At 46.0% G+C, this 64,179-nt stretch overlaps 3 protein-coding genes, 1 long non-coding RNA gene, 2 other non-coding genes and 2 pseudogenes across 37 annotated transcripts; 7 read left to right on the top strand and 1 right to left on the bottom strand.

The window, feature by feature from the left end:
- The first annotated feature begins 43,919 nt into the window (after window positions 1-43,919).
- LOC120976393 (uncharacterized) lies at window positions 43,920-46,167 on the top strand. Its single transcript, XR_005771776.3, has 4 exons — window positions 43,920-44,078; window positions 44,176-44,286; window positions 44,416-44,480; window positions 46,044-46,167. It is a non-coding gene; the product is annotated as an uncharacterized lncRNA (long non-coding RNA).
- Window positions 46,168-46,396: 229 nt separating this feature from the next.
- On the top strand, window positions 46,397-51,237 carry LOC109784468 (uncharacterized). 4 transcript variants are annotated; one of them, XM_073509936.1, is made up of 9 exons: window positions 46,397-46,715; window positions 46,859-46,892; window positions 48,471-48,852; window positions 48,945-49,092; window positions 49,307-49,396; window positions 50,243-50,297; window positions 50,374-50,496; window positions 50,765-50,821; window positions 50,908-51,237. In XM_073509936.1, exons 3-9 carry the CDS (start codon window positions 48,590-48,592, stop codon window positions 51,036-51,038), a joined length of 867 nt encoding a protein of 288 aa, XP_073366037.1. In that variant the 5' UTR covers window positions 46,397-46,715; window positions 46,859-46,892; window positions 48,471-48,589; the 3' UTR covers window positions 51,039-51,237. The 4 variants fall into 4 exon arrangements, with proteins under 4 accessions (XP_073366037.1, XP_073366038.1, XP_073366035.1 ...); XM_073509937.1 differs by lacking the exon at window positions 46,859-46,892; XM_073509934.1 differs by lacking the exons at window positions 46,397-46,715; window positions 46,859-46,892 and adding an exon at window positions 47,594-47,885.
- A 629-nt stretch (window positions 51,238-51,866) lies between these two features.
- LOC141042644 (small ribosomal subunit protein uS10-like) lies at window positions 51,867-53,335 on the top strand (the record flags this gene model as incomplete). Its single annotated transcript, XM_073511501.1, has 2 exons — window positions 51,867-52,026; window positions 53,021-53,335. Coding segments are annotated over 2 exons (303 nt in total), but the record flags the coding sequence as incomplete, so codon positions are not given.
- On the top strand, window positions 52,140-52,225 carry LOC120962169 (small nucleolar RNA SNORD36; annotated as a pseudogene).
- Window positions 52,332-52,415, top strand: LOC120962166 (small nucleolar RNA SNORD36; annotated as a pseudogene).
- Window positions 52,571-52,650, top strand: LOC120962167 (small nucleolar RNA SNORD36). The gene has a single exon (XR_005753016.1). It is a non-coding gene; the product is annotated as a small nucleolar RNA SNORD36 (small nucleolar RNA).
- LOC120962165 (small nucleolar RNA SNORD36) lies at window positions 52,838-52,915 on the top strand. The gene has a single exon (XR_005753015.1). It is a non-coding gene; the product is annotated as a small nucleolar RNA SNORD36 (small nucleolar RNA).
- A 515-nt stretch (window positions 53,336-53,850) lies between the features above and the next one.
- On the bottom strand, window positions 53,851-58,417 carry LOC109784325 (lipid phosphate phosphatase 2). Of its 29 annotated transcripts, none has more exons than XM_020342928.4 (11): window positions 58,288-58,409; window positions 58,013-58,102; window positions 57,563-57,899; window positions 57,272-57,362; window positions 56,152-56,373; window positions 55,964-56,051; window positions 55,776-55,885; window positions 55,553-55,646; window positions 54,664-54,852; window positions 54,498-54,557; window positions 53,851-54,404 (listed from the first exon to the last, which is right to left on the bottom strand). In XM_020342928.4, the coding sequence occupies exons 5-11, from the start codon at window positions 56,365-56,367 to the stop codon at window positions 54,184-54,186; spliced, it is 978 nt and encodes a 325-aa protein (XP_020198517.1). In that variant the 5' UTR covers window positions 56,368-56,373; window positions 57,272-57,362; window positions 57,563-57,899; window positions 58,013-58,102; window positions 58,288-58,409; the 3' UTR covers window positions 53,851-54,183. The 29 variants fall into 29 exon arrangements, with proteins under 29 accessions (XP_020198517.1, XP_073366023.1, XP_040259252.1 ...); XM_073509922.1 differs by having other exon boundaries at window positions 57,272-57,356; window positions 57,563-57,684; window positions 57,777-58,102; XM_040403318.3 differs by having other exon boundaries at window positions 58,013-58,121; window positions 58,288-58,407.
- Window positions 58,418-64,179: the final 5,762 nt, after the last annotated feature.

The raw sequence follows: 64,179 nt of genomic DNA on the forward strand, positions 1-64,179 counted from the left end.
TTGTTGTCGTCGCTAAACTGCTGCCGGGTCGTCCCTTTATATAGGGAGGCTGACGCCCTGCAGCTCTCAGTGTCCCGGCCGGCTCATAAGAGTGTCCGGCTCGGACTCTCAACTATTCTTGCCTTACACTACAAGTTCTACCATAACAATGATTGTAACTATGGGCCTTAGCCATATCCGGGTCTTAAGCCCATCTTTGGCCCACCGTCTTTAAGCTTGGCGTCGGGCTTCTGGCAATGACCATATGAGTAACCCGGCCCCTTCTGGCGGGTGATTCTAAGGTCTATATCCTCAACATTAGGCCCCAGATTGATTTGAGCCGGCTCATGTCAATCTTCCATTCCTTCGACAGAAAAATCTCCGGCTTACAATTGGGTGAAGGCCATAACCCGGCGTGACGTCATCCTCTGGACTCAGGATAATCCGCCGTGACGTCATCTTCCATTAAGTCCGTTTTTTACTCCGCCAGATCCGCAACGGATCTTTACCTTTACTGTCATCCCGAAAATCGAGGCGTTGCGTGGGGAGATAACCACGCCACGGTCTCCTTGATTCTCGCGCCCGCTTTACGAGCTCGCCTTATAAATAGGCCGGCCCGACGGGCCTTTCTCACTCTCCTTCCTCTGTCATCTCCTTCCTCTCACTGTCCCGTGCTGCTCGAGCTCCACCGCCGTCGCCGCCGCGGGTCTTCTCGTCGTCCCCAGCTCAGGCCGCTGCATCACCCTGATTGGACCAGAGAAACGCGACAACCTCCGCAGCTCTCCAGCTCCTGTAAGTCCTGCTTGTCCTGTAGAATGGATCTGCCGTAGGGTTCGTCCGCGTTCTTCGTGTTCGTCGGCATTGCCACCAACTCCGGTAGTTTTCTTTCTTGCTGCTTCTTTTGATCTTGATCTGCATAGAACTAGTGCGGCGGTTGTTTGGTACTTATTTCAAATGCCAGTAGATCTCTTTCCACTGCATAATGGCTTTGTTCGAACTCAAGAACATCCGCGCGTCTGTTTCTAGGTCTAGAAACTTTTTATTTTGCCCGACTATTTTGATCCAAAAGTTTTACTGCGATGTGTGAAACCTGTTTTACCACACTTAGTAAAAAACTGCAATCATTGAATCTCGGCGGTTTACAGTTCCGGTTTAAAGAAACCACGCGCCGTAGAACCGTCCGGCTTAAAGAAACCATGCACCATAAAATTCTCCGGCTTAGCTGTGATAAGGCCTGTAGACGATCAAATTACTCTCAATCCCTTGGCGGCTTAAATAGCCCGATGCACTTAAGTGTATACCATTAGTCCCCTGCATAAGCCGCCACCTTGACATTGAACTGTAGATTTCCTCCAGCTCATAATTAACCCGGACATTTTTCCTTTTATCATAGACTGCCGACCTTCACCATGCCTCCCAAAGCTCCCAAAGCTTCCATCACTTGCAACTGGATGAGGTCCAATGTCACCAGTGAGACACTAGAAGATTTTGTTAAGTCCGGATACCTGCCCAAGAAGGACGTCATGTCCTACCGTGCCCCCGACCCGTCAGAAGAGAGACCACAGCCAAAGGACGGGGAGGTAGTGGTTTTTGCGGATCATATGAGCCGGGGCTTCGCACCGCCCGGCTCAAAGTTTTTTAGGGACGTTCTAAACTTCTTCGACTTGCGGCCTCAAGATATAGGACCCAACTCAGTGTCCAACATCTGCAATTTCCAAGTCTTCTGCGAGGTTTACCTTGGAGAAGAACCTAGTCCACTGCTCTTCAGAGAGCTTTTTTACTTAAACCGCAGAATGAGTGCGCCAATGGGCCAAGTCTGGAGTTAGGTGGCATCTCCATCCAGCGGCGTAGGGACTGCCTTTTCCCTTACGCAGAGCTGCCCAGCCACCCCAAGGACTGGAATCTGACGTGGTTTTACTGCCAAGACACATCGCCGGCTGACGAGAGCCCGCTGCCCGGCTTTCGCCCATCACGTCTGGAGCCGACTCACCCACTATCGGACAAGCTAACTCAAGCGGAGCGCCAGCCTCTGCTCCCCACTATCAACAAGATCAAGGCTCTCCTGGGTAATGGTCTGAACGGAATCGACCTAGTCCGAGTCTGGATCTCATGGTGGGTGATCCCATTGAGCCGCCGCCCCGGCTTAATGTGTGAGTACACGGGCCGGAAAGATGACCCTTAGAGACACAGCCGCAACGATCTTCCTGAAGACGTTGCAGAAGAAATGACCAAGGCTCTTTTAAACGAGAGCCTGGCAGACTGCGGAAGGACCGGGCTAGCCCCCTTTTGCAAGACCAACCCAGCCCCAGTGGTAAGCCGCTGATCTGAACATTTTATCTGTACATGACTTTCATCTGAATTGTTTTAAGAAAACCTCATTGCATTTTTCAGGCTGATGATAAGTTCTGGCGGGTCAAATACGACCATGAGGCGGCCAAGAAGGCCAGGAAGGCGAAGAAAGCCGCCAAGAAAGCCGCCCCTCGCAAGAAAGGAAGCAGGCCTACTGCTTCAGAGCTGATGCAATAAAGCGACAGCTCCGAGTCAGAGGTAACCCATGAGCCTTTAAATCCTTGCTGTATTTGTTGTTTGTCGCTGTCCGCCTTATCAATACTTGCTCATTGACAGGATGACACCGGCGCAAGTAACCCGGTGGTTGAAGAGGTAATGTCACTTTCCTCCGACTCGGAGCCCTTGCCAAAGCTGAAAGTCCGAAGGGTAACCTGGAAAGTAAGCTTTTCACATCCTTTAGCTTATCAAGACCCTCAATTTATTTTGAAGCGACAGGTTCATGAAAGCCGGCGTCACACCCGGACCAACAAGGAAACCGACCTCTCCTCCGGGTTACCTGACACCTCAAGGAAGTGCCGAACTGAGGTTATTTCCCACTTGTACCCTTTTCATCCGTTGGCGGGTGTTATACGTCAGCCACTCAATTCTTCTGACTCAAATTATCAGGAGACCTCCCCCTCTTCGGGCGACTCTATGCAGTCGAGTCTTCCGGCTTTCAAAACCACGCCTGGGTAATGACAACCATCTCATATTATACTTGTCTGTACTTACCCTTTTTGTCCTTAACGTTTCTGTCCTTTCAGTGCCCAGGCAAAGCTCACTAAGAGAGCGAAGAAGACCAAGTCAGCCGGAGTGCCGGATTTACCTGAACCGGAGGTGACGGCTCAAGAACCGCCAGCTGCCTCCGCCCCCGACGCCACCATTCCAACCGACAAGGCACCTGAGGCCGCTGCCCCAACTACTAAGGCAACTACAGAAGCTTCTGTTAACCCGGAGGCCTCCAGCTCGGCTCCACCAGCAAACGACCCGGACGTGGTAATCACCCGGACGGAGTTCATTGAGCCGGGGAGACCTACCGTGCTAGCCAAGTGCTCCACTAAGGGGGAGTTGCTGCAGCCCCACCGGGCGAACCTAGACCTCTCCGACTACACCAACCTGGGCATTGGAGAGCTCGTCTCTGGCTACATCAGCCAAGTGCACAAGAGCCGGGACACAGAGGTTGCCATGGTGAACCAGATCCTGTAGAAATCCGAGGTATCATTCTGCTGTCCTCTTACTTACTGCATAGTTACCTTTACCATGCTAGCCCCCAAGTCAACGACTTATGATTGAATATGTTGTAGACTTAGGTTCCGGCTTACTCGATTGAGCCGGCAGTTTGTAGATAGATACGTTCAATATGCATTAGCCCCCAAGTGCCAAGTGTCTTTGCTTGGAAAACGCTTGGGACTTATATAGTAACTGTTCATGCCATAACCCAGAAATTTATACAGGCTGCTGGCAAGAAGCTTGAGGCTGACCTTGCGGATGTCAAGAGCCGGCTGAAGATGCAAGAGATGGAGACTCGGAAGGCAAACGCCAAGTTCGTGTCCAGCATCGCCGCGCAAGAAAAGCTGAAGACGGAGTTCGATGCTGAGCGTAAGGCATGGGCCGAAGAAAAGGCCGCATTGGTGACCCGGGCTGAACAGGCGGAGAAGACTCTCTCCGAGAAGACCGCCGAGCTCTCCGGCCTAAAGCGCCAGGTTTCCCAGATGGTGGCCGCCATCTTCGGTAAGTCGTCTCACCGGCTTTCATCAAGTTTAGAATGTTTATATCTCATAATTCATCCTTGTCACCGGCTTATCTGATTCTGTGAAACAGGTCCCAGAAGTGCCAACCTCAACCAGAGCGTGGTCACCAAGCTGAAGGCCGTGTATACCCTGGTGGAGCAGCTCTACACCGGGTCACAGCGTGCCTTAGCTGTGGTGGCCTTATCCAACGAGGTGCCGACTCACTTGGCAGAAGTCCTTCGCTGGCTCGCTATACTGCCTCAACGGATTCAAGAGCTGCGATGGGCCTCTGCAAGAGCCGGAGCAATCGCCGCGCTGAGCCGGGCCAAGGCATTCCTACCGGAGTTAGACCCCGCGGACATCGCCCTTGGCTATCCAAGCCTGAAGGAAGACGGCTCCGCTTTCGATCAGCAGGACTTCGCAGCTTGCGTGAAGGCCGTACGCCCGGTGGCTACTCTTATCGGCAACGATACAGATCTGACCAAGTACCAGCCGGGTTACAATGCGGAGAATCAGAGGATCCCGACCCCTCGCTATGAAGCTCTCAACTTGATTCCGCCGGCTCGTCAGCACACTTTCGCCCCGGAGATTGACCCGGCCGGGTTAATTGACGAGGAAGCCCAATTCGAAGCTCTCAGCGGCATCGACTGGAAGTCATCAACTTTCCAGGTCTTGGGATCAGCCGGAGGAGAAGATAGAAACGAGCCGGAGACTTCAACTCAGCAAGCGTCATAACTTGGCTGGCGGTTTACCAAACAATGCCTCACCCTTTTTGGACTCAACAAGTCTTGTAATAAAGTAGGACCAACACTTTATTTTTGCCGTGTCATCGTGCACGCCTTGAATGCTTGAAGTTTTATCGAAGTTATCTCCTTTATATTTCTCCGGGTTATTCTTTCCCCTTAGTCTCAAATAATTGCCTTTAACTATCCTGCATAGAAAGACGAATCACAAGTCTCCAGGCGGCTTACCGCCCTGAGAATCATATGTTTTAGATATATAACCCGGAGTATGAATCAAAAAGACTGGTCCCCAATTATATCCTGAACACAGCCGTAATAACACACTTAGCGATCTGCAAGCATACCTCCGGTTTAGATAACCCGGGTAATAAGGTTGGTACCTTAATTCCGATTTACTTGTCTTAATGACACCCATTGTGTTCAACTAACACTGTAAACCAAAGTTAAGCCGGCAAAGTGAGACCCGGCCGTACAGACGTTGAGATAATTAGACGGAACTTGCCATGAAGCAGAGGAACTTAGGGGCTTCCGGTTCGAATACGACCAGAGACCCGGCCCAAAGGGGTTATGCTAAGATTTGTATACGATCATATAGCCCCCAGTGGGTGTGGCGATGCCAATCAAGAGGGTACCGACAGTTATGTTCTCTTTGGTTCGAATACGACCTATGTTTGAACAAGAAGCCCCCAAGTGATTTTAAGAATTTGTTTAACGACGCCGATTCGAATACGATCCACGTCGGTTCTCAGAGGGGTTAAACTATGATTCAAATATGACCAAAGGTAACCTCCCAATGAGCTCGGCACTTTGCCAATCAAATGGGTATCGACAGCTATGTTCTCTTTGGTTCGAATACGACCTATGTTTGAACAGGAAGCCCCCAAGTGACCTTATTGCTTACGGCTAAACTCGAATACGATCATAAGCCGGATCCTCCTTTAAATCATCATGTAATCTTGCAATGCAAACAACATGTGCATATTTGGAGGAGAAAAAAGGACAGAGGTCCTGCTTTATTGCTTATCATAATATATACATGGCTGAGAGAAATATGTACACCACGAGAGCTGGTGACTCAAGTGTAGTAAGGCCGAAGCTGAGCTATGTTCCACGGCCGACGGGTCTCTTCCTCCGACTTACGTGAATCTTTATGCTCCCGAATGTCAATGAGGTAATATGACCCGTTGCGCAAGTTCTTGCTGACCACAAAGGGTCCTTCCCAAGGCGGGGACAACTTGTGTGCATCTGTTTGATCCTGGATGAGCCGGAGCACGAGATCGCCTTCCTGGAAGACCCGGGTTTTAACCTGGCGACTATGATAACGGCGCAGGTCTTGTTGGTAAATTGCGGAGTGAGCTGCGGCCACATCACGCTGTTCGTCCAACAAGTCAAGAGCATCTTGGCGCGCCTGTTCATTGTCCGCCTCAACATAAGCCGCCACTCGAGGTGAGTCATGACGGATGTCACTGGGGAGGACAGCCTCTGCCCCATAAACCATGAAGAAAGGCGTGAAGCCTGTAGATCTGTTAGGAGTAGTGTTGATGCTCCATAACACGGAGGGCAACTCCTCCACCCAACAACCCGACGTCCGTTGCAAAGGGACCAAAAGCCGGGGCTTGATACCCTTCAGAATCTCCTGATTAGCTCTCTCAGCTTGACCATTGGATTGAGGATGAGCCACTGAGGAAACATCAAGTCGGATATGCTCTCGTTGACAGAACTCTTCCATGGTGCCTTTGGAGAGATTGGTGCCATTGTCAGTTATGATGCTGTGCGGAAAGCCAAAGCGGAAAATCACCTTTTTCATAAATTGAACCGCCGTGGCTGCATCGCACTTGCTAACTGGCTCAGCTTCCACCCACTTTGTGAATTTGTCAACTGCCACCAAGAGGTGGGTCTTCTTATCCTTGGACCTTTTAAAAGGCCCAACCATATCAAGCCCCCAGACCGCAAAGGGCCAAGTGATTGGGATCATCCTCAGCTCCTGAGCCGGCACATGAGCCCGTCGTGAGAACCTCTGGCAACCATCACATTTACTGACCAAGTCCTCCGCATCAGCATGAGCCGTCAGCCAATAAAAACCATGGCGAAAAGCCTTGGCCACAAGAGACTTTGAGCCGGCGTGATGGCCACAATCCCCTTCATGGATCTCACGCAAGATCTCTTGACCTTCCTCAGGGGAAACACAACGCTGAAACGCCCCCGTAACACTGCGGTGATGCAACTCCCCATTGATAACAATCATTGACTTAGCCCGCCGGGTTATTTGCCTGGCCAAAGTTTCATCCTCAGGCAACTCGCCCCGGGTCATGTAAGCCAGATATGGCATTGTCCAGTCTGGTATGATATGAAGAGCCGCCACCAGTCGTGCCTCCGGGTCGGGGACCGCCAAGTCTTCCTCTGTAGGCAACTTAACAGAAGGATTATACAGGACATCCAGGAAAGTATTAGGCGGCACCGGCTTTCGCTGAGAGCCTAGCCGGCTTAAAGCATCAACCACCTCGTTCTTCCTGCGATCAATGTGCTCCACTTGGTAGCCCTGAAAGTGCCCAGCAATGGCATCAACTTAGCGGCGATAAGCCGCCATGAGAGGGTCCTTAGAGTCCCACTTGCCTAATACTTGTTGAGCCACCAAGTCTGAGTCACCGAAATACCTTACCCGGCTCAAGCTCATCTCCTTAGCCATCCGAAGACCGTGGAGCAAGGCCTCGTACTCAGCCGCATTGTTAGTGCAAGGAAACATCAACCGTAACACATAATGGAACTTGTCACCTTTAGGGGAAGCCAATACAACTCCAGCCCCCGAGCCCTCCAACTTCCTGGACCCGTCAAAGTGGATAGTCCAATATGTGTTATCCGGCTTCTGCTCAGGCACTTGCGACTCTGTCCAGTCATTGATAAAATCCACCAAGGCCTGAGATTTAACAGCAGTGCGTGGCACGTACTTGAGACCATGAGGTCCAAGCTCTATAGCCCACTTAGCTACTCTCCCTATGGCCTCCCTGTTTTGAATGATATCACCAAGAGGGGCAGAACTGACCACAGTGATGGGATGACCCTGAAAATAATGCTTAAGTTTCCGGCTCGCCATAAACACACCGTAAACAAGCTTCTGCCAATGCGGATATCGCTGCTTGGACTCAATGAGCACTTCACTGACATAATAAACCGGCCGCTGAACCGGATGCTCCTTACCCTCCTCCTTGCGCTCCACTACCATAGCCACACTGACGGCTCATGTGTTCGCCGCCACATATAATAATAAAGGCTCCTTATCAACCGGAGCAGCAAGGACTGGAGGCTCTGCCAGCTGCTTCTTCAAATCCTCAAAGGCAGTGTTAGCTGCATCATTCCAGACAAAGTTATCAGTTTTCTTCAGCAACTGATATAATGGCATGGCTTTCTCACCCAAATGGCTTATAAACCGGCTTAAAGCAGCGATGCGACCCGCCAAGCGCTGAACGTCATTTATACACGCCGGCTTAGCCAGGGAGGTGATGGCCTTGATCTTCTCCGGGTTAGCTTCAATGCCTCTATCAGAAACCAAAAAACCCAAGAGTTTGCCTGCAGGAACACCAAAGACACACTTGGCTGGGTTAAGCATCATCTTGTAGACCCGGAGATTATCAAAGGTTTCTCTCAAATCATCTATCAGGGTTTCCTCTTTTATGGACTTAACCACGATATCGTCCACATAAGCGTGAACATTGTGCCCAATCTGTTTATGAAGACAATTCTGTACACAACGCTGGTAAGTCGCCTGTGCACACTTGAGTCCAAAGGGCATAGACACATAGCAGAAGGCTCCAAAGGGAGTGATGAACGCCGTTTTCTCCTGGTCCTTAACTGCCATCTTAATCTGATGATATCCGGAGTAAGCATCCAAGAAACTTAAGCGTGCACAACCTGCCGTAGCATCAATGATTTGATCAATACGGGGGAGGGCAAAAGGATCAGCCGAACACGCCTTGTTTAAGTCCGTGTAGTCCACACACATCCGCCAAGTGCCGTTCTTCTTGAGTACGAGCACCGGGTTAGCTAACCACTCTGGGTGAAAGACTTCAACGATAAACCCAGCCGCCAAGAGCCGGGCCACCTCTTCACCAATAGCTTTCCGCCTCTCTTCATTAAACCACCGAAGGAACTGCCTGACCGGCTTAAATTTCGGATCAACATTGAGAGTATGCTCAGCGAGTTCTCTAGGTACACCTGGCATGTTAGAAGGTTTCCATGCGAAGATGTCCCTATTCTCACGGATGAGCTCGATGAGCGCGCCTTCCTATTTTGGATCCAGGTTGGCACTGATGCTAAATTGCTGAGATGAGTCTCCTGGAACGAAATCAACAAGTTTAGTCTCATCAGGTGACTTAAATTTCATTGCCGGCTCATGCTCCGTAGTCGGCTTTTTCAGAGAGGTCGTTTCAGTTGGGTCAACATTGTCCTTGTAAAACTTCAACTCCTCTGTTGCACAAACAGATTCTGCATAAGCTGCATCGCCTTCCTCACACTCCAGGGCCACTTTCCGGCTGCCGTGAACCGTAATGGTCCCGTTGTGACCCGGCATCTTGAGCTGTAAGTACACATAACACGGCCGAGCCATGAACTTGGCGTAAGCCGGCCGCCCAAATATAGCATGGTACGGGCTTCTTATTTTAACCACTTCAAAGGTCAATTTCTCCACCCTGTAGTTGTTCTCATCTCCAAAGGCCACTTCCAATTCGATCTTGCCGACTGGATACGCCGACTTACCAGGTACCACACCATGGAAGATAGTGTTTGACTGGCTGAGGTTCTTATCAACCAACCCCATACGGCGAAAAGTCTCATAATAGAGGATGTTGATGCTGCTGCCTCCATCCATGAGCACCTTTGTGAACTTATATCCTCCCACTTGAGGAGCCACCACTAAGGCCAAGTGGCCCGGGTTATCCACCCGGGGAGGGTGGTCCTCCCTACTCCACACTATAGGCTGCTCAGACCACCGCAAGTAGCGTGGGACCGCCGGCTCAACAGCATTCACTGTCCTCTTATGAAGCTTCTGATCTCGCTTACACAGACTGGTGGTAAACACATGATACTGTCCACCGCTAAGCTGCTTTGGATTGGTCTGATAACCCCCATGCTGCTGTTGATGACCCTGGCCAAACTGCTGATTAAGCCCCCTTGACCGTTCTGAGGACCGGAATTTGAGCCGCCGCCCGGGCCGTGAAAGCCGCCGGCGCCTGAGCCGCCGCCCGGGCCATTGTAATTCTTAAAGGCCTTCATGATTGCACAATCCTTCCACAGATGAGTCGCTGGCTTCTCTCTAGAGCCATGCCTTGGACAAGGTTCATTCAACAGCTGCTCCAGCGTCGGACCTGACCCGCCGCCTCGGGGAGGGGGCCTCCCCTTGCGTTGCTGGTTATTACCTTGTGAGCTGGCGTTAGCTACAAACTCTAGGCTGCCATCGGCCTTGCGCTTGCCTCCTCCTTGGTTCCCCGGGTTAAACTGAGGACCCTTGCCATTGCCGTTCTTCTTTCCCTTCCCTGTCCTTTCATAATCTGAAGGGGGATCCTTGGTACCATCAGAATCGGCGTACTTGACAAGAGCCGCCATTAGTGTACCCATATCACTGCAGTCGCGCTTAAGCCGCCCGAGATTCATCTTCAGGGGCACAAAACGACAATTCTGCTCCAGCATTAAAACCGCTGAGCCGGCATCCATCTTGTCTGATGAGTGTATGATCTCCTTAACCCGGCGAACCCAATGTGTCATAGACTCACCCTCCTGCTGCTTACAGTTAGTCAAATCCACAATTGACATAGACTGCCTACAGGTATCTTTGAAGTTTTGGATGAACCGGGCTTTCAGCTCACCCCAAGACCCAATGGAATTCGGTGGTAGCCCTTTCAACCAAGTGCGGGCAGTCCCTTCTAGCATCATGGTGAAATACTTAGCCATGGCCGCCTCACTGACCTCCAGTAGCTCCATAGCCATCTCATAACTCTCGATCCAGGCTGCAGGCTGTAAGTCTGCTGTGTAATTAGGCACCTTCCTAGGGCCTTTGAAGTCCTTGGGTAGACGCTCATTGCGGATAGCTGGTACTAAACAAGGGACACCCCCAGTCCTGGTGGGGATACCCACGTCGACAGAAGTCGTCGGATAAGCCGGGGGGGTCTGGTAAGCCGTCAATTGAGGCACTTGCTCCGCCTCTTGCCGCGCTCTGTCCTGGTCTGCTGCGTGAAAGGCTCCATTATGAGACGGGCCGTGGCCAGGGGACGGGTCATGGCGTCGGACGTTACTTGAACCGGTTGCTGAGACCATGTGCCGGCTGTAACTCGGGCTCTGGCCTGGACGAGGGGTCGAGTGGATCCTGTCCCGGCTGTAGGAGTATGCCTCTTGCTGCGCCAGTGCTGTCTGAAGGAGTTCCCTGACCCGGCGGGTTTCAATAGCCGTCGGAGAGTCGCCGTCAACTGGGAGAGCCGCCAGCCGTGCTGCCGCAGCGACCATGTTCTCCAGCGGGTTATTATAATGACCCGGGGGTATTGGCACGTACTGAGGCGGGGCAGGGGGCACCTGGGGAGGCCCCATCACCCTTGGCTGAATAGGGGCTCCAGACCCGGGCACTATGACCCCTGGCGGTTTACTAGACCCTGCACCTGGCGTGTTGAAAAGGTTGCGTGGATCGTAAACCGGAGGGAGTCGAGATTGGGTCTTTTGATGCCTCCTTCTCATGACCTCATTGGACGCGTTCTGATCCATCGTGAGTTGGAAGGACTGCGCCTGGATCAGCTGAGTTTGGGCATCGAGAGCCGCCCTCTCTGCAGCCATCCTGATCCCTTCCGCTGCAAGCTCCTCCTTAGCTTTCACTAGATGCAATTTTAACTGCGCCACCTCCGCATCATGCTGAGCTTGATCCGCTGGGTCCACCGTGGCGGTTAACAGGGCCGTCATCTTGTCCGTGAGGTCCATCAGCACCTGAGCCGGAGAAGGCACCGGGTTTCCCGCTCCAGCAGCGGGGTTCTGAACAGGCTGCGCGCCAGCCATAAAGACTCCAACCTGACTTGGCGGCTCAAACGGGTCCGGAATACTGTCACCATCGGAACAACCCATGAGCCTGCCATCTAGAAGTTGATACAATGAGTTTGACTCATCGGCCGACGACTCGCCGTCAGAGCCGGCGGCCGCCTCATCACCAGACCCATATAGATCAGAGGGCCCTCCATGGATACATCCCACAAACGCGCGCCTTAAGGCAGGCCGGGCCCGGGCGGATCGTGCACGCTGAGCCGTCTCGATGAGATCGGCGCAGAGATCCGGCTCAGGGCCCGACTCACCAATCTTGCCAATGAAGACATGAATTCCGCCGAAGGGGACCCGGTATCCGTACTCAATTGAGCCGGCGTCGGGGCCCCAGTTTGCATCGTCGATGTAGAGCCTGCCGCGACGACTCTTGGTCATCCGGCCCACAGCGTATCCCTTGAGCCCTTCGAAGCTGCCCTTCAAGAACTCAAATCCACCGTGCGCTGGCCCCACGGTGGGCGCCAACTGTCGTGGAATTGTCACGGCAGATGTCCTCGAGCTAGGACTTAGTCGTGGAGCCATCGCAGCTAGGAAGCTTGAAGGGGTTAATGCGGGACAAGGAACACGAGGGTTTATACTGGTTCGGCTCCTTACGGTGAAGGTAAAAGCCTACGTCCAGTTGAGGTGGTATTGATTAGGGTTACGATCACCAGGGAGCTAAACTGCTATGCCCGGCTCTCGATGAGATTGTTGTCGTCGCTAAACTGTTGCCGGGTCATCCCTTTATATAGGGAGGCTGACGCCCTGCAGCTCTCAGAGTACCGGCCGGCTCATAAAAGTGTCCGGCTCGGACTCTCAACTATTCTTGCCTTACACTACAAGTTCTACCATAACAATGATTGTAACTACGGGCCTTAGCCATATCCGGGTCTTAAGCCCATCTTTGGCCCACCGTCTTTAAGCATGGCGCCGGGCTTCTGGCAATGACCATATGAGTAACCCGGCCCCTTCTGGCGGGTGATTCTAAGGTCTATATCCTCAACAGTCATCAAATCACATAAACTCAGAATACAAATCGTCATCGAGCGTTAAGCGTGCGGACCCTACGGGTTCGAGAACTATGTAGACATGACCGAGACACATCTCCAGTCCATAACCAATAGCGGAACCTGGATGCTCATATTGGATCCTACATATTCTACGAAGATCTTTATCGGTCAAACCGCATAACAACATACGTTGTTCCCTTTGTCATCGGTATGTTACTTGCCCGAAATTCGATCATCGGTATCTCAATACCTAGTTCAATCTCGTTACCGGCAAGTCTCTTTACTCGTTTCGTAATGCATCATCCCGCAACTAACTCATTAGTCACATTGCTTGCAAGGCTTATAGTGATGTGCATTACCGAGATGGCCCAGAGATACCTCTTCGACAATCGGAGTGACAAATCCTAATCTCGATTCTATGCCAACTCAACAAGTACCATCGGAGACACCTGTAGAGCACCTTTATAATCACCCAGTTAGATTGTGACGTTTGGTAGTACACAAAGTGTTCCTCCGGTATTCGGGAGTTGCATAATCTCATAGTTATAGGAAAATGTATAAGTCATGAAGAAAGCAATAGCAACATACTAAACGATCAAGTGCTAAGCTAACGGAATGGGTCAAGTCAATCACATCATTCTCTAATGATGTGATCCCATTAATCAAATGTCGACAACTCATGTCTATGGCTAGGAAACTTAACCATCTTTGATTCAACGAGCTAGTCAAGTAGAGGCATACTAGTGATACTCTGTTTGTCTATGTATTCACACATGTACTAAGTTTCCGGTTAATACAATTCTAGCATGAATAATAAATATTTATCATGAAATAAGGAAATAAATAATAACTTTATTATTGCCTCTAGGGCATATTGTAGGGGAACGCAGCAGAAAACAAAAAATTTCCGACCTACGCACCAGCCTAGGACCACTATGGAGACTGCATACATGGTTTGATCTTTTTCGTTACCGACTCGTAGCGCAGCGGGAAGTAGAGTCGATGACGATCGGCGGTGCAGATCCCCGCAGCTAGGATTTACAACCTCCCAACCGCGAGGATGTATACCCTCATCTGCTCCTCAGACAGCCCTCCGGGAGGCGGTCGAACAGCCCCCCGGACGGTGTCGCGGACAGCCCTTCGGGAGGACCTTCGAAACTCGAACGGTCACTCGGACAGCCCTTCGGGAGGACCTTCGAAACTCGGACGGTCACACGGACAGCCCTTCGGGAGGCACTCACGAACTAAGATCGAAACTACGATCTCTCTACAGAGTTGCACACATACGGTGTCATCTATCCGGCAGGGCTTCGCCGTCCAGAACTAGTTCCTGCCGGAACCCAGACAGCCTTACGGCTCTACGAAACTCTTTTCGTGGGAGGGAGAGAAGAAGCCAGATAATGCATGGCATGTGTATGAGAGCAAGGGATGAGTGTGGAGGGCTGCCCCTCCACCTCTATTTATAGGAAATCCCAAGGGGGTAGGGTAGTTTCACAAAAAACCCAAAATGCACATGAATGAAGTCCTTCCACAAGGACCTAGGAGTGAAACCAAGGAACAAGAGGGTCCCCAAGGGGGGATACCCCATGTGGCCGGCCACACCCCCATGAGGGGCCCAAAAAATGGCTCATATCCATCCATGTCATCCCCAAGATCTTTTGGAGCAAAGCCCCAAAAGGTGGCTTTCCATAAAGTAACCATAAAGCTGATTTTCACTATTCACGACGACATTTTTCAGCGTCTGATCGAACTGAAAATATTTATGTGGGCTAAGAACATTTCCAGTACCCACTAAATGATTTTCAACGCGTTCCGAAACAATTCCGGTTTTAGTGATTTTCATCTGCGAAACGCATCTGAAGTGGCTCCGGCAGCTCCGGAACATTTCCGGTTTTTATCTCAGAAAATTCCAAAAAGCTTCCAGAATGATTCTGGCATCCTCCAAGAATTATCAGGCATGTGCCGAAACCAATTTGACTTAATGGTGTATCCCGAAACAACTTTTCGGTATCATTGAAACTTATCCGATGACCTCTCTCTACGGTACGATTCCGCTGTCTGAAACTTTTCGGTGTCCGAAACTTTTTCGGTGATTTTCTCTCAGACTCCCTGTCTAGTATTCAGCAGATAGATGACCCTTAAGCATGTGACCCTATAGGTTCGGTGAAGTATAGACATGACCCGGAACCCCTTTCGATCAATGATCAACATCGGAGCCGTGGACACCCATATTGACCCCTATACCCACACGAATAAATATTCGAGTGAACCTCCAGTTGCCGTGTGCTATTCATGTTGCTTCGCGATATGTTACAAATACCCGAGGTGAGACATGGTGGCATTCCCGTGGATCAACAACTTGTCCACTATGCTAGTTACCTCGTTACCGGTATTGTTCTCTTTTCTCGTTATCGTGTTCCGGCATCCCCGTGATCAAATCACAAAGTGTCTGGCCAGACGATGATGGATACCGTAACACCGAGAGGGCCCAGAGATATCTCTCCATCGTCGGAGGAGCAAATCCCAATCTTGAGCTATCAAGTTACTTGACACACTTTTCCATGAACCCGTAAGCCACCGTAATAGCCACCCATTTACGGATGACGTTTAACAAACCCCAAAGTTCATGAAGCAAGCATGAAGAAACTCGATACTCTCATGGTCTAAGGAATCATGCAAACGTTAACCATCTCTGTGTTATGTACCAATAAACTTGTGACGAATGAATCTCATAGCATAACATCAATCCGGGTCGATTCAACACAAATGTTCTCTTAACATTGTGCCCTCAAGGTTGCTGACATAGACATGCCCATGATCAGGAAAACATAACCATCATGCAACACTTGAGCTAGTCTTAGAGGCCAGACTAGGAATACATTTTACCGTTTATTATTCCACACGTGCATATGAGTCTTCCTCCGAGCCTCGTGGTTATTGCAGACTCGAGAACCATAGCAGTTATAGCATGGAACATAAACATAATTATGAACTCAGAGATAAATAATATCATTTTATTGCCTCTAGGGCATATCTCCTACAGACTCCCACTTGCACTAGAGTCAATAATCTAGCTTATGCTAATGCACTTCACACCTGTGGCACACCGGTGTAACTATGCTTCGCTTGTGGTATAGCCTGATGTCCAACGGATCTGATGACTTCAGTTCCGTGTGTATCTTTGCATGTCCTCGCGTTTTCACGTTTTCACAAAATTCATATTTTGTGTGGACTTGGCTTTGTATGTATGTGAATCACAGGTCGAACCTGGATTCCTCAGACTGAGTTATGGAGCAACTACCTGCAGTAGTGTCCCATTGTCAAAAGCCATCTTGGAACTATACTAAGTTCATGAATGAACTATATGATTCAACATCTTCTTTGTTGCTTCTAAAGCGTCAACATACTTAGCCCTTGTTATAGAATTCGCCACAGTAACTAGTTTGAACAAATTCCAACTCACTGTGCCACACATTGTGTGTTACACAAAACCCTTAATTTAAATCAAAAATCGCATGGAGAAAAGATGAAGATTGTATCGATGTAACATTTTACAACGAACTCTTCATGATCTCTGCTTGCGAGAAAACCATGTCATCAGTACTTACTCTAGTACTCTGTGACATCTTTCACTGTTGTCCCATGATCAGTAATTTGATCACTTTGGTATCCATACTCGCAACACCTTGGGAGTATCGGACATATCTGGTTGTTTTACATACCATGGAATACATGATTAATCCAAACACAAAAGTGTGTGGAATCTACATCATGTATTTTACTCATCAGTGTTTTGGGACACCGAGTCTTGCAAAAACTCTTTCCATGTGACTTTGGCAAGAATCACTCCTTGGCGTTTTAAATGCTAAAAGGTTTTAGCATCTTGTCAATATGTATTCATTGCTTAGCCCCATAAGGTAAATCTATCTCCATAGATCATCATGCCTAATATTGAGGCTATTTAGCCTAAGCACTTCATCGAAAAACTATTTTCAAATGAAGTCCTAATTCGTGTCAAGAAATTTATTTCCAATTACCAATGTGCCAAGCACATAAGGTTTTTAGAAATATTATTACGCTCCCACTTACTTTCTTGAATTACAAGCATCTTCGTTACCCATTGATGAAGTCAAAACCCCTTTGACCATTTCATCAAAACACGAAGATTCCAACTCCATTTTGCTCTCTTTTGTCCATTTCTGGAACTCTGAAGTTTGCATACCTACTAGCATCCTCTGGATCGACAAATTACTTTGGACTGTATCATATACAAGTCCTAGCTTTCATTTCCATCAGATGGAAATCCTTTTATCATCCATGTTTCATATCTCATGATTGAAATATGTATTAATTGCTAGTTCAACCCGAACCGACTTGAAGCATCGCTACGATGAAAACAACCTCATCGTAATCAACTCTTGAACTTGTTATTTCAACAAGTCGAGCTTTATGGATAAAACATTTTATCCGTATCAGTTTTAAGTTCCATAAATATTCTTTAGACTCTAAGTCTTCCGAAAGGTGTATCAAGGTTTTAATCTTGAATCACTTATATGGAAACTAACTTGGGTTGTATTGGCATTTAGCCAATTCCGGAGTCAGGGCCCATCAACGCTTCCTTGTGTATCGTAGGTATAATGTTGTCTAACAACAATATCTCGTTTGCGCACCTGAGAGGTTTGCACGAGCCTTGCCTACGTGGTTCAGCTGCAAGTTCGACCGAAGTTCATACATTTTATTGTAGAGACTTCCGTATCAGTCGCGGTAGGAAACTCTGGAATTACTTCCAAGGTCTCTTTCCTTTGATCTGATGACGTAGATACTGTTTCTCTCGTCGAGTTGCACTATTCTCCCACTCACCTTTTTGAAAGAACCATTCTCTTTAAAAGCACACCGTTTCGCGGCAAAACTATTTGCCTCGGTATAGTGAGGGAGGAATACCCAACATTTTGGTATAACCTACAAAGTAGCACTTGTCTAATTTGGAATAGGTTTGTAACCTTTTACACAAGCCCCATATTCCAAATGTTTAAGAAAAGATATAACATGGTTGGGCGTACCATACCATGGCTTCATTTCAACAGACCTGATGTAGCTCTTTTCAGTGTAAAAGCCGCAGTCTCTAAAGCATCACTTTAAAAGGATAAAGGCAAATTTATTTATGTCATCTTTGACCTTACCATGTCATAAATGGTTTGATTACATCTCCATAGACTTTCCACTTGCAGTGGTGTTCCGGGAGGTGCAAGTTTATGAAACCCCTTTCACAATTCATCAGACATTCGCTAAACATGTAACTCAAATATTCCTTTGTGCAATCAAATTGCAGAAACATAATTTTCTTGTTACAATAACTTCTACTTCATTTTTGAGAACCTTTCGAATGATTTCAAAAGATCCAAACTTACGTCTCATCAAGTAAATATCCATATATCTACTTGAGTCATTTCTGAAGATAAATAAATCCACCACTAACAACACTTATCGGACTACACACATCAAATGTATGATCACTAATAAGTTTGTTGTTCGTTCCTTATGGCCTGTGAACGGTATTTTAGTCACTTCACTTTTCGGAGGAAAGTTGCAAGTGTCAGATGATTCAAAATCAAAAAGACTTCAAAATCCATCATAATGGAATTTTCCATGCGGGTTTCTCCAATGTGACCAAATGTAGTGCCACACTTGTGTGGTATTCTTTTAGTCTTGCGACATTTAGCGTCAGTGTTATGGATGTATCATATTACCCTCAATATTCATAACATACGTCCCATCGATGATGGAAGTATGGCCCTTATGTTATTCATAATACTTAACAACAATTGTTGTTTTTATGAACAACTCTTTTGCAACAAACATTGTGCAATGGGCTAGAGTGTATGAAACTCTAAAATGAATTAGGAAAGTAAACCCAGAGGTATTGTATTATTATCAATATTCATAACATACATCTCATTCATAATGAAAGTATGGCCCTTGTGTTATTCATAACATCGAACATAAAAAGTTCTCTTATGAACAACCTTCTTGCAAGATACCTTATGCAATGGGATAGAGTTTGTAAAACCCTAAATGAATTATGAAAATAAATACAGACGGCAATACACCGATGGAAGGTATAGTAACATTTACTATGTTCCCTGTGTATACCGTAACCTCATTTCTAGCTAGTCTTTAAGGCCATAGTAGTTCTTACATCGAGTTGCAACAGAATGCAATCGAGCGGGCAATTTTGTGATGAACTCACAATACCCAAGAATTAGTGATTAACATGTTTAACCATAATTCGCAAGAACTATATCTTTGACCAGCCTTCTATACATCAAAAACTTGTATGACATTCATACATGAGCTGGATATTCCAGTCTTCTTTCCTTTTGCCTTTATACTTCTAACAGTTTAAATTTTAGTATTTCTCCTACTCTCAGAAGAAGCACCCAACTTCAGAGTGGCATTAGCCCCGGACTTCCTAGGCGTGTAAGTCATACTAACACCCTTTGGACACTTCCTTTCTCTTTAAGTTGTTGTTTTATTCACCTTTCATTATATGACAGGCGTTCTTCTGGATCCCTTTCCCAACAGTCAAATGCATAGTAAACACTTTTACTAATACTTGCAAACAAACATTGCTTTGTTTGTATCTGAAAATAATTTTCAGTTCCATGAATATCATATAACTATCCCAACTTTCGAAGTTTGGGTTTCATGGAAGCAAACATATTCCACTTGACTGTAACAAAATTCTAGCTTTTGGATCGAAGGACGAGAGTCACATGATCCATAGCATTAGCGGGAGGATACGGAAAGCATGCGATAGGACAATGTCCTTCTCGGCACTTTTGAGGACAATCCTCATATTACGTTACCAATCGTAAAGTTTTAACCAGATATTTAACAGCTATTCAATTTTAATAGGGAAGGTGGAAATGCGAGCCATTATTCTACAACTATTATGCAAGAAACACTTAGACAATGTTCATAATTAATTGCACTGAGAATTAAACATGTTAATTCAACAGTGCGCTCCCACTCAAATCAATATCTCTCACAATTAATTTTGAGTGACACAAGATCCAGACTTCAATTCATCGCCATAGAATCATCATCTCATAACGGGAATTTTAATCGGTAGGCCAACTTGCCGATCACATCTCTATGTGACTCTTGCTCATCTTTCGATGCGTGTGTTCCGAGCTCAGGACGATCCTGCCATGAACGTCAAGACAACCAAGTGATCTTGCTGCGAGGTCTGACCTCACCTGCCTCACACTTCTCTAATCGTTCGTACCCATGCATCCATGGCGCACCCCGAAAAGATAGGTGCCGTGACGGTGCTACACTTGGGAGAACACTAACTACTTGATATTTTAAGTGAGAGATCACCCTAATAAAAGCGACTACCGCGCAATCAAGAAGGGTGCACCATAAGGGATAAACATCTCAGGCAATTCATAATAGCATGATATGGTATAGCCCTTTCTGATGGAGAAGTATTTCATTTCTTCGTCATCGGCATTCGCGTCGGTGTTCACCTTCGCGAAGATTGCCACCACCTTGTCGATGCACCAGATAATATTGCTATCTCTATAGCTAACAAAATAATGCATTACAACAAGGTTGACACGCAGGTCATTAAAGTGCAATCATATGGCTCCAGCCATCATGCCGAATCATGACACGCAGGTCATGTTAATCAAATTACATCATATAGTCATCTCATACATAATCGAATTAGTATGAGCACTGCTATACCACATCACATGCACATCCTGCAAAACCAAGTTAGACGCCTCTAATAGGTTTATGCAAAATTTTATTTTACGTGGCTTCTAAGGTTTTGACTTAAACCGCAGCTAGCAACGTTTTATCATCAAGTATGATTATTCAAGTTGCTACATTAACATCTCGGGGTGTATGAAACACGAGATAATTAAATCTCGAGCCCCATACTAAACTTCGTCATACGCATGACCACCGTGCAGATAATATCTGCAATGCCCTTTCATCTGCGAATTTCATCTTTCTTTTGACTACGGCAGAACCCAAAGAACTGATAGCACTTCCATGATCAATCAGGATCACGGATTGCCAGAACTTTGTCAAATTCCACCATGCTGTCTCGAGATTGAGCAAACGCAAATTCTAGGGAAGCAACAAGAACGTCGGGTAACAGATTTCATCTGTCACCCGCATAAATAATTTTCAGCAATAGATCTCATCTACTACCTAATTATATTATGCAATACCCATACATCTCCATGTATTCTAGATCGAAACCTGCATCTACGCATAGCACGGCTCTTGATGCCACTGTAGGGGAACGCAGCAGAAAACAAAAAAATTCCAACCTACGCACCAGCCTAGGACCACTATGGAGACTGCATACATGGTTTGATCTTTTTCGTTACCGACTCGTAGCGCAGCGGGAAGTAGAGTCGATGACGATCGGCGGTGCAGATCCCCGCAGCTAGGATTTACAACCTCCCAACCGCGAGGATGTATACCCTCATCTGCTCCTCAGACAGCCCTCCGGGAGGCAGTCGAACAGCCCCCCGGACGGTGTCGCGGACAGCCCTTCGGGAGGACCTTCGAAACTCGAACGGTCACTCGGACAGCCCTTCGGGAGGACCTTCGAAACTCGGACGGTCACACGGACAGCCCTTCGGGAGGCACTCACGAACTAAGACCGAAACTACGATCTCTCTACAGAGTTACACACATACGGTGTCATCTATCCGGCAGGGCTTCGCCGTCCAGAACTAGTTCCTGCCGGAACCCAGACAGCCTTACGGCTCTACGAAACTCTTTTCGTGGGAGGGAGAGAAGAAGCCAGATAATGCATGGCATGTGTATGAGAGCAAGGGATGAGTGTGGAGGGCTGCCCCTCCACCTCTATTTATAGGAAATCCCAAGGGGGTAGGGTAGTTTCACAAAAAACCCAAAATGCACATGAATGAAGTCCTTCCACAAGGACCTAGGAGTGAAACCAAGGAACAAGAGGGTCCCCAAGGGGGGATACCCCATGTGTCCGGCCACACCCCCATGAGGGGCCCAAAAAATGGCTCATTTCCATCCATGTCATCCCCAAGATCTTTTGGAGCAAAGCCCCAAAAGGTGGCTTTCCATAAAGTAACCATAAAGCTGATTTTCACTATTCACGACGACATTTTTCAGCGTCTGGTCGAACTGAAAATATTTATGTGGACTAAGAACATTTCCAGTACCCACTAAAATGATTTTCAACGCGTTCCGAAACAATTCCGGCTTTAGTGATTTTCATCTGCGAAACGCATCTGAAGTGGCTCCGGTAGCTCCGGAACATTTCCGGTTTTTATCTCAGAAAATTCCAAAAAGCTTCCAGAATGATTCTGGCATCCTCCAAGAATTATCAGGCATGTGCCGAAACCAATTTGACTTAATGGTGTATCCCGAAACAACTTTTTGGTATCATCGAAATTTATCCGATGACCTCTCTCTGCGGTACGATTCCGCTGTCCGAAACTTTTCGGTGTCCGAAACTTTTTCGGTGATTTTCTCTCAGACTCCCTGTCTAGTATTCATCAGATAGATGACCCTTAAGCGTGTGACCCTATAGGTTCGGTGAAGTATAGACATGACCCGGAACCCCTTCCGATCAATGATCAACATCGGAGCCGTGGACACCCATATTGACCCCTATACCCACACGAATAAATATTCGAGTGAGCCTCCAGTTGCCGTGTGCTATTCATGTTGCTTCGCGATATGTTACAAATACCCGAGGTGAGACATGTTGGCATTCCCGTGGATCAACAACTTGTCCACTATGCTAGTTACCTCGTTACCGGTATTGTTCTCTTTTCTCGTTATCGTGTTCCGGCATCCCCGTGATCAAATCACAAAGTGTCTGGCCAGACGATGATGGATACCGTAACACCGAGAGGGCCCAAAGATATCTCTCCATCGTCGGAGGAGCAAATCCCAATCTTGAGCTATCAAGTTACTTGACACACTTTTCCATGAACCCGTAAGCCGCCGTAATAGCCACCCATTTACGGATGACGTTTAACAAACCCCAAAGTTCATGAAGCAAGCATGAAGAAACTCGATACTCTCATGGTCTAAGGAATCATGCAAACGTTAACCATCTCTGTGTTATGTACCAGTAAACTTGTGACGAATGAATCTCATAGCATAACATCAATCCGGGTCGATTCAACACAAATGTTCTCTTAACATTGTGCCCTCAAGGTTGCTGACATAGACATGCCCATGATCAGGAAAACATAACCATCATGCAACACTTGAGCTAGTCTTAGAGGCCAGACTAGGAATACATTTTACCGTTTATTATTCCACACGTGCATATGAGTCTTCCTCCGAGCCTCGTGGTTATTGCAGACTCGAGAACCATAGCAGTTATAGCATGGAACATAAACATAATTATGAACTCGGAGATAAATAATATCATTTATTATTGCCTCTAGGGCATATCTCCTACACATATTTCCTTCAGTCTCCCACTTGCACTAGAGTCAACAATCTAGTTCACATCGCCATGTGATTTAACACCAATAGTTCACATCGTCATGTGATTTAACACTCTATAGTTCACATCGCCATGTGACCAATACCCAAAGGGTTTACTAGAGTCAATAATCTAGTTCACATCGCCATGTGATTAACACTCAAAGAGTACTAAGGTGTGATCATGTTTTGCTTGTGAGAGAAGTTTAGTCAACGGGTCCGCCATATTCAGATTCGAATGTATTTTGAAAATTTCTATGTCAACAATGCTCTGCACGGAGCTACTCTAGCTAATTGCTCCCACTTTCAATATGTATTCAGATTGAGACTTAGAGTCATCTGGATCAGTGTCAAAGCTTGCATCGACGTAACTCTTTACAACGCACCTTTTGTCACCTCCATAATCGAGAAACATATCCTTATTCCACTAAGGATAATTTTGACCATTGTCCAGTGATCCACTCCTAGATCACTATTGTACTCCCTTGCCAAACTCAGTGGTAGGGTATAGAATAGATCTGGTACACAGCATGCCATACTTTATAGAACCTATGGCTGAGGCATAGGGAATGACTTTCATTCTCTTTCTATCTTCTGTCGTGGTTGGGCTTTGAGTCTTACTTAATTTCTCACCTTGTAACACAGGCAATAACTCTTTCTTTGACTGTTCTATTTTGAACTATTTCAAAATCTTGTCAAGGTATGTACTCATTGAAAAAACTTATCAAGCGTCTTGATCTATCTCTATAGATCTTGATGCTCAATATGTAAGCAGCTTCACCAAGGTCTTTCTTTGAAAAACTACTTTCAAATACTCCTTTATGCTTTCCAGAAAATTTTACATTATTTCCGATCAACAATATGTCATTCACATATACTTATCAGAAATGCTGTAGTGCTCCCACTCACTTTCTTGTAAATACAGGCTTCACCGCAAGTCTGTATAAAACTATATGCTTTGATCAACTCATCAAAGCATATATTCCAACTCCGAGATGCTTGCACCAATCCATAGATGGATCGCTGGAGCTTACACATTTTGTTAGCACCTTTAGGATCGACAAAACATTCTGGTTGCATCATATACAACTCTTCTTTAAGAAAACCATTAAGGAATGTAGTTTTGACATCCATTTGCCAGATTTCATAAAATGTGGCAATTTGCTAACATGATTCGGACAGACTTAAGCATCGCTACGAGTGAGAAAAATCTCATCGTAGTCAACACCTTGAACTTTGTCAAAAACCTTTTTTGACAAGTCTAGCTTTGTAGATAGTAACACTACTATCAGCGTCCGTCTTCCTCTTGAAGATACATTTATTTTCTATGGCTTGCCGATCATCGGGCAAGTCAACCAAAGTCCACACTTTGTTCCCATACATGGATCCCATCTCAGATTTCATGGCATCAAGCCATTTCGCGGAATCTGGGCTCATCATCGCTTCCTCGTAGGTTCGTCATGGTCAAGTAACATGACCTCCAGAACAGAATTACCGTACCACTCTGGTGCGGATCTTACTCTGGTTGACCTACGAGATTCGGTAGTAACTTGATCTGAAGTTGCATGATCATCATCATTAGCTTCCTCACTAATTGGTGTAAGGAGTCACAGAAACAGATTTCTGTGATGAACTACTTTCCAATAAGATAGCAGGTACATTTACCTCATCAAGTTCTACTTTCCTCCCACTCATTTCTTTCGAGAGAAACTCCTTCTCTAAAAAGGATCCATTCTTAGCAACGGATATCTTGCTTTCAGATCTGTGATAGAAAGTGTACCCAACTGTCTCCTTTGGGTATCCTATGAAGACACATTTCTCCGATTTGGGTTTGAGCTTATCACGATGAAACTTTTTCTTATAAGCATCGCAACCCCGAACTTTAAGAAACGACAACTTTGGTTTCTTGTAAAACCACAATTCATACGGTGTCGTCTCAACGGATTTAGATGGTACCCTTTTTTAATGTGAATGCAGTTGTCTCTAATGCATAACCCCAAAACGATAGTGGTAAATCGGTAAGAAACATCATAGATTGCACTATATCCAATAAAGTACGGTTATGACGTTCGGACACACCATTATGCTGTGGTGTTCCAGGTGGCACGAATTTGTGAAACTATTCCACATTGTTTTAATTGAAGACCAAACTCGTAACTCAAATATTCATCTCCGCGATCAGATCGTAGAAACTTTATTTTCTTGTCATGATGATTTTCCACTTCACTCTGAAATTCTTTGAACTTTTCAAATGTTTCGGACTTATGTTTCATCAAGTAGATATACCCATATCTGCTCAAATCATCTGTGAAGGTCAGAAAATAATGATACCCCCCCCCCCCCCCCGAGCCTCAACACTCATTGGATCGCATACATCAGTATGTATTATTTCCAATAAGTCAGTTGCTCGCTCCATTGTTCCGGAGAACGGAGTCTTAGTCATCTTGCCCATGAGGCATGGTTCGCAAGCATCAAGTGATTCATAATCAAGTGATTCCAAAAGCCCATCAGCATGGAGTTTCTTCATGCGCTTTACACCAATATGACCTAAACGGCAGTGCCACAAATAAGTTGCACTATCATTATTAACTTTGCATCTTTTGGCTTCAATATTATGAATATGTGTATCACTACAATCGAGATCCAACAAACCATTTTCATTGGGTGTATGACCATAGAAGGTTTTATTAATGTAAACAGAACAACAATTATTCTCTAATTTAAATGAATAACTGTATTGCAATAAACATGATCAAATCATATTCATGCTCAACGCACACACCAAATAACATTTATTTAGGTTCAACACTAATCCCGAAAAAGTATAGGGAGTGTGCGATGATGATCATATCAATCTTGGAACTGCTTCCAACACACATCGTCACTTCACCCTTAACTAGTTTATGTTCATTCTGCAACTCCCATTTCAAGTTACTACTCTTAGCAACTGAACTAGTATCAAATACCACGGGGTTGCTATAAACACTAGTAAAGTACACATCAATAACATGTATATCAAATATACCTTTGTTCATTTTGCCATCCTTCTTATCCGCCAAGTATCTAGGGGCAGTTCCACTTCCAGTGACCATTTCCTTTGCAGTAGAAGCACTCAGTTTTAGGCTTGGGTCTAGCTTTGGGCTTCTTCACGGGAGTAGCAACTTGCTTGTCGTTCTTTTTGAAGTTCCCCTTCTTCCCTTTGCCCTTTTCTTGAAACTAGTGGTCTTGTCAACCATCAACACTTGATGCTTTTCTTGATTTCTACCTTCGTCGATTTCAGCATCACGAAGAGCTTGGGAATCGTTTCCGTTATCCCTTTATAGTTCATCACGAATTTCTAGTAACTTGGTGATAGTGACTAGAGAACTCTGTCAATCACTATCTTATCTGGAAGATTAACTCCCACTTGATTCAAGTGATTGTAGTACTCAGACATTGTGAGCACATGCTCACTAGCTGAGCTATTCTCCTCCACCTTATAGGCAAAGTACTTGTCAAAGGTCTCATACATTTCGACATGGGCATGAGTCTGAAATACTAATTTCAACTCTTGGAACATCTCATATGCTCCGTGGCGTTTAAAAAACGTCTTTGAAGCCCCGATTCAAAGCCGTAAAGCATGGTGCACTAAACTATCAAGTAGTCATCATATCGAGCTTGCCAAACGTTCATAACGTCTGCATTTGCTCCTGCAATCGGTCTGTCACCTAGCGGTGCATCAAGGACATAATTCTTCTGTGCAGCAATGAGGATAATCCTCAGATCACGGATCGAATCCGCATCATTGCTACTAACATCTTTCAACTTAGTTTTCTCTAGGAACATATCAAAAATAAAACAGGGGAGCTAAACGCGAGCTATTGATCTACAACATAGATATGCTAATACTGCCAGGACTAAGTTCATGATAAATTAAAGTTCAATTAATCATATTACTTAAGAACTCCCACTTACATAGACATCCCTCTAATCATCTAAGTGATCACGTGATCCAAATCAACTAAACCATGTCCGATCATCACGTGAAATGGAGTAGTTTTTAATAGTGAACATCACTATGTTGATCATATCTACTATATGATTCATGCTCGACCTTTCGGTCTCAGTGTTCCGAGGCCATATCTGCATATGCTAGGCTCGTCAAGTTTAATCCGAGTATTTCTACGTGTGCAAAACTGGCTTGCACCCGTTGTATGTGAACATAGAGCTTATCACACCCGATCATCACGTGGTGTCTCGGCACAACAAACTTTGGCAACTGTGCATACTCAGGGAGAACACTTATACCTTGAAATTTAGTAAGGGGTCATCTTATAAAGCTACCGCCGAACTAAGCAAAATAAGATATATAAAAGATAAACATCACATGCAATCATTATATGTGACATGATATGGCCATCATCATCTTGTGCTTTTGATCTTCATCTCCAAAGTACTGTCATGATCTCCACTGTTACCGGCATGACACTATGATCTCCATCATCTTGATCTTTTATCAACGTGTCGTCACATAGTCGCCTCGCCAGCTATTGCTTTTGCTGTTGGGGAACGTAGTAATTTCAAAAAAATTCCTACGCACACGCAAGATCATGGTGATGCATAGCAACGAGAGGGGAGAGTGTTGTCCACGTACCCTCGTAGACCGACAGCGGAAGCGTTATCACAACGCGGTTGATGTAGTCGTACGTCTTCACGATCCGACCGATCAAGTACCGAACGTATGGCACCTCCGAGTTCTACACACGTTCAGCTCGATGACGTCCCTCGAACTCCGATCCAGCCGAGTGTTGAGGGAGAGTTTCGTCAGCACGACGGCGTGGTGACGATGATGATGTTCCACCGACACAGGGCTTCGCCTAAGCTCCGCAACGGTATTATCGAGGTGTAATATGGTGGAGGGGGGCACCGCACACGGCTAAGAGATCTCAAGGATCAATTGTTGTGTCTCTGGGGTGCCCCCCTGCCCCCGTATATAAAGGAGCAAGGGGGAGGCAGCCGGCCAAGGGGAGAGGCGCGCCATAGGGGGGAGTCCTACTCCCACCGGGAGTAGGACTCCTCCTTTCCTTGTGGGAGTAGGAGAAGGGGGAAGGAGAAAGAAGGAAGGGTGCGCCCCCTTCCCTAGTCCAATTCGGACCAGACCATGGGGAGGGGTGCGGCCACCTTTTGAGGCCTTTCTCTCCTTTCCCGTATGGCCCATTAAGGCCCAATACGAATTCCCGTAACTCTCCGGTACTCCGAAAAATACCCGAATCACTCGGAACCTTTCCGAAGTCCGAATATACTCGTCCAATATATCGATTTTTACGTCTCGACCATTTCGAGACTCCTCGTCATATCCCCGATCTCATCCGGGACTCCGAACTCCTTCGGTACATCAAAACTCAATAAAACTGTCATCGTAACGTTAAGCGTGCGGACCCTACGGGTTCGAGAACTATGTAGACATGACCGAGACACGTCTCCGGTCAATAACCAATAGCGGGACCTGGATGCCCATATTGGCTCCCACATATTCTACGAAGATCTTTATCGGTCAGACCGCATAACAACATACGTTGTTCCCTTTGTCACCGGTATGTTACTTGCCCGAGATTTGATCGTCGGTATCTCGATACCTAGTTCAATCTCGTTACCGGCAAGTCTCTTTACTCGTTCCGTAACACATCATCCCGCAACTAACTCATTAGTCACAATGCTTGCAAGGCTTATAGTAATGTGCATTACCGAGTGGGCCCAGAGATACCTCTCCGACAATTGGAGTGACAAATCCTAATCTCGAAATACGCCAACCCAACAAGTACCTTTGGAGACACCTGTAGAGTACCTTTATAATCACCCATTTACGTTGTGACGTTTGGTAGCACACAAAGTGTTCCTCCGGTAAACGGGAGTTGCATAATCTCATAGTCATAGGAACATGTATAAGTCATGAAGAAAGCAATAGCAACATACTAAACGATCGAGTGCTAAGCTAACGGAATGGGTCAAGTCAATCACGTCATTCTCCTAATGAGGTGATCTCGTTAATCAAATGACAACTTATGTCTATGGCTAGGAAACATAACCATCTTTGATTAACGAGCTAGTCAAGTAGAGGCATACTAGTGACACTCTGTTTGTCTATATATTCACACATGTATTATGTTTCCGGTTAATACAATCCTAGCATGAATAATAAACATTTATCATGATACAAGGAAATAAATAATACTTTATTATTGCCTCTAGGGCATATTTCCTTCAGTCTCCCACTTGCACTAGAGTCAATAATCTAGATTACACAGTAATGATTCTTACACCCATGGAGCCTTGGTGCTGATCATGTTTTGCTCGTGGAAGAGGCTTAGTCAACGGGTCTGCAACATTCAGATCCGTATGTATCTTGCAAATTTCTATGTCTCCCACCTAGACTAAATCCCGGATGGAATTGAAGCGTCTTTTGATGTGCTTGGTTCTCTTGTGAAATCTGGATTCCTTTGCCAAGGCAATTGCACCAGTATTGTCACAAAAGATTTTCATAGGACCCGATGCACTAGGTATGACACCTAGATCGGATATGAACTCCTTCATCCAGACTCCTTCATTTGCTGCTTCCGAAGCAGCTATGTACTCCGCTTCACATGTAGATCCCGCCACGACGCTTTGTTTAGAACTGCACCAACTCACAGCTCCACCGTTCAATGTAAATACCTATCCGGTTTGCGATTTAGAATCGTCCGGATCAGTGTCAAAGCTTGCATCAACGTAACCATTTACGATGAGCTCTTTGTCACCTCCATATACGAGAAACATATCCTTAGTCCTTTTCAGGTATTTCAGGATGTTCTTGACCGCTGTCCAGTGATCCACTCCTGGATTACTTTGGTACCTTCCTGCTAGACTTATAGCAAGGCATACATCAGGTCTGGTACACAGCATTGCATACATGATAGAGCCTATGGCTGAAGCATAGGGGACATCTTTCATCTTCTCTCTATCTTCTGCAGTGGTCGGGCATTGAGTCTTACTCAACTTCACACCTTGCAACACAGGCAAGAATCCTTTCTTTGCTTGATCCATTTTGAACTTCTTCAAAACTTTGTCAAGGTATGTGCTTTGTGAAAGTCCAATTAAGCGTCTTGATCTATCTCTATAGATCTTGATGCCCAATATATACGCAGCTTCACCGAGGTCTTTCATTGAAAAACTCTTATTCAAGTATCCCTTTATGCTATCCAGAAATTCTATATCATTTCCAATCAGTAATATGTCATCCACATATAATATCAGAAATGCTACAGAGCTCCCACTCACTTTCTTGTAAATACAGGCTTCTCCAAAAGTCTGTATAAAACCAAATGCTTTGATCACACTATCAAAGCGTTTATTCCAACTCCGAGAGGCTTGCACCAGTCCATAAATGGATCGCTGGAGCTTGCACACTTTGTTAGCTCCCTTTGGATCGACAAAACCTTCTGGTTGCATCATATACAACTCTTCTTCCAGAAATCCATTCAGGAATGCAGTTTTGACATCCATTTGCCAAATTTCATAATCATAAAATGCGGCAATTGCTAACATGATTCGGACAGACTTAAGCATCGCTACGGGTGAGAAGGTCTCATCGTAGTCAATCCCTTGAACTTGTCGAAAACCTTTCGCAACAAGTCGAGCTTTATAGACAGTAACATTACCATCAACGTCAGTCTTCTTCTTGAAGATCCATTTAGTTTCAATGGCTTGCCGATCATTGGGCAAGTCAACCAAAGTCCATACTTTGTTCTCATACATGGATCCCATCTCAGATTTCATGGCCTCAAGCCATTTTGCGGAATCTGGGCTCACCATCGCTTCTTCATAGTTCATAGGTTCGTCATGGTCTAGTAACATAACTTCCAGAACAGGATTACTGTACCACTCTGGTGCGGATCTTACTCTGGTTGATCTACGAGGTTCAATAATAACTTGATCTGAAGTTTCATGATCATCATCATTAACTCCCTCACTAATTGGTGTAGGTGTCTCAGAAACTGGTTTATGTGATGAACTACTTTCCAATAAGGGAGCAGGTATAGTTACCTCATCAAGTTCTACTTTCCTCCCACTCACTTCTTTCGAGAGAAACTCCTTCTCTAGAATATTTCCGAATTTAGCAACAAAAGTTTTGCCTTCGGATCTGTGATAGAAGGTATACCCAACAGTCTCCTTTGGGTATCCTATGAAGACACATTTCTCCGATTTGGGTTCGAGCTTATCAGGTTGAAGTTTCTTCACATAAGCATCGCAGCCCCAAACTTTAAGAAATGACAACTTTGGTTTCTTGCCAAACCACAGTTCATAAGGCGTCGTCTCAACGGATTTTGATGGTGCCCTATTTAACGTGAATGCAGCCGTCTCTAAAGCATAACCCCAAAACGATAGCGGTAAATCAGTAAGAGACATCATAGATCGCACCATATCTAGTAAAGTGCGATTACAACGTTCGGACACACCATTACGCTGTGGTGTTCCAGGTGGCGTGAGTTGCGAAACTATTCCGCATTGTTTCAAATGTAGACCAAACTCGTAACTCAAATATTCTCCTCCACGATCTGATCGTAGAAACTTTATTTTCTTGTTACGATGATTTTCAACTTCACTCTGAAATTCTTTGAACTTTTCAAATGTTTCATTAAGTAGATATACCCATATCTGCTTAAATCATTTGTGAAGGTGAGAAAATAACGATATCCGCCACGAGCCTCAACATTCATCGGACCACATACATCTGTATGTATGATTTCCAACAAATCTGTTGCTCTCTCCATAGTTCCGGAGAACGGTGTTTTAGTCATCTTGCCCAAGAGGCACGGTTCGCAAGTACCAAGTGATTCATAATCAAGTGGTTCCAAAAGTCCATCAGTATGGAGTTTCTTCATGCGCTTTACACCGATATGACCTAAACGGCAGTGCCATAAATAAGTTGCACTATCATTATCAACTCTGCATCTTTTGGTTTCAATATTATGAATATGTGTGTCACTACTATCGAGATTCAACAAAAATAGACCACTCTTCAAGGGTGCATGACCATAAAAGATATTACTCATATAAATAGAACAACCATTATTCTCTGATTTAAATGAATAACCGTCTCGCATCAAACAAGATCCAGATATAATGTTCATGCTCAACGCTGGCACCAAATAACAATTATTTAGGTCTAAAACTAATCCCGAAGGTAGATGTAGAGGTAGCGTGCCGACCGCGATCACATCGACTTTGGAACCATTTCCCACGCGCATCGTCACCTCGTCCTTAGCCAATCTTCGCTTAATCCGTAGCCCCTGTTTCGAGTTGCAAATATTAGCAACAGAACCAGTATCAAATACCCAGGTGCTACTGCGAGCATTAGTAAGGTACACATCAATAACATGTATATCACATATACCTTTGTTCACCTTGCCATCCTTCTTATCCGCCAAATACTTTGGGCAGTTCCGCTTCCAGTGACCAGTTTGCTTGCAGTAGAAGCACTCAGTTTCAAGCTTAGGTCCAGACTTGGGTTTCTTCTCCTGAGCAGCAACTTGTTTGCTGTTCTTCTTGAAGTTCCCTTTCTTCTTCCCTTTACCCTTTTTCTTGAAACTGGTGGTCTTATTGACCATCAACACTTGATGCTCCTTTTTGATTTCTACCTCCGCAGCCTTTAGCATTGCGAAGAGCTCGGGAATTGTCTTACTCATCCCTTGCATATTATAGTTCATCACGAAGCTCTTGTAGCTTGGTGGCAGTGATTGAAGAATTCTGTCAATAACGCTATCATCCGGAAGATTAACTCCCAGTTGAATTGAGTGATTGTTATACCCAGACATTTTGAGTATATGCTCACTGACAGAACTATTCTCTTCCATCTTGCAGCTGAAGAACTTATTGGAGACTTCATATCTCTCAATTCGGGCATTTGCTTGAAATATTAACTTCAACTCCTGGAACATCTCATATGCTCCATGACGTTCAAAACGTCGTTGAAGACCCGGTTCTAAGCCGTAAAGCATGGCACGTTGAACTATCGAGTAGTCATCAGCTTTGCTTTGCCAGACGTTCATAACATCTGGTGTTGCTCCTGCAGCAGGCCTGGCACCCAGCGGTGCTTCCAGGACGTAATTCTTCTGTGCAGCAATGAGGATAATCCTCAAGTTACGGACCCAGTCCGTGTAATTGCTACCATCATCTTTCGACTTTGCTTTCTCAAGAAACGCATTAAAATTCAACGGAACAACAGCACGGGCCATCTATCTACAATTAACATAGACAAGCAAAATACTATTAGGTACTAAGTTCATGATAAATTCAAGTTTAATTAATCATATTACTTCAGAACTCCCACTTAGATAGACATCCCTCTAATCCTCTAAGTGATCACGTGATCCATATCAACTAAACCATGTCCGATCATCACGTGAGATGGAGTAGTTTCAATGGTGAACATCACTATGTTGATCATATCTACTATATGATTCACGCTCGAACTTTCGGTCTCCGTGTTCCGAGGCCATATCTGTTATATGCTAGGCTCGTCAAGTTTAACCTGAGTATTCCGCGTGTGCAACTGTTTTGCACCCGTTGTATTTGAACGTAGAACCTATCACACCCGATCATCACGTGGTGTCTCAGCACGAAGAACTTTCGCAACGGTGCATACTCAGGGAGAACACTTATACTTTGATAATTTAGTGAAGGATCATCTTACAATGCTACCGTCAAACAAAGCAAGATAAGATGCATAAAGGATTAACATCACATGCAATCAATATAAGTGATATGATATGGCCATCATCATCTTGTACTTGTGATCTCCATCTTCGAAGCACCGTGCTTGCGATCTCCATCTCCGAAGCACCGTCATGATCACCATCGTCCCCAGCGCGACACCTTGATCTCCATCGTAGCATCGTTGTCGTCTCGCCAACTTATTGCTTTTACGACTATCGCTACCGCTTAGTGATAAAGTAAAACTATTACATCGCGATTGCATCTCATACAATAAATCGACAACCATATGGCTCCTGCCAGTTGCCGATAGCTCGGTTATAAAACATGATCATCTCATACAACACATTATATCACATCATGTCTTGACCATATCACATCACAACATGCCCTGCAAAAACAAGTTAGACGTCCTCTACTTTGTTGTTGCATATTTTACGTGGCTGCTACGGGCTTAGCAAGAACCGTTCTTACCTACGCATCAAAACCACAACGATAGTTTGTCAAGTTGGTGTTGTTTTAACCTTCGCAAGGACCGGGCGTAGCCACACTCGGTTCAACTAAAGTGAGAGAGACAGACACCCGCCGGTCACCTTTAAGCAACGAGTGCTCGCAACGGTGAAACCAGTCTCGCGAAAGCGTACGCGTAATGTCGGTCCAGGCCGCTTCATCTCACAATACCGCTGAACCAAAGTATGACATGCTGGTAAGCAGTATGACTTATATCGCCCACAACTCACTTGTGTTCTACTCGTGCATAGCATCAACGCATAAAACCTGGCTCTGATACCACTGTTGGGGAACGTAGTAATTTCAAAAAATGTCCTACGCACACGCAAGATCATGGTGATGCAAAGCAACGAGTGGGGAGAGTGTTGTGCACGTACCCTCGTAGACCGACAGCGGAAGCGTTATCACAACGCGGTTGATGTAGTCGTACGTCTTCACGATCCGACCGATCAAGTACCGAACGTACGGCACCTCCGAGTTCTACACACGTTCAGCTCGATGACGTCCCTCGAACTCCGATCCAGCCGAGTGTTGAGGGAGAGTTTCGTCAGCACGACGGCGTGGTGACGATGATGATGTTCCACCGACGCAGGGCTTCGCCTAAGCTCCGCAACGGTATTATCGAGGTGTAATATGGTGGAGGGGGGCACCGCACACGGCTAAGAGATCTCAAGGATCAATTGTTGTGTCTCTGGGGTGCCCCCCTGCCCCCGTATATAAAGGAGCAAGGGGGAGGCAGCCGGCCAAGGGGAGAGGCGCGCCATAGGGGGGAGTCCTACTCCCACCGGGAGTAGGACTCCTCCTTTCCTTGTGGGAGTAGGAGAAGGGGGAAGGAGAAAGAAGGAAGGGTGCGCCCCCTTCCCTAGTCCAATTCGGACCAGACCATGGGGAGGGGTGCGGCCACCTTTTGAGGCCTTTCTCTCCTTTCCCGTATGGCCCATTAAGGCCCAATACGAATTCCCGTAACTCTCCGGTACTCCGAAAAATACCCGAATCACTCGGAACCTTTCCGAAGTCCGAATATAGTCGTCCAATATATCGATTTCTACGTCTCGACCATTTCGAGACTCCTCGTCATATCCCCGATCTCATCCGGGACTCCGAACTCCTTCGGTACATCAAAACTCAATAAAACTGTCATCGTAACGTTAAGCGTGCGGACCCTACGGGTTCGAGAACTATGTAGACATGACCGAGACACGTCTCCGGTCAATAACCAATAGCGGGACATGGATGCCCATATTGGCTCCCACACATTCTACGAAGATCTTTATCGGTCAGACCGCATAACAACATACGTTGTTCCCTTTGTCACCAGTATGTTACTTGCCCGAGATTTGATCGTCGGTATCTCGATACCTAGTTCAATCTCGTTACCGGCAAGTCTCTTTACTCGTTCCGTAACACATCATCCCGCAACTAACTCATTAGTCACAATGCTTGCAAGGCTTATAGTAATGTGCATTACCGAGTGGGCCCAGAGATACCTCTCCGACAATTGGAGTGACAAATCCTAATCTCGAAATACGCCAACCCAACAAGTACCTTTGGAGACACCTGTAGAGTACCTTTATAATCACCCATTTACGTTGTGACGTTTGGTAGCACACAAAGTGTTCCTCCGGTAAACGGGAGTTGCATAATCTCATAGTCATAGGAACATGTATAAGTCATGAAGAAAGCAATAGCAACATACTAAACGATCGAGTGCTAAGCTAACGGAATGGGTCAAGTCAATCACGTCATTCTCCTAATGAGGTGATCTCGTTAATCAAATGACAACTTATGTCTATGGCTAGGAAACATAACCATCTTTGATTAACGAGCTAGTCAAGTAGAGGCATACTAGTGACACTCTGTTTGTCTATATATTCACACATGTATTATGTTTCCGGTTAATACAATCCTAGCATGAATAATAAACATTTATCATGATACAAGGAAATAAATAATACTTTATTATTGCCTCTAGGGCATATTTCCTTCATTTGCAACTATTGCTATCGCATAGCGATAAAGTAAAGCAATTACATAGCACTTGCATCTTATGCAAATAAAGAGACAACCATAAGGCTCCTGCCAGTTGCCGATAACTTTAACAAAACATGATCATCTCATACAACAATTTATATCTCATCACGTCTTGACCATATCACATCACAACATGCCCTGCAAAACAAGTTAGATGTCCTCTACTTTGTTGTTGCAAGTTTTATGTGGCTGCTACGGGCTGAGCAAGAACCGTTCTTACCTACGCATCAAAACCACAACGATATTTCGTCAAGTATGTGTTGTTTTAACATTCACAAGGACCGGGCGTAGCCACACTCGATTTAACTAAAGTTGGACAAACTGACACCCGCCAGCCACCTGTGTGCTAAGCATGTCGGTAGAACCAGTCTCGCGTAAGCGTACGTGTAATGTCGGTCCGGGCCGCTTCATCCAACAATACCGCCGAATCAAAGTATGACATGCTAGTAAGCAGTATGACTTGTATCGCTCATAATTCACTTGTGTTCTACTCATGCATATAACATCTACGCATAAACCTGGCTCTGATACCACTGTTGGGGAACGTAGTAATTTCAAAAAATTCCTACGCACACGTAAGATCATGGTGAAGCATAGCAACGAGAGGGGAGAGTGTCGTCCACGTACCCTCGTAGACCGTAAGCAGAAGCGTTATGACAACGCGGTTGATGTAGTCGTACGTCTTCACGATCCGACCGATCCAAGTACCGAACGCACGGCACCTCCGAGTTCAGCACACGTTCAGCTTGATGACGTCCCTCGAACTCATGATCCAGCAGAGCTTCGAGGAAGAGTTACGTCAGCATGACGGCGTGATGACGGTGATGATGATGCTACCGACGCAGGGCTTCGCCTAAGCACCACTACGATATGGCCGAGGTGGATTATGGTGGAGGGGGGCACCGCACACGGCTAAAAGATCAACTGATCAACTTGTGTCTATGGGGTGCCCCTGGCCACGTATATAAAGGATGGAGGGAGGAGGAGGCCGGCCCTCATAGGGCGCGCCCAAGTGTGGAGTAGTCCTAGTAGGATTCCACCTCCCACATGAAATAGGAAAAAGGGAAGGGAGAAGGAGAAGGAAGGAAGGGGGCATCCCCCTCCCTAGTCCAATTCGGACAAGTCCATGGGGAGGGGTGCGGCCACCCTTTGAGGCCTTCCTCTCCTTTCCCGTATGGCCCATTAAGGCCCAATACGAATTCCCGTAACTCTCTGGTACTCCGAAAAATATCCGAATCACTCGCAACCTTTCCGATGTCCGAATATAGTCGTCCAATATATCGATCTTTACGTCTCGACCATTTCGAGACTCCTCGTCATGTCCGTGATCATATCCGGGACTCCGAACTACCTTCGGTACATCAAAATGCAAAAACTCATAATACCGATCGTCACTGAACGTTAAGCGTGCAGACCCTACGGGTTCGAGAACTATGTAGACATGACCGAGACACGTCTCCGGTCAATAACCAATAGCGGAACCTGGATGCTCATATTGGCTCCTACATATTCTACGAAGATCTTTATCGGTCAAACCGCATAACAACATACGTTGTTCCCTTTGTCATCGGTATGTTACTTGCCCGAGATTCGATCGTCGGTATCTCAATACCTAGTTCAATCTCGTTACCGGCAAGTCTCTTTACTCGTTCCGTAATGCATCATCCCGCAACTAACTCATTAGTCACATTGCTTGCAAGGCTTATAGTGATGTGCATTACCGAGATGGCCCAGAGATACCTCTCCGACAATCGGAGTGACAAATCCTAATCTCGATCTATGCCAACTCAACAAGTACCATTAGAGACACCTGTAGAGCACCTTTATAATCACCCAGTTACGTTGTGACCTTTGGTAGTACACAAAGTGTTCCTCCGGTATTCGGGAGTTGCATAATCTCATAGTTATAGGAAAATGTATAAGTCATGAAGAAAGCAATAGCAACATACTAAACGATCAAGTGCTAAGCTAACGGAATGGGTCAAGTCAATCACATCATTCTCTAATGATGTGATCCCGTTAATCAAATGACAACTCATGTCTATGGCTAGGAAACTTAACCATCTTTGATTCAACGAGCTAGTCAAGTAGAGGCACTAGTGATACTCTGTTTGTCTATGTATTCACACATGTACTAAGTTTCCGGTTAATACAATTCTAGCATGAATAATAAACATTTATCATGAAATAAGGAAATAAATAATAACTTTATTATTGCCTATAGGGCATATTTCCTTCAGCCTCCACTTGAATCTACTCCACGTTCATTTCACCCACTGTTATATATAATAAGTAATCATGGTCATAAAATCATATGATGAAAGTACTGTATATAAAACCACACAATGAAGATAAGCTGTATTTTTAAAAATACAGGAAAATTTAGCAGCAGGGCTTTTTAGAACAAGCGCTACTGCTACTGAGCGCTACTGCTAACTAGGTATAGCAGTAGCGCTCCCTTTCCAGTGCTACTGCTACTAGTTAGCTGTAGCCCCTTATGAAGGAAATATGCCCTAGAGGCAATAATAAAGTTGTTATTTATATTTCCTTATATATGATAAATGTTTATTATTCATGCTAGAATTGTATTAACCGGAAACTTAGTACATGTGTGAATACATAGACAAACAGTGTCACTAGTATGCCTCTACTTGACTAGCTCGTTGGATCAAAGATGGTTAAGTTTCCTAGCCATAGACATGAGTTGTCATTTGATCAACTGGATCACATCATTAGAGAATGATGTGATTGACTTGACCAATTCCATTAGCTTAGCACTTGATCATTTTAGTTCACTGCTATTGCTTTCTTCATGACTTATACATGTTCCTATGACTATGAGATTATGCAACTCCCGATTACCGGAGGAACACTTTGTGTGCTACCAAATGTCACAACGTAACTGGGTGATTATAAAGGTGCTCTACAGGTGTCTCCGAAGGTACTTGTTGAGTTGGCATAGATCGAGATTAGGATTTGTCACTCCGATTGTCGGAGAGGTATCTCTGGGCCCTCTCGGTAATGCACATTACTATAAGCCTTGCAAGCAATGTGAGTTAGTTGCGGGATGATGTATTACTGAACGAGTAAAAGAGACTTGCCGGTAACGAGATTGAACTAGGTATTAAGATACCGACGATCGAATCTCGGGCAAGTAACATACCGATGACAAAGGGAACAACATATGTTGTTATGCGGTTTGACCGATAAAGATCTTCGTAGAATATGTAGGAGCCAATATCAGCATCCAGGTTCCGCTATTGGTTATTGACCGGAGACGTGTCTCGGTCATGTCTACATAGTTCTCGAACCCGTAGGGTCCGCACGCTTAAAGTTCAGTGACGATCGGTATTATGAGTTTTTGCGTTTTGATGTACCGAAGGTAGTTCGGAGTCCCGGATATGATCACGGACATGACGAGGAGTCTTGAAATGGTCGAGACGTAAAGATCGATATATTGGACGACTATGTTCGGACACCAAAAGTGTTTCGGAAGGTTTCGGACATATACCGGAGTACCGGGGGGTTACCGGAACCCCCCGGGGAGTTTATTGGGCCTATTGGGCCCTAGTGGGAGAAGAGGAGGGGCGGCCAGGGTAGCCGTGCGCCCCCTCCCCCTCTAGTCCGATTGGACAAGTAGGGGGGGCGGCGCCCCCCTTTCCTTCTCTTCCTCTCTCCCTTCCGTCTCCTCTCCTACTCCTACTTGGAAGGGGGGAGTCCTACTCCCGGTGGGAGTAGGACTCCTCATGGGGCGCGCCATAGGGGGCCGGCCCCTCTCCCTCCTCCACTCCTTTATATACGGGGAGGGAGGCACCCCTTGGAGACACAACAATTGATCATTGATCTCTTAGCCGTGTGCGGTGCCCCCCTCCACCATAATCCACCTCGGTAATATCATAGCGGTGCTTAGGCGAAGCCCTGCGTTGGTAGCAACATCATCACCGTCATCACGCCGTCGTGCTGACGGAACTCTCCCTCGAAGCTCTGCTGGATTGGAGTTCGTGGGACGTCATCGAGTTGAACGTGTGCTGAACTCGGAGGTGCCGTGCGTTCGGTACTTGGATCGGTCGGATCGTGAAGACGTACGACTACATCAACCGCGTTGTTCTAACGCTTCCGCTTTCGGTCTACGAGGGTACGTGGACAACACTCTCCCCTCTCGTTGCTATGCATCACCATGATCTTGCGTGTGCGTAGGATTTTTTTTTGAAATTACCACGTTCCCCAACACCTTAGTGGTAGCGCTGGACCCAATGCTACTGCTATGCATATTTCAAGCGCTACTACTAGAGTTTTCCCTAGTAGTGAAACTTCATTTTTGCTAATACAATTGAAGGATCCATAGAAGAAATATTATTTGTATAGTAGGAAAATACTACTAAAGGAGATGTTAAGTACAACGCGTTGATGTTGCACAAAGCATCTAGCTCACTTCCAAGAGGATGCATACGTAAAAGAATGGCTCATGCACCTCAAATTGAAACAAAAAAGGTTTTTGGAGGCTCATTCATCTAATGTGAGAGCTAGTGATTGGATGGAAACCTTCACGGTCAGGTTGAAATCCTCTTTCTCCACAATTTGACTAAAAACTTTGTCTTTGGGCCACTTTTTCATTTGCCCCAAACCAAATGTAGGTTGCAATAAGCGATCAGTCCCACAAGTCACATGAGAAGTCTGAAATCCCAGAATCCAATATACTCAAGAATTAGAAAAATGACGAGTCGGGCCTACTTCAGCTAAGATATGTCGGCCCCTGACCATGTTGGAGGGGAAGCATTGGTGAAAGTTCACTATCTTGCCAGTATTACATCTGTCATTCCTAACTTTGCTAATTTCCCCCATTTTTGGTGAACAGAAATAATTCAGGAACCAAACAATTCCTCTAGGTTTCCTATGTACATAATATAAACCATATGCACATCGGAGATCTCTCCAAATATATTTTACTAGTTGACATGCAAGAATAAATTGTCAAATGACTCAAATTTACAAAAGTGACAACTTCTATCTCCATAGTGTCATTTTTTATCAATATTTCTTTAGTAACTAAACATAGAAATATGTTGATCTTCAAAAGTTTCATAGGATTGCTTTTGGAAAATGGAAATGAACAAATATCTGGGCTCGCTCCAGTGCTTGTAGTCGCCCTAGGTGGTCTACACACATGATTGTAATTTTTATTACCTCTGTTGTTCTTTGTACTGCCATGATTGAAGATGAATAGATAGGATGTTTCTCGCAAAAAAGAGCATAAAACCTTTTGTTTATGCTGGAATAAGCATTTTTAGTGGTCTTGCTAAGACGAAGCGTTACCCACGCAAAGTTTTTCCTAAAACTGATTGTATTGTATACTTATATCCCGCCATGGTGAGGACACTTGAGACACAGATCTAAACATTTCTACGTACTAGCACAATGGCCGTGCGTTGCTACGAAACTAAAATATGAGGAGTAAGCTCACAGCTTAATAGCACAATTTTGAGTTGGATTCACACTTTTGCATTGTGTTATTTGTGTATTCTTCAAGTGTTGGTCTCACATAAAGTAGTAGTGTACTTGTTAATTTGTCTTAGGTCCCACATGTGAGTAAAAGCATATTTGTTTATTTATGTCTCTTGGAAGGTTGTTTCACACATGTGGGTGAGGGTGCATTTATTTATTGGTGAAGATTGTTGGTCTTACAAGTGAATTCACCACCAACTCCAACCCTTATAAATAGAAGAAAAGATATTGTGCAATATATTATACCTCATAGTATATTTTTAATGGAAACTGAAGATTGTTATTTTTTCTCATTACATTTTAGAACCGTAATAATCAGTAAAGAAAAATACAAAAATGTCATGATACAGAAGATGAAGAAGTCATCTTAATTCGCAAAGAACAACCAACACAAAGATTCAATGTGTAGTGGTGTAGACACAATACATCCAAACATAGGGTTAGAAGATCTGCATCTCGAACACAATGGAAATGTCAAATCAACCTCGATAAGAGGAGATAAAATTTTCTCCTTTTTATTTGGAAAACTTCCAATCTATTCATCATTAATCATGATAGCACAACGGATACCAGAAATAATAAAGTTTACATCCAAATCCTCAGAACAACTAGCGACGACTAAAAGCACTGAAGCGAGCCGAAGGCGCGCCACCGTCATTGCCCCTCCCTCACTAGAGCCACGCAAAACTTGTTTTAGCAGACAGTCAGGAAGTCGTCGTGCTAAGGCCCTATAGAACCAGCGCACCGGAACAACAACCGCCGTCATTGAAGAGAAGCTTCTATCGGAACGATCCAACCTGTAGACACACAAACACACACGAACAAGGACCGGATCCACCGAAGACAAATGCCGATTGAATCCCGCGAGATTCGCCGGAGACAAATCTCCACACACACCCTCTGATGACGCTAGAAGCACCACTGGGTAGGCGAGGAGAAACTTATTTCATCTTCAAAGAGCCACTGTCGCCTCTTGTCTCTAAGCAGAACACAAACCCTAAAAGAAACTCAGAAAAGCATCCAAAACCGAAGCCTTCCCGCCGGCAAGGGTTGCGATCCAGCACGCCTCCATGGCCTCAAGGCCAAAGGAGACGAGACAGACCGACGTCGGGGGGGGGGGGGGGGGGGCAGGAGAAACCCTAATGGAGCCTGGGTAGGAGCGCTTTTCCCTGGCGGCAGGGTGCTCGCACGTGAGTTGGTGCGGTGCCATCCATAGACGCACATTTGATTGCTAATAGGACATAATTTTTTCAAGATAACTGATAAATTTACCCGAATTATCATGGGCGGTAATGCTGGTTGCATCCACACAAGCAAGATGGCTGCAGTACTATTTGTGGCCGCCATTGATGGCAGACTCCAAAGCTTAAATAAGATGGCGGGGCGGGGTGAATGGGAATCGATATGATCCTTTCATGAGCGGAGGAATACGTATATACTCCCTCTGTTCCGAAATGTAGGTCGTTGGGGCTTTTTTAGTTCAACTTTTGTCTAGTAACGAAATATCGACACTTTCCAATTTTGCCCCCCGCGTCGCTCCACTCGCTCGCTCACCGCCCAGCCGCACTGCCCGCGCTCACTCTCTCCCACTCGCCCAGCTGCACTAGCCGGCCTCCCCGTCGCTCGCCCACCTCCCCCCTCTCCCCGTAGCTCGCCGGCCTCCTCGTTGCTCGCCGGCCTCCCCGTCTCCCCGTAGCTCACTGGCCTCTCCCTCTTCCACCGCCACTTCTCCACCACCCCGCCTCCACTCACATCCTGGAGGTAAACAAATTCCAATCTTTTGCGCCAGCGACGAGCTTCTACTCCACGGAGGCGTGGATGTGGATGTGCTAGCGCTGGATCTGGGCGACAGAGGCGTGGATGTGGAGCGGCACCCGAGCGGCGGGTCTGGAGCGACGTCGTCGTCCTCGCGGTGCCCTGCCCCGCCATGCCACGTCGTCGTCGTCGCGGAGTAGCTGCTTCCTCCCGCTGTAAGTACTCCTGGTACTGGTAGTCTTTCTTCCTGCCGGTCGATTTGTTTGATCTGAAACAGTTGTCTCTTTTGCTTGGTTGGTTGGATACCAACAGTGAAAATGGAGAACGAGAGGGAGGGGCAGATGATGGCCGCCATCATGGATTTGAATCTTCTCTTCTTACGTTGCTGTAGTACTGGCTGCAGTCTTGCTGTACAATCACTTGGTAAACATCTTGCTCATGTACTGCTAGTTTCAGTTAACTGTTCATGTTAACCATCTTGCTCATGGATTTATTCCCTTTTCTTCATTGATGTACTGTTAAACATCTTGCTCATGTGGTCATCTTGCTCAGAGGAATTCAAGGCCTGATGAGTCCTTCTGGGAGCCATGGCTACTTCTTCCCAGGCCCTGCGTCAGGTATGTACTCCTACTTCCTTGCTTGTGTGAGCATTACTGAATTTCTTAGCCCTTTAGCATGACTGAATTTATGTCAGAGATTTCCAGCAAGGATTAGTGCTTGAGCATGATTGAAAAATCATGCTCAAAGATTATTGCTTGTTGTAGTACTGGAGTACTCCACAAAATTGCATCATGTTGTACTCCAGCAAATTGCAGCGTGCCGAACAATGACATTCCAGCAAGGATTAGTGCTTGCTGTGGTGTCTTGGAGTACTCCAGCAAATTGTTTAAACAAATTTGTTTGTCTGTATTGAAACTTTTGTTTGCATGCTTCTGAATGCTCTGATGAAAATACAGAGAAAAACATACAGTAAAATAATAGTAGCTACAGATCTGGCAAATGGTGCAAATGCTTTGCTCTAGACACTAAGTTTTACTACTCCAAGTAAATTAACTGAAACTTGTTGTTCAATCATTTGCTTGCTGTTCTTGTCAGTCAATGAAACCTTTAACTAGATACTCCTTTCAGATAAGAGTAAATGAAACGTTTTGTTTAACTAAAACTAAATGAAAATTTTCCTTTAATTAAAACCAAATGAAACTTTTCAGTTAATTAAAATTACTCCTTTAAATGAAATTTTAATTAATGCTTGCTGATCTGCAGGAGTAAACAAGTTGATTGGTGATATGTAGGAGCAGGACAAGCAAAACACTTTGTTTTTGAAAAATACAGAGAAAACATGTTTCAGTTTTTTGCTGTAGTTTTGCTTGCATCTGTGATTTTAGTTCTGTAAAAAACATTATCGTAAAGTATGTGTAAAATATCTGCTTTAGTTTCAGTAGTGCTTGCTTGGTTGCTTGCAGTAGTTTAGTGTAGAACTCTTGCTTGTGTTCTCTCCTACTCCTCTTGCTTTCTTACTCCTCTCCTCTCTTCTCCAGATTGCACTAGTGAGGATTAGGATTGCAAGTGTAGCATTATTATTGGAGTGCCCTCTTCTCTCTTCTTGCTCTCTTCTTTCTCTCTTCTTCTCTTTCTCTTCTCTTCTCTTTCTTCTCACTTCTCTATCTTTTGCCTTCCAGTACTGCCCTCTTGCAGTAGTACTCACTGTGTGTGGTCTTTAATTGTCACTCTAACAATTGTCTCTCTTCTTGCCCTCTTGCAGGAGTAGTTTAGTTGCTCTCTTCTCTCTTCTCTTTCTTCTGTCTTATTTCCTTTCTCTTCTCTTCTCTGCTTGCTCTTCTACTCCTCTTCTACTCTCTTCTCTGCCAGTTTTAGTGTAGGACTAGTGTAGGAGTACAAGCAACCTTCTTCTCATCTCTTCTCAGTCAATTAAACCTTTTCTGTTAATTAAACCTTTTCAATTCAGTAAATGAAAGTTTTCATTAAACCTTTTCTGCTAAATAAAAAAAATTAGTAAATGAAAAGCAGCTGCTGCTGCTGCTCTAAAACATCTGCTGCTGCTGCTATTGTTAAACTACTGCTGCTGCTGCTGCCATACTCCACCTGCAGAAGAACCCAGCAGCTGTTGTTGCTGCTGCTGATCAGTATGGCTCTAAAGTCTGTTGTTGCTGCTGTTGCAGGAGAAGGAGCACGCCCAGGAGAAGAAGGATCGGGAGAAGGCCCTGAGGACCTGGGATCGCTGCTGCTAGATCTGGATCTGGGACCTGGGACTGCTGCTGCCGCGTGCTCCTTCTGGGAGACGAGGACCAGGGGCGGATCTGGGCCCCAGGCCCCTAGGGCCCAGGCCCGGGGCGTGGCATTTGTTTTTAGTTATTACCTATGCATGCTTTTGAATGGGCCTGGGGCTTGGCCCAATACACATCCAGCCATCCAGGGCCCAGGCCAGGCAGTTGCTCCGTCAGCCCACCGCTCGCGTCGTCCGCGGCTCTCCACGAGCGCATCAGACCACCGCTCGACTGCCCCTGCTCCCTTCGTTCCCCAATCCCCAGACCTAGATCGACGCAGCCACGCCCACGCAGGCAGCCGCCGCCCGCCGGTGACTCCCCTCCACTCCGCGCTCCCCACCTGCTCCTGTCCGCGCCTCCGCCTGCTCCGCCTCCGTGGTCCGCGCCTGCTCCGCCACCCGCCCGCGCCCTCCGCCGCTCGCCCAGCCTGGGCTGGTCACCTGCTGCTCCGGCCTCCGGTGCTCGCCGGCTCGCTGCCGGCTCGCCGCCGGCCGCCTCGACCTCTCCTGGCTCCACGCGGCCACGCCGTCTTCCCTCAATCCCTCTGCTGACTGCTGCCCAGAATTGGTAATGGGGCTGTTCAGGCTGTTGTCTGTTGATACAAATTTCAAAGATTAAACATTTTTTATCTGCAATCTGATTATGGAGTTGGTTGCTGCTGCTGTCAAACTCGTTGCTACTGTTAATGTCAATTTCATTTCATTTTGTAGAAATAAAAGGTTGATGAAGCAAGCCATTGATTTGGTACTCTTTTTACTGCAACGTACTGTTCATAGTTTTTGTCATCTTTTTTTTATCTATTTTGTTGTATCTTTAAGCATTGAGTTTAAATTCTAAATTTTTGGTGCAATTGAGTCATATTTGAGGTAGCTATAGCTTGATGGACGTTAAGTTTTTCTCTCACGACAAATTTTTTTTTTTGGCCCGGGGCTTACTCCAATCCTGGATCCGCCACTGACGAGGACCCTCCTTGGATCGCTGCTGCTGGAGACGAGGACCTGGGCCTGGGAGCGCTGAGGAGAAGTAGGGGACCTGGGCCTGGGAGCGCCTGGGACCTGGACGCGTGGAGGAGAAGCAGGGGCGGGCGGGCGGACGATGGCCTGGCGGAGAATTTCAAATCCTCGGATGGAGGAAGAAGACGATGGGGATACCGATTCATACTAGGGGCAGCGATGTAAATTTCACCGTTTTCATCTGGTCCTCCAGCGACCTATATTTCGGAACGGAGGGAGTATATACAAAATATAAACGGAAAGGCATCTTGGTAACCCCAAACAATATAAGAACTTGAAGAAAGCAAACTCGTAGGCTTGTATTTTCTTAATTAATTTAATTATACACTATGGAAAAATGTCAGTTCCAAAAAAGAAAAAAGAGAAGAAAAAATCGCACCTCGGGCTCGGGCCTGCACCGTCAGAAAAAGAGAGGAAGAAAAATCGCACCTCGGTCTCGCTCGGTCGGAAAACACTTCAAGAAAAAAAGGAGAGAAGAAAAAGAAAATTGCGGCTCGGGCACGCAGGATTTGTTCCCCTCGCTCCGTCTCTCCCACATCGCATCTCCCGCTCCGCCGCCGCCGCCCGCACGCCGCTCCTCCTGCTGCGCCTCCCACGCCGTCCCCTCGGATGCATCGCGCGTCCCCCTCCGCCGCCCCGCTGCTCCTCCGCCGCGCGTGCCCGCCTCCTTCTCCGCCTCCGCCGCGGCGGCCTCGTTCTTCCAGGCCCGGGAGGAGCCCGTGAGGTGCGTCCATCGAGCTTATCTACTGCCGCTTCCTACTCCAGAATCTAGCCAGACTTGCCTGCATAATTGTGGCCCGTGAGGTGCGCCCCACGTTGCTTCTATGTCTAGCAGTGTTACTTTCTTCCAACATTGCAAGATTGATGTCTAGGATTTCATCTGTGTTTTACTTGTTATTATATAGTGCTTCCTAAGGTAATCACTAGGCCTAGGGTAGTTTTGCCTGGTTCTCACTTTCGTATTACTAGTTTCTGAACAGCAACATGGTTCTCATATGCTCTCAACATACATTTACCATTCTGCCTAACCGCTGTCTTGCCATCTGTATTTCCAACCCACGTGAGCGCAACCATATTGGCGTCAAAGATCTGACAAAGAAATTCAAGTAGGTTCACATGGTGTGTTCACTATATGTCACAAGTTTCAAGTTAAGGTTACATAATTAACAAATAAAAGAGAGAAATTGTGCTGTGAACATTAATCTGGTTACCATTCACTTTTATAACTTTTCCTTTTTAGCTTTTGAAATTAATTGCGTGGAATTTGATTTTTTGTAATTGACAACTGCTCATGTCTTTAATCTTCCAGGTTACCGTAGCGCAAGCCCAGGCAGCAATCCGGCTGAGCTCACCCGCCCACATCACCAGGGGTCGTCCGGCTGCCGCCGCGCGTCGCCGGTCGTGTCACTGCCGCCGCTTCTGCTGCTTATGAGAGCCCTCACTGCCGCCACAATCTCCTCCCCGATACGCGCCCTCCTCCTCCTCCACCCCTCCTTCCCCCCAACCCTCCGCCTCCCTCTCACCATGAACCCCTCCTCCTCCTCCTCTGGCTACCGCTCCAATGCTGCCGCCTTCGCCTCCACGCACCAGCCGCGCGGTGGACATGGCGGTGGCAGGCGACCGGGTGGACGTGGCGGCGGCGGTGGCGGAGGCAACGGCGGAAACCGCATCGATGCCCTCGGCCGCCTCCTGTAGTACACCGGCACAAAGCCCCGGTCCCCTCTCTGCAATCGTGTCGATGCTAGCCGGGTACTCACTAGTGCTTCTGTGCTTCTCTTCTCAGGACGAGGGTCTTGCGGCACATGGCGCCGGAGCTGAGGCTGAACATGAGGAGCGACGGGTATGTGCGGGTCCGCGACCTGCTCCGCCTCAACCTGGAGACCTTCGCCAAGGTTCCGCTCAACTCCCACACGGTGGATGAAATCAGGGAGGTAATATTGCTCATGCCTCATCTTCCTGCTTAACAGTAGATGATTTTTCTAAGCACCATGGTGTACTTGTGGCTACATGTTGTTTTCATCTTGTTAGCTAGCACCTTGAGCTTAAATTGGGAAATATCTCTAAGTTATAAAATTAACCAGGTTACTATTGAACTTGTTGTGAGTTGTAAGCTGCTTTGAGTAAATTCTGCAATTTTGCTTGTAGGCAGTCAGGCGAGACAACAAGCAGAGGTTTGGTCTGTTGGAGGAGGATGGCGAGCTGCTGATTCGAGCTAACCAGGGGCACACTGTGACAGTATGTTCTCTGCCTGAACCCTCCGCACTAATGTATTCTTTTTTCTACAAGTATGGTGTGTTTATCATGTTCATGATCATCTGCCTTGTAACCATTGTTTTTCTGTAACTTCTGAGGAAATTAGACATATAAAAGGAGCCCTAATAGTGGCATGCACCCTCTTTGGGATTTTCATACAGACTATTTTTTGAATCAATTCCATATGGGGCATTGTGTGCTTTAGCTCGAGATGTGAATGTTTTTACAGTATTATAATCTCGGTGGTAGTTTTCCTGTTATTAATAACTAGTCATGAGAATTATATCGTCGGTCCTTGTTGGCCCGTACTAGGAATGAAGTTGCAATTCATCGTGCTTATAATGGCTTGGACTTATCCTGGTCTGGCTTCCTTGATGTGCTATACAGGCATACAGCTAGTGTATATTCTTCTGTAGCACTACGGTTGAGCTTCCATGTTAGTAATTAAGATTTAAGACCTCCTGTCCTCTCTGATGCCTAAGCTATTACAGGATTGTACTAATGTAGCTTTGTAACCTGTGGGTATGTTTTGAAAGAAATCATATCTGATCTTAAGTCAGAGACTTGTCTTCATTGTTACATGTTCCATCACAGTTCTTGTGGTCATATGCCAAATACCCTAATTTAATCAGAAGACACATAATTCCAATGTATCTTCATTCTTATTTTTGCATATTTCTGAGAGCAGAGTTCCTTTTCTGTTTCCGTGTTGGGGTGGTTTGTGGCATGTGATCTGCTACCTTATTCTAGCATCAAGTGAATTGTATTTGCTTAGTGGAATTAGTGAATCAAGTTTGCCTTTATAATAATCAAGTAAACCTCTTGCAGACTGTTACATCAGAGAGCTTGTTGAAACCAATTCTATCGGCTGATGAAGTCTCAGGTATTTGATTTTAACACTTGTGTTTGCATCCTCTCCTGAATGGCTGGCGTTTGTTCTAATTTTTTTCTATCCACAGTCTGTGTCCATGGAACTTACAGGAAAAATGTTGATTCAATATTGAAACATGGGCTTAAACGTATGGCAAGGCTACATGTACATTTCTCAAGTGGTTTACCATCAGATGGAGGAGTTATTAGTGGTACGATTTTCCATTTCAAACATACTATTATTGAGTTTATTCTTATGGAAACAAATAGAAGGACTAATGCTGTTCTTCGAAGTAAAATCATGCTGAAATTATCCGTATTTATCTTTCCAATGTAAATCTGATATGCTCCCAGTTATTGCTGTTCTCCATTATTTAGGTGCATCGTCAACTCATACCCCATCATTATTTATTCCCAGCTCGTGGTCTAATGTTTCTTCCACCCCTGCCTTGTCATGGACTAACGGTTTGCCTTCTTCAGGTATGCGGAGTGGCGCAAACATATTGATATATTTGAATGTCAGAAAGGCACTGCAAGGTATGGCTGCCGCATGTAAATACCAGCAAATCATTTGGGTTCTCTAGACTAGAGGCTGACATTTGATTTCTGAATTATTTTCCCAGACGAGATGAAGCTATACATCTCAGACAACAAGGTGATCCTGACGGAGGGCTTCGACGGCGTTGTCCCCATCAAGTACTTCGAGAAGATCGAGACATGGCCAGGACGTGCACCGATACCGTTCCAGAGGTAGAAGAGGCCTTGCCGTAGCACTGGAGTCCTGCACGGCCTCTCGCTCAGCGAAAACTTGGGATGAATGCGCTGCACGACAAGAGTTTCATCATGTAATCATTGTGCTGCTGCTGTGGACTTTTTACTGGTTGTGCAGAACCTGTGTATGGTTATGATGACCAGATGTTATGGAATAGCAAATTTGGTTTATGATGTGTGAATCTGCGAGGTTTCATCCCAAATATTTTTTTTTTGTAAAATTTGCATGCATTCTACGGTGGTTTAAAAAAAAAGTAAAATTTGCGTAAACTGATTTCTGCTGGCCTGCCTGCAGTGAGATTTTGGTTTTGGTTTTGGTGAGACTTAGAATCATCTGATTGATTGGCAACGTGGGAAACTATGTATATCAGGTGGTCGAATGGCCGAATGCCCCGCGCGGCACCTATGTTTTTGCTGCCTTTTTGCTTGGAGGAGGCGCTGCTGATTTTTTTTCAGAATTCAGAGTCGAGCAGTGGCATTTCTAGGATGTATGCTTTTAGTTGTTTATTTTGTTCATCATCCAGGGGGGCAATGACCGACCACTGGGGCGCTGCCCCATTTTCGCAGGGTAACTTTCACCATTCAGGACTTCTCTGTCATTCCTGAGTAGCAACCATGGTTAACAGTTTGAAGCATAACTTTTGGTCCATTACATACAATGCTTGATTCGTCAGTCAGTTTTTTGTGCCCATGGGAACTATTCTCAGTTTGCACCTGCAGGATCCGACTGGGTGTTATTGGATCTCCCAGTTCAAACACTCACTTTTTTTTTTCTGCGAATGGAGTTCATACGCTCACTCAACCTATCTGATGCGTGTGCTTTGTGCGTCTCCGATCTGACGCGTGTTGTCTTGCAGTGTGCTCGGATCTGGTGAAGGGCGCCAAGGAGAAGCAGCTCAAGGTCAAGGGCCCCGTCAGGATGCCCACCAAGGTCCTCAACATCACCACCAGGAAGTCCCCCTGCGGAGAAGGTACCCACCTCAATCTCTGCTTGATCCCATTTGCTTTGTGGGTCGCTATGTTTTTGTGGGTAGCTCTCTGTTTAGACGGTAGGAAAGAATTCCCGTGATGATGATGGTGTGCTGAGCAGAGGATGTGAAACATTTAGACCGCTGAGGCCTTTCCGGTCTTTGATGATCTAAAAATCGAGCTTTTTAAAACTGATGCCCAGCATGCCATCGACGTACCGCCTTGTTCTTTTGTATCTAGATATGCAGCTCAGTGTGTTGGTGTGGTGTATAATGTAGAGGGGTTGCATCTGAATCGTTTGTCAGCTGAGCACATGATGTTACAAGGAGATGCTACTGAGATTTCACATCATTGATGTATCTTAAACCGAGCTTTTTAAAACTGATGCTTGGTTAATCTAGTGAGAGTCTGTTGTTGTTGGTCATCCTGCGTAGGTGTCTTCTGTTTGTCATTTGAAATCCATAGCACAATGAATCTATCAGAGGTCTTACCCATGGCAGTTGCTCATATGTGATGTTAATTTTTGGGTTGTGTTTATGATGGGCTGGTCAGATGATGCTAAAACAACATATTCCCGAGGTTTTCTTTGAGGAATACAAAATCGAGCTTTTTAAGACTGATGGCTAGCCTGTCTAATGTTTGTTTTCTTCTATACACTTGCTCCTTCTGGTAGGCATTGCAAGTGATGCGTTCAAGTGTAGTCTTCTGTTCACATTTTTTTAACCAGTACCATATGATTATAGCATGCTAGTTTTAGTCATTCAACATCTTAATTTACCTAGAATGATGAAGTAGTTGCACTTGATGTGGGCTGAGCAAATGATGATTCATATGATTATTATTCTGATACACTTGATGTTTCAAAATCGAGCTTTTTAAACCTGATGCTCAGCCCATCACAAATCTGTCATCTGTTACTCTTGCTGTGCTGTAGTTGCTTATGATGATTTGAAAGTAAACAGAGTATAATAATGTTATCCGGTTGTGGTAAAACAGGGACCAACACCTGGGATCGGTTTGAGATGCGGGTGCACAAGAGGGTGATCGACCTCGTCAGCTCCCCAGACGTCGTCAAGCAGATCACCTCTATCACCATCGAGCCCGGCGTCGAGGTCGAAGTGACCATCAGCGACCAGTAGTTATGCTACCCCAAGATATGTGTCTTTAAATCTTTTTACAAGGGTGGAGAGACACCTCCAACGTACCAAGATATTTTTGAAACTTTCTGTAGTATGAGAACTGGGTTTTGTATGACTAGGTTCTTTGCTTCGTGATTCTAAGTGCCTATCGTCCTAAGTTATCTTCCGTCAATTTTCGTTGCCCTGGTGTGTGTGCTGGAATGGATGTTTATACATGGCTCACTATTGGACCTACTGTCAGATTTGGTAGCATTTTCATAGTTCACAGTGCTTCTTTCATATCTTAAGAATCTTTAAGTGCTGATTTATGTTTGGCAGTGGAAGGTGCTGCCGAGCAAATAGTATCAAAAGCAACAAAGGCTCAACAAACCATTTCCCTTGGAACAAGATCATGAGGTTTCCTTGCAAATAACATTTCACAAGGTTTTATTAGGCCCTCTTTTACATCTCACAAAAATTATACCAATGAAAACCACTTTGGAAGACAACCAGCATTATACTTTGACCCAAAATATGAGGGAGCCTAATAGACAACCAGCATTATACTTTGACCCAAATATGAGGGAGCCTAATAAATCCGGACAGAGGTAGTAGTAGAAACAACCGATGATCTGAAGTGGGCGCAAAGTTTACCTGTATGAGAATTCCTGCATTCAAACCAATTTTTCTGGTTGCAATTCACCCAAGTTGAGCAACCCAATCAAACTTGATAAAATCAAAGCAAATCATATATACATACATACCGCTTTCTGAAAAAACAGCCATCAGAAAGACCAAGAAATAATTAATGCACAATGTCTCACCCACCACACTAACACTAACTAGGTTGTAATATACAGCCGAGATCCTCACTGGCCAAACTATCCAATCAAGTCAACCTCTAGCAAACAAACGGTGAAAACCAAGCAACCAAACTGTGCATGAGAAAAACAGCTCCCAGATAGCCGCCTGCGATGTGCGCCGAAAACATAAGCCTGAGGAAAATCATTGCAGTTAGGGTGTCGTCGGATCTTTCCAGTCCTAGTCTTCTTCACATCTCAGGGCGTCTCTCAGGGCGATCCTGCCCTGACCTTGCCCTTCTTCTACCGTCTCCTCCATGGGCCGCACGGCGTCTCTCAGGGCGATCCCACCCTCACCTTGCCCTTCTTCTACCATCTCCTCGGTGGGCCGCACGCTGAAGGAGTTTGCTGCAATGCCCGCCTCGGCTAGCTGGAGGGTGTTGTATGCGTAAGGCCACAATCCTGCAATGGAAATCGTTACTTGCTACGTATTATCATTGAGAAACCATGGAAGACTCAAAACTCCATTGGTAAATTGGTAAAAGAGGGAGGCACCGTCTGCGTCGAAAGGATATGGGAAAAATTGCAGGTAACAGAATGAGGCCACTGTGAGACCTGCAAAGGGCAACAGGAGTATATTTATTTTTATTAATCAATTATGCGCATCTAGAAGGTCACCTGTATAACTAATTTACGCAACTACGACAGATGGCAAACGAACCTATGATAGCTCCTGCAAACACATCTTGCCAGTGATGCCAGTAGTCGTCCACACGAGAAACGGCAACGAGCGCAGCTGTAAGCAGAGGCAGAACAATGATGCACAGCTTTGCGATATGGCCTTTACGGTCAAAAACTGCGATTTTCCCAGTTAAGTACCACGTGAGGAAGCCCAGGCCGGCGAAAGACCCTGGAATAGATTGATTATTTGCACAAGGTGAAAGAAAACAGGTTATTTTATCGATGGTCTAGTTAGGTGATCTAGCCATGACCTATTTGACGCAATTGTAACAGCACTACAACATAAATAGATTGTACATGTGGGTAATAAAAGACTGACCCAATTGTAAGGCTAGGCCAATTTTGTGGGGTCTCTAATCAAACACATGACCTATGTGGCATTGTCCATTATAAGATGTACATATATACCTCCACAAAATGGTACACATGACAAACCCAATGTTTTTATGCTGTGGAGTAATTCCAGAACTAGTTACCACACAACTACTACACCAAGCAGCAACCAAAGCATCTAAACTGAAATGGGGCACTTCCTGGTTCGCTGCCACATCGCACCAATGTAGCCAACGCACCAGGCTGTCTCGTGCCCAATTGTGGCCTAGCCACCCATCAGACTTCCCCTGGTTCAATGACTGCCACTAAGGCCTCCTAAGCCAGCTAACACAAGCAGCCCAACCAACCGCAAAAATACAGGTACCATCACTTATTCCCAGGTCCCAGCATGGTTTGTGTCAAAAAGGATTATCACAAGGGTGTAAAAAACAACTTCAAGTATGTAACTGAGTTTTAAAGAATTCCATAGGCATAGCTGACCAAATGCCTGACACCAGTATTTCCAAAGGAAACATTAGGTATATTAAATGACTTACATGATGCATGTCCACTTGGGAAGCTCTTGTGACCTTCCTTGATGACACTCTTCTCCCCATGGCACAGAACGCCAGTAGTGACATTGTCATAAAGCTGAAAAAGAGTCCTTCGATGAGTTTTGGTCAATATGGGCTCCATAGATGATAAGAACTGAACAATGGGCAGGTCAACAAAGATGAACTTGTGACTGGAAAAAGTGAAGTTCTTGGCTAGTAATCTTACATCCTTTCCATCTGGGAAACAGCGCCAGAAGAAATCAGGACGCGGTCGGCCAACTCCATCCTTAATTGCATCAGTAATCACCGCAGTTATGAGCACCGAATAAAGAATACCTACAAAAACACGTGTTTCGAATTATTTCTTGTACATACAATGTCAACATATTCATATGCCTAAGAATATGTAGATACCCAGTATGCCATGGTGCAAATCATAGAAATTCTTCTTCTTGAAGTAAATTCCACCAAAGATGGCACAGGGTAAGACGATTCCAATGACCTGCAAATCATGTGAGTTACAAAAGTGGAACTATCTTATTGAATGGCACAAAAATGATGTAAACAATGGGAAGTCCAAAATTAGCAGCACAAGAACACACCGGAACAGCCCAAAAGGGCACAGTATTGCCCTGTAAGGGGTATCTCAAGTCAGTCATCATGTCCTTCCCAACGAAACGGTGAAAAGGCTCAATTATATTCAACAATCCATCTATGACAGCAAGGAGGACAAGTATTATCCAGTCATACATGTGGAGTCTTGCAATTTGGGCTCCATGGGACTTTATAGTGTAACAGCCTAACGGGATATCCGCCATTATGTCCTACAAATAACAAAGGGGGCAAGACAAAGAATTGTTGAGTAAAGTTGCAATAGTTACAAGATAGACTGGATGTAATACAGCTATGATTAATTAAATGAAAGGTAAAAAAAAGCCAAAAAAGGATTAAAAACGAAAACAGGAGCACAATACTTGCATTTCTGATGAAGACAATGTTATTCTGTTTGACTGGCTTCTGTAATAATTCTGTGTTCCTGTATTTCCTCAGTTTATTTGTACACACGATGCTCCTAGAATTCCAAATAACTTGCAACCTTGATTGGAAAATGATCATATGTACAGGCTATAGTTTCCAATTATCAAGGAGTGCGCGAAGCGTGGGCATACAAGGTTGCCAAGATGGGACAGGTAAGTTGTTCAGCAGTTCCCTTTCTCCCGCTCAGGTGCCCTTGTGTATCGACGAAAATTCTCTCTCAATACGGGCGAACAAACTTCACTAGATGTACCAAAAATCGCCTCCGATTACCCCATCCTAATTTTGTGTCCAACGGTGCGCAAACACGTACGTAGCTAGCTACTTGCTACTCCATGGGCAAACAAGCAACTTTCGGTCCCCAAAGAGTTGTCAAAATCGGAAGGAAGGAAGGTGCTCCTCCAAGCCTAGGCATGTTCACACATTTTTGTTGAATACTCCCTCCGTCCGGAAAAATTTGTCCCTGAAATTGATGTATCTAGCACTAGGTGCTAGATACATCCATTTGAGGAACAAACTTTTTGGGACGGAGGGAGTATAAATTAACATATTTGTCTCGTTGTAAAACCATGGACATTCTATGCTGGCAATTCGGCAATATTTAGATGACAAGTCAACAGCATGGAGATTCTCTGCAAAGCACTAGTACTAAGAGGAACATTAGGATTTAGGGGCGGGCCAAATAACCTGGGATCTGGGGAGGAAATCAAGGTGCTGCCGTGAAGCTCATGCGCGCGTCAGCCTCGTGTCGCCGTCCCTGAAGCTCCTGCAACTGCTCCTGCAGCAGGAAGCGCACCTAAAGAAATGACAAACGACAAGAACCTACCCCTGCTACTGCCACACCACCGGCAAGCAGCAGCAGCCCCGCTACCGCGCGCTGCCGGCCAAGCTCGCGCTTGCTCTGGCTCTCGCCCTGTGTGTGTGCGGAGAGAAGAACGGAGGGACGGAGGGAGGGGGAAGAGAAACCGAGGGACTCACTCATTTAGTCCGGCCGCCGGCGGAGCCCCAGACGTGCGCCGCCGCTGGGGTCGGAGGGAGACGAGAATCGATGGGGGGTTCCGGGTGGGGGAAAGTATCTGGGCCGTCTACCAAAGCACCCCCTGCTTATTTGCTTTCTTTAAATAAATCTCTCGAGTGTTGATTGTCTATCAAAGCATCCTAATTTTGTGTCCAATGGTGTGCAGACACGTACGTAGCTACTTGCTGCTCGCTCCATGGACAAACAAGCAATTTGCAGTCCCTAAAGAGTTGTCAGAACCGGAAGGAAGGAAGGTGCTCCTCCAAGCCTAGGCATGTTCACACATTCTTGCCAAAGCTTGAGCAAGAACAATTCGGCAACATTTAGATGACAAATCAACAGCATGGACATTCTCTGCCAAGCACTAGTGTTAAGAAGAAGACTAGGATCCAGGGTCGGGGCCAAATAACCTGGGATATGGGGGAGGAAATTCAAGGTGCTGCCGTGAAGCTCGTGCGCGCGTCAACCAAGTGCTGTCCCTGAAGCTCCTGCTCCTGCTCCTGCAGCCGGAAAGCACGCCTAAAGAAATGCCAAACGCCAAGAACCTGCCCCTGCTACTACCAACCCGCCGGCAAGCAGCCGCCCCGCTACCGCGCGCTAACGGAGCTTGCTCTGCCTCTCGCCCTGTGTGTGTGCAGAGAGAAGAACGGAGGGAGTGAGGGAGGAGAGAAAGCGAGGGACTCACTCATCTAGTCCGGCCGCCGGCGGAGCCCCAGATGCGCGGGTCGGAGTCGGAGGGAGACGAGAATCAACGGGGGGTTCGGGGTGGGGGAAAGTATCTGGGCCGTCTGTCTACCAGAACCAGAGCATCCTCTGTTTATTTAGAGATTACTTTCTTTATTAAATTTCCATCAGATAGCTACCCGCTCATTTCGAGCTCATGCGCTGTAGGTTTGGCTTCTTGGGGAGTATGAATATGTGGTGTGATGCTTCTTGGATCTATGTAACCGTTAGCGGATGAGTTGTATAATGACAGCTTGCTCATCACAGGACGCAACGTTTTCTTTGTCTTTTTTCTGCAGCATGAACTGGGCCACTTGTTCACTGTAACTGTTTTGCCTAGTAACCTTATTGCGAATTATTATTTTTCGCCTACCATGACTCTTTTTTTACGGAAACAAGGTTCCGTTTGTTACAACAATTTATTTTTCCAACCTCGTCTAGTAAAGGAGCTGGCAATCAGCCTTGACAAGAAGAGACCTTAGCCGCCCCCCCGTTTCCGACGGGGCCAAGGCCCCTGCCGGACCCCTTGCCATGGCTGGACTACGCCCGGCCTATGGCCACGTTGCGGCTCAGTCCGTTCGTTCGCCGTGGACTCCACGAGACCGCGGCGGCCCGCGTTTCGGATCCAAGGAGTGCGTCGAGGATAGATATCCTATCCGCAATGCCAGGAAATCAGCCTGCAGCTCTCCTATGAAACCTTTCGACGTGGTGCCTGGATCTACAACCTCTAATCACGAGCGTGAACCTCCAGATCGTGCCTCTCTACCAACGCGAGAGACCAAGGCGAGCTCTCCTGGTGCAAAACTGTTGACCACGCAACTCCTAGGGATTCAATCTGCTGCAGCTAAGGATAAGCCGGAAGATGGTGGGGGCGATTATGGGGCTCCCCTTGCGGATGCCGCCCGCCCAAAGCCGTCCGATGGTGGAACCAAGGTTGCAGCTGTTGGGAATCGTAGCATAATTTTAAAATTTTCCTACGCTCACCAAGATGCATCTATGGAGTATATTAGCAACGAGGGGAAAGGAGTGCATCTACATACCCTTGTAGATCGCGAGCGGAAGCGTTCCAATGAACGTGGATGACGGAGTCGTACTCGCCGTGATCCAATTCACCGATGACCGAGTGCCGAACGGACGGCACCTCCGCGTTCAACACACGTACGGTGCAGCGACGTCTCCTCCTTCTTGATCCAGCAAGGGGGAAGGAGAGGTTGATGGAGATCCAGCAGCACGACGGCGTGGTGGTGGATGTAGCGGGTCTCCGGCAGGGCTTCGCCGAGCTTCTGCGAGAGACGGAGAGGTGTAACAGGGGAGGAGGGAGGCGCCCAAGGCTGTTAGTTTGCTGCCCTCCCTCCCCCCCCCTTTATATAGGCCCCCTGGGGGGGCGCCGGCCCAAGGAGATGGGATCTCCAAGGGGGGGCGGCGGCCAAAGGGGGGGAAGGGGTGCCTTGCCCCCCAAGGCAAGGGGGAAGCTCCCCCCTAGGGTTCCCAACCCTAGGCGCATGGGGGGAGGCCCAAGGGGGGCGCCCCAGCCCACTAAGGGCTGGTTCCCTTCCACTTTCAGCCCACGGGGCCCTCCGGGATAGGTGGCCCCACCCGGTGGACCCCCGGGACCCTTCCGGTGGTCCCGGCACAATACCGGTAACCCCCGAAACTTTCCCGGTGGCCGAAACTGGACTTCCTATATATAATTCTTCACCTCCGGACCATTCCGGAACCTCTCGTGATGTCCGGGATCTCATCCGGGACTCCGAACAACTTTCGGGTTTCCGCATACATATATCTCTACAACCCTAGCGTCACCGAACCTTAAGTGTGTAGACCCTACGGGTTCGGGAGACATGCAGACATGACCGAGACGCCTCTCCGGTCAATAACCAACAGCGGGATCTTGATACCCATGTTGGCTCCCACATGTTCCACGATGATCTCATCGGATGAACCACGATGTCGAGGATTCAGTCAATCCCGTATACAATTCCCTTTGTCCATCGGTATGTTACTTGCCCGAGATTCGATCGTCGGTATCCCAATACCTTGTTCAATCTCGTTACCGGCAAGTCTCTTTAGTCGTACCGCAATGCATGATCCCGTGACTAACGCCTTAGTCACATAGAGCTCATTATGATGATGCATTACCGAGTGGGCCCAGAGATACCTCTCCGTCACACGGAGTGACAAATCCCAGTCTCGATCCGTGCCAACCCAACAGACACTTTCGGAGATACCCGTAGTGCACCTTTATAGTCACCCAGTTACGTTGTGACGTTTGGCACACCCAAAGCACTCCTACGGTATCTGGGAGTTGCACGATCTCATGGTCTAAGGAAAAGACACTTGACATTGGAAAAGCTCTAGCAAACGAAACTACACGATCTTTTATGCTATGCTTAGGATTGGGTCCTGTCCATCACATCATTCTCCTAATGATGTGATCCCGTTATCAATGACATCCAATGTCCATAGTCAGGAAACCATGACTATCTGTTGATCAACGAGCTAGTCAACTAGAGGCTTACTAGGGACACGTTGTGGTCTATGTATTCACACATGTATTACGATTTCCGGACAATACAATTATAGCATGAACAATAGACAATTACCATGAATAAAGAAATATAATAATAACCATTTATTATTGCCTCTAGGGCATATTTCCAACAGTCTCCCACTTGCACTAGAGTCAATAATCTAGTTACATTGTGATGAATCGAACACCCATTGCGTCCTGGTGTTGATCATGTTTTGCCCTAGGGAGAGGTTTAGTCAACGGATCTGCTACATTTAGGTCCGTATGTACTTTACAAATATCTATGTCTCCATTTTGAACACTTTCACGAATGGAGTTGAAGCGACGGTTGATATGCCTGGTCTTCCTGTGAAACCTGGGCTCCTTCGCAAGGGCAATAGCTCCAGTGTTGTCACAGAAGAGAGTCATCGGGCCTGACGCATTGGGAATCACCCCTAGGTCGGTAATGAACTCCTTCATCCAGACTGCTTCCTGTGCTGCCTCCGAGGCTGCCATGTACTCCGCTTCACATGTAGATCCCGCCACGACGCTTTGCTTGCAACTGCACCAGCTTACTGCTCCTCAATTCAAAATATACACGTATCCGGTTTGTGACTTCGAGTCATCCAGATCTGTGTCGAAGCTAGCGTCGACGTAACCCTTTACGACGAGCTCTTCGTCACCTCCATAAACGAGAAACATATCCTTAGTCCTCTTCAGGTACTTCAGGATATTCTTGACCGCTGTCCAGTGTTCCTTGCCGGGATTACTTTGGTACCTTCCTACCAAACTCACGGCAAGGTTTACATCAGGTCTGGTACACAGCATGGCATACATAATAGACCCTATGGCTGAGGCATAGGGGATGACACTCATCTTTTCTCTATCTTCTGCCGTGGTCGGGCATTGAGCCGTGCTCAATTGCACACCTTGCAATACAGGCAAGAACCCCTTCTTGGACTGATCCATATTGAACTTCTTCAATATCTTGTCAAGGTATGTACTCTGTGAAAGACCAATGAGGCGTCTTGATCTATCTCTATAGATCTTGATGCCTAATATATAAGCAGCTTCTCCAAGGTCCTTCATTGAAAAACACTTATTCAAATAGGCCTTTATACTTTCCAAGAATTCTATATCATTTCCCATCAATAGTATGTCATCCACATATAATATGAGAAATGCTACAGAGCTCCCACTCACTTTCTTGTAAACACAGGCTTCTCCATAAGTCTGTGTAAACCCAAACGCTTTGATCATCTCATCAAAGCGAATGTTCCAACTCCGAGATGCTTGCACCAGCCCATAGATTGAGCGCTGGAGCTTGCATACTTTGTTAGCATTCTTAGGATCGACAAAACCTTCCGGCTGCATCATATACAACTCTTCCTTAAGGAAGCCATTAAGGAATGCCGTTTTGACGTCCATCTGCCATAACTCATAATCATAGTATGCGGCAATTGCTAACATGATTCGGACGGACTTCAGCTTCGCTACGGGTGAGAAAGTCTCATCGTAGTCAACCCCTTGAACTTGTCGATAACCCTTAGCGACAAGTCGAGCTCTGTAGATGGTCACATTACCATCTGCGTCCGTCTTCTTCTTAAAGATCCATTTGTTTTCTATGGCTCGCCGCTCATCGGGCAAGTCAGTCAAAGTCCATACTTTGTTTTCATACATGAATTCTATCTCGGATTTCATGGCTTCTAGCCATTTGTCGGAATCCGGGCCCGCCATCGCTTCTTCATAGTTCGAAGGTTCACCGTTGTCTAACAACATGATTTCCAGGACAGGGTTGCCGTACCACTCTGGTGCGGAACGTGTCCTTGTGGACCTACGAAGTTCAGTAACTTGATCCGAAGCTTCATGATCATCATCATTAACTTCCTCCCCAGTCGGTGTAGGCACCACAGGAACATTTTCCCGCGCTGCGCTACTTTCCGGTTCGGAAGGGGTGACTATCACCTCATCAAGTTCCACTTTCCTCCCACTCAATTCTTTCGAGAGAAACTCCTTCTCCAGAAAGGACCCGTTCTTGGCAACGAAGATCTTGCCTTCGGATCTGAGGTAGAAGGTATACCCAATAGTTTCCTTAGGGTATCCTATGAAGACGCATTTTTCCGATTTGGGTTCGAGCTTTTCAGGTTGAAGTTTCCTGACATAAGCATCGCATCCCCAAACTTTTAGAAACGACAGCTTAGGTTTCTTCCCAAACCATAATTCATACGGTGTCGTCTCAACGGATTTAGACGGTGCCCTATTTAAAGTGAATGCGGCAGTCTCTAAAGCATAACCCCAAAATGAGAGCGGTAAATCGGTAAGAGACATCATAGATCGCACCATATCCAATAGAGTGCGATTACGACGTTCGGACACACCATTTCTCTGAGGTGTTCCAGGCGGCGTGAGTTGTGAAACTATTCCACATTTCCTTAAGTGTGTACCAAATTCGTGACTTAAATATTCTCCACCATGATCTGATCGTAATAATTTTATTTTCCTGTGACGTTGATTCTCAACCTCACTCTGAAATTCCTTGAACTTTTCAAAGGTTTCAGACTTGTGTTTCATTAGGTAGACATACCCATATCTACTTAAATCATCAGTGAGAGTGAGAACATAACGATATCCTCCGCGAGCCTCAACACTCATTGGACCGCACACATCGGTATGTATGATTTCCAATAAGTTGGTTGCTCGCTCCATTGTTCCGGAGAACGGAGTCTTGGTCATCTTACCCATGAGCCATGGTTTGCATGTGTCAAATGATTCGTAATCAAGAGACTCCAAAAGTCCATCTGCATGGAGCTTCTTCATGCGCTTGACACCAATGTGACCAAGGCGGCAGTGCCACAAGTATGTGGGACTATCGTTATCAACTTTATATCTTTTGATATTCACACTATGAACATGTGTAACATCACGTTCGAGATTCATCAAGATTAAACCATTGACCAGCGGGGCATGACCATAAAACATATCTCTCAAATAAATAGAACAACCATTATTCTCGGATTTAAATGAGTTGCCATCTCGAATTAAACGAGATCCAGATACAATGTTCATGCTCAAAGCTGGTACTAAATAACAATTATTGAGGTTTAAAACTAATCCCGTGGGTAGATGCAGAGGTAGCGTGCCGACGGCGATCACATCGACCTTGGAACCATTCCCGACGCGCATCGTCACCTCGTCCTTTGCCAGTCTCCGTTTATTCCGTAGTTCCTGTTTTGAGTTACAAATATGAGCAACCGCACCGGTATCAAATACCCAGGAGCTACTACGAGTACTGGTAAGGTACACATCAATTACATGTATATCACATATACCTTTGGTGTTGCCGGC

This window comes from Aegilops tauschii, chromosome 3 (genome assembly GCF_002575655.3).
Source record: "Aegilops tauschii subsp. strangulata cultivar AL8/78 chromosome 3, Aet v6.0, whole genome shotgun sequence".
NCBI lineage: Eukaryota > Viridiplantae > Streptophyta > Magnoliopsida > Poales > Poaceae > Aegilops > Aegilops tauschii.

Coding starts and splice junctions, on each gene's coding strand:
- LOC109784325 (XM_045234586.2), bottom strand. CDS start 56,367: ATGGCGGATATCCCGTTAGGCTGTTACACTATAAAGTCCCATGGAGCC. Junction 56,052..56,151: donor TGCCCTTTTGGGCTGTTCCG/GTGTGTTCTTGT, acceptor CATGATTTGCAG/GTCATTGGAATCGTCTTACC. Junction 54,405..54,497: donor ATATCCTTTCGACGCAGACG/GTGCCTCCCTCT, acceptor TTTCCATTGCAG/GATTGTGGCCTTACGCATAC.
- LOC109784468 (XM_073509936.1), top strand. CDS start 48,590: ATGAGAGCCCTCACTGCCGCCACAATCTCCTCCCCGATACGCGCCCTC. Junction 48,853..48,944: donor GATGCCCTCGGCCGCCTCCT/GTAGTACACCGG, acceptor TTCTCTTCTCAG/GACGAGGGTCTTGCGGCACA. Junction 50,822..50,907: donor TGTCAGAAAGGCACTGCAAG/GTATGGCTGCCG, acceptor TTATTTTCCCAG/ACGAGATGAAGCTATACATC.